This window comes from Rhea pennata, chromosome 9, assembly GCF_028389875.1.
Source record: "Rhea pennata isolate bPtePen1 chromosome 9, bPtePen1.pri, whole genome shotgun sequence".
NCBI classification, from domain to species: Eukaryota; Metazoa; Chordata; class Aves; order Rheiformes; family Rheidae; genus Rhea; species Rhea pennata.
This window is the reverse complement of record NC_084671.1, coordinates 30,182,943-30,251,233: the sequence shown is the minus strand read 5'-3', so window position 1 is coordinate 30,251,233 and position 68,291 is coordinate 30,182,943.

Genomic DNA, 68,291 nt, shown 5'->3' with positions numbered 1-68,291 from the left:
GGCACGCCTACAAGCCAGCTGAGATGGGCTTTGCCTAAGAGTGAGGGAAGTGTCGAGCGGAACAAGGGATGTGCTGCACAGCTTCCCTCGCAGGCAGATTCCCTCCTGGGGCGCTTACTTCTCTTGCCTTAGTGCCCTGCTTTGTTTGGAGGCTGTTTGCGGACAGCAGCGCACACAGCGGGAAGGTGCGCGCTGGCCAGCTAAAATTCTCGGCAGATTGAAGCGCAAGCGAGGCACCTGCTCGCAGTTTGTCCCGAGCATGGGAAGCAGCATGCTGCGTGCCCAGAAGACATCTCGCTCTGTCCTGCCTGCCACGGGGCTGCTTCTGAGCACGGAGGCACGCCTACAAGCAAGCTGAGATGTGCTTTGCCCAATAGTGAGCGATGCGGCGAGCAGAACAAGGGATGTGCTGCACAGATTCCCTTGCAGGCAGATTCCCTCCTGGGGTGCTTACTTCTCTTGCCTTAGTGCCCTGCTTTGTTTGGAGGCTGTTTGCGGACAGCAGCACACACAGCGGGAAGGTGCGCGCTGGCCAGCTCCAAGTCTCGGCAGATAGAAGCGCAAGCGAGGCACCTGCTCGCAGTTTGTCCCGGGCATGGGAAGCAGCATGCTGCGTGCCCAGAAGACATCTCGCTCTGTCCTGCCTGCCACGGGGCTGCTTCTGAGCACGGAGGCACGCCTACAAGCCAGTTGAGATGGGCTTTGCCTAAGAGTGAGGGAAGTGGCGAGCGGAACAAGAAATGGGCTGCACAGCTTCCCTCGCAGGCAGATTCCCTCCTGCTGTGCCTACTTCTCCTGCCTAAGCGCCCTGCTTTGTTTGGAGGCTGTTTGCGGACAGCAGCACACACAGCGGGAAGGTGCGCGCTGGCCAGCTCCAAGTCTCGGCAGATAGAAGCGCAAGCGAGGCACCTGCTCGCAGTTTGTCCCAGGCATGGGAAGAAGCATGCTGCGTGCCCAGAAGACATCCCGCACTGTCCTGCCTTCCTCGGGTCTGCTTCTGAGCACGGAGGCACGCCTACAAGCCAGCTGAGATGTGCTTTGCCTAAGAGTGAGGGAAGTGGCGAGCGGAACAAGGGATGTGCTGCACAGCTTCCCTCGCAGGCAGATTCCCTCCTGGGGCACTTACTTCTCTTGCCTTAGTGCCCTGCTTTGTTTGGAGGCTGTTTGCGGACAGCAGCACACACAGCGGGAAGGTGCGCGCTGGCCAGCTAAAATTCTCGGCAGATTGAAGCGCAAGCGAGGCACCTGCTCGCAGTTTGTCCCGAGCATGGGAAGCAGCATGCTGCGTGCCCAGAAGACATCTCCCTCTGTCCTGCCTGCCACGGGGCTGCTTCTGAGCACGGAGGCACGCCTACAAGCCAGCTGAGATGGGCTTTGCCTAAGAGTGAGGGAAGTGTCGAGCGGAACAAGGGATGTGCTGCACAGCTTCCCTCGCAGGCAGATTCCCTCCTGGGGCGCTTACTTCTCTTGCCTTAGTGCCCTGCTTTGTTTGGAGGCTGTTTGCGGACAGCAGCGCACACAGCGGGAAGGTGCGCGCTGGCCAGCTAAAATTCTCGGCAGATTGAAGCGCAAGCGAGGCACCTGCTCGCAGTTTGTCCCGAGCATGGGAAGCAGCATGCTGCGTGCCCAGAAGACATCTCGCTCTGTCCTGCCTGCCACGGGGCTGCTTCTGAGCACGGAGGCACGCCTACAAGCAAGCTGAGATGTGCTTTGCCCAATAGTGAGCGATGCGGCGAGCAGAACAAGGGATGTGCTGCACAGATTCCCTTGCAGGCAGATTCCCTCCTGGGGTGCTTACTTCTCTTGCCTTAGTGCCCTGCTTTGTTTGGAGGCTGTTTGCGGACAGCAGCACACACAGCGGGAAGGTGCGCGCTGGCCAGCTCCAAGTCTCGGCAGATAGAAGCGCAAGCGAGGCACCTGCTCGCAGTTTGTCCCGGGCATGGGAAGCAGCATGCTGCGTGCCCAGAAGACATCTCGCTCTGTCCTGCCTGCCACGGGGCTGCTTCTGAGCACGGAGGCACGCCTACAAGCCAGTTGAGATGGGCTTTGCCTAAGAGTGAGGGAAGTGGCGAGCGGAACAAGAAATGGGCTGCACAGCTTCCCTCGCAGGCAGATTCCCTCCTGCTGTGCCTACTTCTCCTGCCTAAGCGCCCTGCTTTGTTTGGAGGCTGTTTGCGGACAGCAGCACACACAGCGGGAAGGTGCGCGCTGGCCAGCTCCAAGTCTCGGCAGATAGAAGCGCAAGCGAGGCACCTGCTCGCAGTTTGTCCCAGGCATGGGAAGAAGCATGCTGCGTGCCCAGAAGACATCCCGCACTGTCCTGCCTTCCTCGGGGCTGCTTCTGAGCACGGAGGCACGCCTACAAGCCAGCTGAGATGTGCTTTGCCTAAGAGTGAGGGAAGTGGCGAGCGGAACAAGGGATGTGCTGCACAGCTTCCCTCGCAGGCAGATTCCCTCCTGGGGCACTTACTTCTCTTGCCTTAGTGCCCTGCTTTGTTTGGAGGCTGTTTGCGGACAGCAGCACACACAGCGGGAAGGTGCGCGCTGGCCAGCTAAAATTCTCGGCAGATTGAAGCGCAAGCGAGGCACCTGCTCGCAGTTTGTCCCGAGCATGGGAAGCAGCATGCTGCGTGCCCAGAAGACATCTCGCTCTGTCCTGCCTGCCACGGGGCTGCTTCTGAGCACGGAGGCACGCCTACAAGCCAGCTGAGATGGGCTTTGCCTAAGAGTGAGGGAAGTGTCGAGCGGAACAAGGGATGTGCTGCACAGCTTCCCTTGCAGGAAGATTCCCTCCTGGGACGCTGACTTCTCTTGCCTTAGTGCCCTGCTTTGTTTGGAGGCTGTTTGCGGACAGCAGCGCACACAGTGGGAAGGTGCGCGCTGGCCAGCTAAAATTCTCGGCAGATTGAAGCGCAAGCGAGGCACCTGCTCGCAGTTTGTCCCGAGCATGGGAAGCAGCATGCTGCGTGCCCAGAAGACATCTCGCTCTGTCCTGCCTGCCACGGGGCTGCTTCTGAGCACGGAGGCATGGCTACAAGCAAGCTGAGATGTGCTTTGCCCAAGAGTGAGCGATGCGGCGAGCAGAACAAGGGATGTGCTGCACAGATTCCCTTGCAGGCAGATTCCCTCCTGGGGTGCTTACTTCTCTTGCCTTAGTGCCCTGCTTTGTTTGGAGGCTGTTTGCGGACAGCAGCACACACAGCGGGAAGGTGCGCGCTGGCCAGCTCCAAGTCTCGGCAGATTGAAGCGCAAGCGAGGCACCTGCTCGAAGTTTGTCCCGGGCATGGGAAGCAGCATGCTGCGTGCCCAGAGTACTTCTCGCACTGACCTGCCTGCCACGGGGCTGCTTCTGAGCACGGAGGCACGCCTACAAGCCAGTTGAGATGGGCTTTGCCTAAGAGTGAGGCAAGCGGCAAGCGGAACAAGGGATGTGCTGCACAGCTTCCCTCGCAGGCAGATTCCCTCCTGGGGCACTTACTTCTCCTGCCTAAGCGCCCTGCTTTGTTTGGAGGCTGTTTGCGGACAGCAGCACACACAGCGGGAAGGTGCGCGCTGGCCAGCTAAAATTCTCGGCAGATTGAAGCGCAAGCCAGGCACCTGCTCGCAGTTTGTCCCGAGCATGGGAAGCAGCATGCTGCGTGCCCAGAAGACATCTCGCTCTGTCCTGCCTGCCACGGGGCTGCTTCTGAGCACGGAGGCACGCCTACAAGCCAGTTGAGATGGGCTTTGCCTAAGAGTGAGGGAAGTGGCGAGCGGAACAAGAAATGGGCTGCACAGCTTCCCTCGCAGGCAGATTCCCTCCTGCTGTGCCTACTTCTCCTGCCTAAGCGCCCTGCTTTGTTTGGAGGCTGTTTGCGGACAGCAGCACACACAGCGGGAAGGTGCGCGCTGGCCAGCTCCAAGTCTCGGCAGATAGAAGCGCAAGCGAGGCACCTGCTCGCAGTTTGTCCCAGGCATGGGAAGAAGCATGCTGCGTGCCCAGAAGACATCCCGCACTGTCCTGCCTTCCTCGGGGCTGCTTCTGAGCACGGAGGCACGCCTACAAGCCAGCTGAGATGTGCTTTGCCTAAGAGTGAGGGAAGTGGCGAGCGGAACAAGGGATGTGCTGCACAGCTTCCCTCGCAGGCAGATTCCCTCCTGGGGCACTTACTTCTCTTGCCTTAGTGCCCTGCTTTGTTTGGAGGCTGTTTGCGGACAGCAGCACACACAGCGGGAAGGTGCGCGCTGGCCAGCTAAAATTCTCGGCAGATTGAAGCGCAAGCGAGGCACCTGCTCGCAGTTTGTCCCGAGCATGGGAAGCAGCATGCTGCGTGCCCAGAAGACATCTCGCTCTGTCCTGCCTTCCACGGGGCTGCTTCTGAGCACGGAGGCATGCCTACAAGCAAGCTGAGATGTGCTTTGCCCAAGAGTGAGCGATGCGGCGAGCAGAACAAGGGATGTGCTGCACAGCTTCCCTTGCAGGCAGATTCCCTCCTGGGGTGCCTACTTCTCCTGCCTTAGTGCCCTGCTTTGTTTGGAGGCTGTTTGCGGACAGCAGCACACACAGCGGGAAGGTGCGCGCTGGCCAGCTCCAAGTCTCGGCAGATAGAAGCGCAAGCGAGGCACCTGCTCGCAGTTTGTCCCGGGCATGGGAAGCAGCATGCTGCGTGCCCAGAGTACTTCTCGCACTGTCCTGCCTGCCACGGGGCTGCTTCTGAGCACGGAGGCACGCCTACAAGCCAGTTGAGATGGGCTTTGCCTAAGAGTGTGGGAAGTGGCGAGCGGAACAAGAAATGGGCTGCACAGGTTCCCTCGCAGGCAGATTCCCTCCTGCTGTGCCTACTTCTCCTGCCTTAGTGCCCTGCTTTGTTTGGAGGCTGTTTGCGGACAGCAGCACACACAGCGGGAAGGTGCGCGCTGGCCAGCTCCAAGTCTCGGCAGATAGAAGCGCAAGCGAGGCACCTGCTTGCGGTTTGTCCGGGAATGGGAAGCAGCATGCTGCGTGCCCAGAGTACTTCTCGCACTGTCCTGCCTGCCACGGGGCTGCTTCTGAGCACGGAGGTATGCATACAAGCCAGCTGAGATGGGCTTTGCCTAAAGAGTGAGGGAAGCGGCGAGCGGAACAAGGGATGTGCTGCACAGCTTCCCTCGCAGGCAGATTCCCTCCTGGGGCACTTACTTCTCTTGCCTTAGTGCCCTGCTTTGTTTGGAGGCTGTTTGCGGACAGCAGCACACACAGCGGGAAGGTGCACGCTGGCCAGCTAAAATTCTCGGCAGATTGAAGCGCAAGCGAGGCACCTGCTCGCAGTTTGTCCCGGGCATGGGAAGCAGCATGCTGCGTGCCCAGAGTACATCTCGCTCTGTCCTGCCTGCCACGGGGTTGCTTCTGAGCACGGAGGCACGCCTACAAGCCAGCTGTGATGGGCTTTGCCTAAGAGTCAGGGAAGTGGCGAGCGGAACAAGAAATGGGCTGCACAGCTTCCCTCGCAGGCAGATTCCCTCCTGCTGTGCCTACTTCTCCTGCCTAAGCGCCCTGCTTTGTTTGGAGGCTGTTTGCGGACAGCAGCACACACAGCGGGAAGGTGCGCGCTGGTCAGCTCCAAGTCTCGGCATATAGAAGCGCAAGCGAGGCACCTGCTCGCGGTTTGTCCCGGGCATGGGAAGCAGCATGCTGCGTGCCCAGAAGACATCCCGCACTGTCCTGCCTTCCTCGGGGCTGCTTCTGAGCACGGAGGCACGCCTACAAGCCAGCTGAGATGTGCTTTGCCTAAGAGTGAGGGAAGTGTCGAGCGGAACAAGGGATGTGCTGCACAGCTTCCCTCGCAGGCAGATTCCCTCCTGGGGCACTTACTTCTCTTGCCTTAGTGCCCTGCTTTGTTTGGAGGCTGTTTGCGGACAGCAGCGCACACAGCGGGAAGGTGCGCGCTGGCCAGCTAAAATTCTCGGCAGATTGAAGCGCAAGCGAGGCACCTGCTCGCAGTTTGTCCCGAGCATGGGAAGCAGCATGCTGCGTGCCCAGAAGACATCTCGCTCTGTCCTGCCTGCCACGGGGCTGCTTCTGAGCACGGAGGCATGCCTACAAGCAAGCTGAGATGTGCTTTGCCCAAGAGTGAGCGATGCGGCGAGCAGAACAAGGGATGTGCTGCACAGCTTCCCTTGCAGGCAGATTCCCTCCTGGGGTGCTTACTTCTCTTGCCTTAGTGCCCTGCTTTGTTTGGAGGCTGTTTGCGGACAGCAGCACACACAGCGGGAAGGTGCGCGCTGGCCAGCAAAAATTCTCGGCAGATTGAAGCGCAAGCGAGGCACCTGCTCGCAGTTTGTCCCGAGCATGGGAAGCAGCATGCTGCGTGCCCAGAAGACATCTCGCTCTGTCCTGTCTGCCACGGGGCTGCTTCTGAGCACGGAGGCACGCCTACAAGCCAGTTGAGATGGGCTTTGCCTAAGAGTGAGGGAAGTGGCGAGCGGAACAAGAAATGGGCTGCACAGCTTCCCTCGCAGGCAGATTCCCTCCTGCTGTGCCTACTTCTCTTGCCTTAGTGCCCTGCTTTGTTTGGAGGCTGTTTGCGGACAGCAGCACACACAGCGGGAAGGTGCGCGCTGGCCAGCTCCAAGTCTCGGCAGATAGAAGCGCAAGCGAGGCACCTGCTCGCAGTTTGTCCCAGGCATGGGAAGAAGCATGCTGCGTGCCCAGAAGACATCCCGCACTGTCCTGCCTTCCTCGGGTCTGCTTCTGAGCACGGAGGCACGCCTACAAGCCAGCTGAGATGTGCTTTGCCTAAGAGTGAGGGAAGTGGCGAGCGGAACAAGGGATGTGCTGCACAGCTTCCCTCGCAGGCAGATTCCCTCCTGGGGCACTTACTTCTCTTGCCTTAGTGCCCTGCTTTGTTTGGAGGCTGTTTGCGGACAGCAGCACACACAGCGGGAAGGTGCGCGCTGGTCAGCTCCAAGTCTCGGCAGATAGAAGCGCAAGCGAGGCACCTGCTCGCGGTTTGTCCCGGGCATGGGAAGCAGCATGCTGCGTGCCCAGAAGACATCCCGCACTGTCCTGCCTTCCTCGGGGCTGCTTCTGAGCACGGAGGCACGCCTACAAGCCAGCTGAGATGTGCTTTGCCTAAGAGTGAGGGAAGTGTCGAGCGGAACAAGGGATGTGCTGCACAGCTTCCCTCGCAGGCAGATTCCCTCCTGGGGCACTTACTTCTCTTGCCTTAGTGCCCTGCTTTGTTTGGAGGCTGTTTGCGGACAGCAGCGCACACAGCGGGAAGGTGCGCGCTGGCCAGCTAAAATTCTCGGCAGATTGAAGCGCAAGCGAGGCACCTGCTCGCAGTTTGTCCCGAGCATGGGAAGCAGCATGCTGCGTGCCCAGAAGACATCTCGCTCTGTCCTGCCTTCCACGGGGCTGCTTCTGAGCACGGAGGCATGCCTACAAGCAAGCTGAGATGTGCTTTGCCCAAGAGTGAGCGATGCGGAGAGCAGAACAAGGGATGTGCTGCACAGCTTCCCTCGCAGGCAGATTCCCTCCTGGGGTGCTTACTTCTCTTGCCATAGTGCCCTGCTTTGTTTGGAGGCTGTTTGCGGACAGCAGCACACACAGCGGGAAGGTGCGCGCTGGCCAGCTCCAAGTCTCGGCAGATTGAAGCGCAAGCGAGGCACCTGCTCGAAGTTTGTCCCGGGCATGGGAAGCAGCATGCTGCGTGCCCAGAGTACTTCTCGCACTGACCTGCCTGCCACGGGGCTGCTTCTGAGCACGGAGGCACGCCTACAAGCCAGTTGAGATGGGCTTTGCCTAAGAGTGAGGCAAGCGGCAAGCGGAACAAGGGATGTGCTGCACAGCTTCCCTCGCAGGCAGATTCCCTCCTGGGGCACTTACTTCTCCTGCCTAAGCGCCCTGCTTTGTTTGGAGGCTGTTTGCGGACAGCAGCACACACAGCGGGAAGGTGCGCGCTGGCCAGCTAAAATTCTCGGCAGATTGAAGCGCAAGCCAGGCACCTGCTCGCAGTTTGTCCCGAGCATGGGAAGCAGCATGCTGCGTGCCCAGAAGACATCTCGCTCTGTCCTGCCTGCCACGGGGCTGCTTCTGAGCACGGAGGCACGCCTACAAGCCAGTTGAGATGGGCTTTGCCTAAGAGTGAGGGAAGTGGCGAGCGGAACAAGAAATGGGCTGCACAGCTTCCCTCGCAGGCAGATTCCCTCCTGCTGTGCCTACTTCTCCTGCCTAAGCGCCCTGCTTTGTTTGGAGGCTGTTTGCGGACAGCAGCACACACAGCGGGAAGGTGCGCGCTGGCCAGCTCCAAGTCTCGGCAGATAGAAGCGCAAGCGAGGCACCTGCTCGCAGTTTGTCCCAGGCATGGGAAGAAGCATGCTGCGTGCCCAGAAGACATCCCGCACTGTCCTGCCTTCCTCGGGGCTGCTTCTGAGCGCGGAGGCACGCCTACAAGCCAGCTGAGATGTGCTTTGCCTAAGAGTGAGGGAAGTGGCGAGCGGAACAAGGGATGTGCTGCACAGCTTCCCTCGCAGGCAGATTCCCTCCTGGGGCACTTACTTCTCTTGCCTTAGTGCCCTGCTTTGTTTGGAGGCTGTTTGCGGACAGCAGCACACACAGCGGGAAGGTGCGCGCTGGCCAGCTAAAATTCTCGGCAGATTGAAGCGCAAGCGAGGCACCTGCTCGCAGTTTGTCCCGAGCATGGGAAGCAGCATGCTGCGTGCCCAGAAGACATCTCGCTCTGTCCTGCCTTCCACGGGGCTGCTTCTGAGCACGGAGGCATGCCTACAAGCAAGCTGAGATGTGCTTTGCCCAAGAGTGAGCGATGCGGCGAGCAGAACAAGGGATGTGCTGCACAGCTTCCCTTGCAGGCAGATTCCCTCCTGGGGTGCCTACTTCTCCTGCCTTAGTGCCCTGCTTTGTTTGGAGGCTGTTTGCGGACAGCAGCACACACAGCGGGAAGGTGCGCGCTGGCCAGCTCCAAGTCTCGGCAGATAGAAGCGCAAGCGAGGCACCTGCTCGCAGTTTGTCCCGAGCATGGGAAGCAGCATGCTGCGTGCCCAGAGTACTTCTCGCACTGTCCTGCCTGCCACGGGGCTGCTTCTGAGCACGGAGGCACGCCTACAAGCCAGTTGAGATGGGCTTTGCCTAAGAGTGTGGGAAGTGGCGAGCGGAACAAGAAATGGGCTGCACAGCTTCCCTCGCAGGCAGATTCCCTCCTGCTGTGCCTACTTCTCCTGCCTTAGTGCCCTGCTTTGTTTGGAGGCTGTTTGCGGACAGCAGCACACACAGCGGGAAGGTGCGCGCTGGCCAGCTCCAAGTCTCGGCAGATAGAAGCGCAAGCGAGGCACCTGCTTGCGGTTTGTCCGGGAATGGGAAGCAGCATGCTGCGTGCCCAGAGTACTTCTCGCACTGTCCTGCCTGCCACGGGGCTGCTTCTGAGCACGGAGGTATGCATACAAGCCAGCTGAGATGGGCTTTGCCTAAAGAGTGAGGGAAGCGGCGAGCGGAACAAGGGATGTGCTGCACAGCTTCCCTCGCAGGCAGATTCCCTCCTGGGGCACTTACTTCTCTTGCCTTAGTGCCCTGCTTTGTTTGGAGGCTGTTTGCGGACAGCAGCGCACACAGCGGGAAGGTGCGCGCTGGCCAGCTCCAAGTCTCGGCAGATAGAAGGGCAAGCGAGGCACCTGCTCGCAGTTTGTCCCGAGCATGGGAAGCAGCATGCTGCGTGCCCAGAAGACATCTCGCTCTGTCCTGCCTGCCACGGGGCTGCTTCTGAGCACGGAGGCACGCCTACAAGCCAGCTGAGATGGGCTTTGCCTAAGAGTGAGGGAAGTGTCGAGCGGAACAAGGGATGTGCTGCACAGCTTCCCTTGCAGGAAGATTCCCTCCTGGGACGCTGACTTCTCATGCCTTAGTGCCCTGCTTTGTTTGGAGGCTGTTTGCGGACAGCAGCACACACAGCGGGAAGGTGCACGCTGGCCAGCTAAAATTCTCGGCAGATTGAAGCGCAAGCGAGGCACCTGCTCGCAGTTTGTCCCGGGCATGGGAAGCAGCATGCTGCGTGCCCAGAGTACATCTCGCTCTGTCCTGCCTGCCACGGGGTTGCTTCTGAGCACGGAGGCACGCCTACAAGCCAGCTGTGATGGGCTTTGCCTAAGAGTCAGGGAAGTGGCGAGCGGAACAAGAAATGGGCTGCACAGCTTCCCTCGCAGGCAGATTCCCTCCTGCTGTGCCTACTTCTCCTGCCTAAGCGCCCTGCTTTGTTTGGAGGCTGTTTGCGGACAGCAGCACACACAGCGGGAAGGTGCGCGCTGGTCAGCTCCAAGTCTCGGCAGATAGAAGCGCAAGCGAGGCACCTGCTCGCGGTTTGTCCCGGGCATGGGAAGCATCATGCTGCGTGCCCAGAAGACATCCCGCACTGTCCTGCCTTCCTCGGGTCTGCTTCTGAGCACGGAGGCACGCCTACAAGCCAGCTGAGATGTGCTTTGCCTAAGAGTGAGGGAAGTGTCGAGCGGAACAAGGGATGTGCTGCACAGCTTCCCTCGCAGGCAGATTCCCTCCTGGGGCACTTACTTCTCTTGCCTTAGTGCCCTGCTTTGTTTGGAGGCTGTTTGCGGACAGCAGCGCACACAGCGGGAAGGTGCGCGCTGGCCAGCTAAAATTCTCGGCAGATTGAAGCGCAAGCGAGGCACCTGCTCGCAGTTTGTCCCGAGCATGGGAAGCAGCATGCTGCGTGCCCAGAAGACATCTCGCTCTGTCCTGCCTGCCACGGGGCTGCTTCTGAGCACGGAGGCATGCCTACAAGCAAGCTGAGATGTGCTTTGCCCAAGAGTGAGCGATGCGGCGAGCAGAACAAGGGATGTGCTGCACAGCTTCCCTTGAAGGCAGATTCCCTCCTGGGGTGCTTACTTCTCTTGCCTTAGTGCCCTGCTTTGTTTGGAGGCTGTTTGCGGACAGCAGCACACACAGCGGGAAGGTGCGCGCTGGCCAGCAAAAATTCTCGGCAGATTGAAGCGCAAGCGAGGCACCTGCTCGCAGTTTGTCCCGAGCATGGGAAGCAGCATGCTGCGTGCCCAGAAGACATCTCGCTCTGTCCTGCCTGCCACGGGGCTGCTTCTGAGCACGGAGGCACGCCTACAAGCCAGTTGAGATGGGCTTTGCCTAAGAGTGAGGGAAGTGGCGAGCGGAACAAGAAATGGGCTGCACAGCTTCCCTCGCAGGCAGATTCCCTCCTGCTGTGCCTACTTCTCTTGCCTTAGTGCCCTGCTTTGTTTGGAGGCTGTTTGCGGACAGCAGCACACACAGCGGGAAGGTGCGCGCTGGCCAGCTCCAAGTCTCGGCAGATAGAAGCGCAAGCGAGGCACCTGCTCGCAGTTTGTCCCAGGCATGGGAAGAAGCATGCTGCGTGCCCAGAAGACATCCCGCACTGTCCTGCCTTCCTCGGGTCTGCTTCTGAGCACGGAGGCACGCCTACAAGCCAGCTGAGATGTGCTTTGCCTAAGAGTGAGGGAAGTGGCGAGCGGAACAAGGGATGTGCTGCACAGCTTCCCTCGCAGGCAGATTCCCTCCTGGGGCACTTACTTCTCTTGCCTTAGTGCCCTGCTTTGTTTGGAGGCTGTTTGCGGACAGCAGCACACACAGCGGGAAGGTGCGCGCTGGTCAGCTCCAAGTCTCGGCAGATAGAAGCGCAAGCGAGGCACCTGCTCGCGGTTTGTCCCGGGCATGGGAAGCAGCATGCTGCGTGCCCAGAAGACATCCCGCACTGTCCTGCCTTCCTCGGGTCTGCTTCTGAGCACGGAGGCACGCCTACAAGCCAGCTGAGATGTGCTTTGCCTAAGAGTGAGGGAAGTGTCGAGCGGAACAAGGGATGTGCTGCACAGCTTCCCTCGCAGGCAGATTCCCTCCTGGGGCACTTACTTCTCTTGCCTTAGTGCCCTGCTTTGTTTGGAGGCTGTTTGCGGACAGCAGCGCACACAGCGGGAAGGTGCGCGCTGGCCAGCTAAAATTCTCGGCAGATTGAAGCGCAAGCGAGGCACCTGCTCGCAGTTTGTCCCGAGCATGGGAAGCAGCATGCTGCGTGCCCAGAAGACATCTCGCTCTGTCCTGCCTGCCACGGGGCTGCTTCTGAGCACGGAGGCATGCCTACAAGCAAGCTGAGATGTGCTTTGCCCAAGAGTGAGCGATGCGGAGAGCAGAACAAGGGATGTGCTGCACAGCTTCCCTCGCAGGCAGATTCCCTCCTGGGGTGCTTACTTCTCTTGCCATAGTGCCCTGCTTTGTTTGGAGGCTGTTTGCGGACAGCAGCACACACAGCGGGAAGGTGCGCGCTGGCCAGCTCCAAGTCTCGGCAGATTGAAGCGCAAGCGAGGCACCTGCTCGAAGTTTGTCCCGGGCATGGGAAGCAGCATGCTGCGTGCCCAGAGTACTTCTCGCACTGACCTGCCTGCCACGGGGCTGCTTCTGAGCACGGAGGCACGCCTACAAGCCAGTTGAGATGGGCTTTGCCTAAGAGTGAGGCAAGCGGCAAGCGGAACAAGGGATGTGCTGCACAGCTTCCCTCGCAGGCAGATTCCCTCCTGGGGCACTTACTTCTCCTGCCTAAGCGCCCTGCTTTGTTTGGAGGCTGTTTGCGGACAGCAGCACACACAGCGGGAAGGTGCGCGCTGGCCAGCTAAAATTCTCGGCAGATTGAAGCGCAAGCCAGGCACCTGCTCGCAGTTTGTCCCGAGCATGGGAAGCAGCATGCTGCGTGCCCAGAAGACATCTCGCTCTGTCCTGCCTGCCACGGGGCTGCTTCTGAGCACGGAGGCACGCCTACAAGCCAGTTGAGATGGGCTTTGCCTAAGAGTGAGGGAAGTGGCGAGCGGAACAAGAAATGGGCTGCACAGCTTCCCTCGCAGGCAGATTCCCTCCTGCTGTGCCTACTTCTCCTGCCTAAGCGCCCTGCTTTGTTTGGAGGCTGTTTGCGGACAGCAGCACACACAGCGGGAAGGTGCGCGCTGGCCAGCTCCAAGTCTCGGCAGATAGAAGCGCAAGCGAGGCACCTGCTCGCAGTTTGTCCCAGGCATGGGAAGAAGCATGCTGCGTGCCCAGAAGACATCCCGCACTGTCCTGCCTTCCTCGGGGCTGCTTCTGAGCACGGAGGCACGCCTACAAGCCAGCTGAGATGTGCTTTGCCTAAGAGTGAGGGAAGTGGCGAGCGGAACAAGGGATGTGCTGCACAGCTTCCCTCGCAGGCAGATTCCCTCCTGGGGCACTTACTTCTCTTGCCTTAGTGCCCTGCTTTGTTTGGAGGCTGTTTGCGGACAGCAGCACACACAGCGGGAAGGTGCGCGCTGGCCAGCTAAAATTCTCGGCAGATTGAAGCGCAAGCGAGGCACCTGCTCGCAGTTTGTCCCGAGCATGGGAAGCAGCATGCTGCGTGCCCAGAAGACATCTCGCTCTGTCCTGCCTTCCACGGGGCTGCTTCTGAGCACGGAGGCATGCCTACAAGCAAGCTGAGATGTGCTTTGCCCAAGAGTGAGCGATGCGGCGAGCAGAACAAGGGATGTGCTGCACAGCTTCCCTTGCAGGCAGATTCCCTCCTGGGGTGCCTACTTCTCCTGCCTTAGTGCCCTGCTTTGTTTGGAGGCTGTTTGCGGACAGCAGCACACACAGCGGGAAGGTGCGCGCTGGCCAGCTCCAAGTCTCGGCAGATAGAAGCGCAAGCGAGGCACCTGCTCGCAGTTTGTCCCGAGCATGGGAAGCAGCATGCTGCGTGCCCAGAGTACTTCTCGCACTGTCCTGCCTGCCACGGGGCTGCTTCTGAGCACGGAGGCACGCCTACAAGCCAGTTGAGATGGGCTTTGCCTAAGAGTGTGGGAAGTGGCGAGCGGAACAAGAAATGGGCTGCACAGCTTCCCTCGCAGGCAGATTCCCTCCTGCTGTGCCTACTTCTCCTGCCTTAGTGCCCTGCTTTGTTTGGAGGCTGTTTGCGGACAGCAGCACACACAGCGGGAAGGTGCGCGCTGGCCAGCTCCAAGTCTCGGCAGATAGAAGCGCAAGCGAGGCACCTGCTTGCGGTTTGTCCGGGAATGGGAAGCAGCATGCTGCGTGCCCAGAGTACTTCTCGCACTGTCCTGCCTGCCACGGGGCTGCTTCTGAGCACGGAGGTATGCATACAAGCCAGCTGAGATGGGCTTTGCCTAAAGAGTGAGGGAAGCGGCGAGCGGAACAAGGGATGTGCTGCACAGCTTCCCTCGCAGGCAGATTCCCTCCTGGGGCACTTACTTCTCTTGCCTTAGTGCCCTGCTTTGTTTGGAGGCTGTTTGCGGACAGCAGCGCACACAGCGGGAAGGTGCGCGCTGGCCAGCTCCAAGTCTCGGCAGATAGAAGGGCAAGCGAGGCACCTGCTCGCAGTTTGTCCCGAGCATGGGAAGCAGCATGCTGCGTGCCCAGAAGACATCTCGCTCTGTCCTGCCTGCCACGGGGCTGCTTCTGAGCACGGAGGCACGCCTACAAGCCAGCTGAGATGGGCTTTGCCTAAGAGTGAGGGAAGTGTCGAGCGGAACAAGGGATGTGCTGCACAGCTTCCCTTGCAGGAAGATTCCCTCCTGGGACGCTGACTTCTCATGCCTTAGTGCCCTGCTTTGTTTGGAGGCTGTTTGCGGACAGCAGCACACACAGCGGGAAGGTGCACGCTGGCCAGCTAAAATTCTCGGCAGATTGAAGCGCAAGCGAGGCACCTGCTCGCAGTTTGTCCCGGGCATGGGAAGCAGCATGCTGCGTGCCCAGAGTACATCTCGCTCTGTCCTGCCTGCCACGGGGTTGCTTCTGAGCACGGAGGCACGCCTACAAGCCAGCTGTGATGGGCTTTGCCTAAGAGTCAGGGAAGTGGCGAGCGGAACAAGAAATGGGCTGCACAGCTTCCCTCGCAGGCAGATTCCCTCCTGCTGTGCCTACTTCTCCTGCCTAAGCGCCCTGCTTTGTTTGGAGGCTGTTTGCGGACAGCAGCACACACAGCGGGAAGGTGCGCGCTGGTCAGCTCCAAGTCTCGGCAGATAGAAGCGCAAGCGAGGCACCTGCTCGCGGTTTGTCCCGGGCATGGGAAGCAGCATGCTGCGTGCCCAGAAGACATCCCGCACTGTCCTGCCTTCCTCGGGTCTGCTTCTGAGCACGGAGGCACGCCTACAAGCCAGCTGAGATGTGCTTTGCCTAAGAGTGAGGGAAGTGTCGAGCGGAACAAGGGATGTGCTGCACAGCTTCCCTCGCAGGCAGATTCCCTCCTGGGGCACTTACTTCTCTTGCCTTAGTGCCCTGCTTTGTTTGGAGGCTGTTTGCGGACAGCAGCGCACACAGCGGGAAGGTGCGCGCTGGCCAGCTAAAATTCTCGGCAGATTGAAGCGCAAGCGAGGCACCTGCTCGCAGTTTGTCCCGAGCATGGGAAGCAGCATGCTGCGTGCCCAGAAGACATCTCGCTCTGTCCTGCCTGCCACGGGGCTGCTTCTGAGCACGGAGGCATGCCTACAAGCAAGCTGAGATGTGCTTTGCCCAAGAGTGAGCGATGCGGCGAGCAGAACAAGGGATGTGCTGCACAGCTTCCCTTGAAGGCAGATTCCCTCCTGGGGTGCTTACTTCTCTTGCCTTAGTGCCCTGCTTTGTTTGGAGGCTGTTTGCGGACAGCAGCACACACAGCGGGAAGGTGCGCGCTGGCCAGCAAAAATTCTCGGCAGATTGAAGCGCAAGCGAGGCACCTGCTCGCAGTTTGTCCCGAGCATGGGAAGCAGCATGCTGCGTGCCCAGAAGACATCTCGCTCTGTCCTGCCTGCCACGGGGCTGCTTCTGAGCACGGAGGCACGCCTACAAGCCAGTTGAGATGGGCTTTGCCTAAGAGTGAGGGAAGTGGCGAGCGGAACAAGAAATGGGCTGCACAGCTTCCCTCGCAGGCAGATTCCCTCCTGCTGTGCCTACTTCTCCTGCCTAAGCGCCCTGCTTTGTTTGGAGGCTGTTTGCGGACAGCAGCACACACAGCGGGAAGGTGCGCGCTGGCCAGCTCCAAGTCTCGGCAGATAGAAGCGCAAGCGAGGCACCTGCTCGCAGTTTGTCCCAGGCATGGGAAGAAGCATGCTGCGTGCCCAGAAGACATCCCGCACTGTCCTGCCTTCCTCGGGTCTGCTTCTGAGCACGGAGGCACGCCTACAAGCCAGCTGAGATGTGCTTTGCCTAAGAGTGAGGGAAGTGGCGAGCGGAACAAGGGATGTGCTGCACAGCTTCCCTCGCAGGCAGATTCCCTCCTGGGGCACTTACTTCTCTTGCCTTAGTGCCCTGCTTTGTTTGGAGGCTGTTTGCGGACAGCAGCACACACAGCGGGAAGGTGCGCGCTGGTCAGCTCCAAGTCTCGGCAGATAGAAGCGCAAGCGAGGCACCTGCTCGCGGTTTGTCCCGGGCATGGGAAGCAGCATGCTGCGTGCCCAGAAGACATCCCGCACTGTCCTGCCTTCCTCGGGTCTGCTTCTGAGCACGGAGGCACGCCTACAAGCCAGCTGAGATGTGCTTTGCCTAAGAGTGAGGGAAGTGTCGAGCGGAACAAGGGATGTGCTGCACAGCTTCCCTCGCAGGCAGATTCCCTCCTGGGGCACTTACTTCTCTTGCCTTAGTGCCCTGCTTTGTTTGGAGGCTGTTTGCGGACAGCAGCGCACACAGCGGGAAGGTGCGCGCTGGCCAGCTAAAATTCTCGGCAGATTGAAGCGCAAGCGAGGCACCTGCTCGCAGTTTGTCCCGAGCATGGGAAGCAGCATGCTGCGTGCCCAGAAGACATCTCGCTCTGTCCTGCCTTCCACGGGGCTGCTTCTGAGCACGGAGGCATGCCTACAAGCAAGCTGAGATGTGCTTTGCCCAAGAGTGAGCGATGCGGCGAGCAGAACAAGGGATGTGCTGCACAGCTTCCCTTGCAGGCAGATTCCCTCCTGGGGTGCTTACTTCTCTTGCCTTAGTGCCCTGCTTTGTTTGGAGGCTGTTTGCGGACAGCAGCACACACAGCGGGAAGGTGCGCGCTGGCCAGCTCCAAGTCTCGGCAGATTGAAGCGCAAGCGAGGCACCTGCTCGCAGTTTGTCCCGGGCATGGGAAGCAGCATGCTGCGTGCCCAGAGTACTTCTCGCACTGTCCTGCCTGCCACGGGGCTGCTTCTGAGCACGGAGGCACGCCTACAAGCCAGTTGAGATGGGCTTTGCCTAAGAGTGAGGGAAGTGGCGAGCGGAACAAGAAATGGGCTGCACAGCTTCCCTCGCAGGCAGATTCCCTCCTGCTGTGCCTACTTCTCCTGCCTTAGTGCCCTGCTTTGTTTGGAGGCTGTTTGCGGACAGCAGCACACACAGCGGGAAGGTGCGCGCTGGCCAGCTCCAAGTCTCGGCAGATAGAAGCGCAAGCGAGGCACCTGCTCGCAGTTTGTCCCGAGCATGGGAAGCAGCATGCTGCGTGCCCAGAGTACTTCTCGCACTGTCCTGCCTGCCACGGGGCTGCTTCTGAGCACGGAGGCACGCCTACAAGCCAGTTGAGATGGGCTTTGCCTAAGAGTGTGGGAAGTGGCGAGCGGAACAAGAAATGGGCTGCACAGCTTCCCTCGCAGGCAGATTCCCTCCTGCTGTGCCTACTTCTCCTGCCTTAGTGCCCTGCTTTGTTTGGAGGCTGTTTGCGGACAGCAGCACACACAGCGGGAAGGTGCGCGCTGGCCAGCTCCAAGTCTCGGCAGATAGAAGCGCAAGCGAGGCACCTGCTTGCGGTTTGTCCGGGAATGGGAAGCAGCATGCTGCGTGCCCAGAGTACTTCTCGCACTGTCCTGCCTGCCACGGGGCTGCTTCTGAGCACGGAGGTATGCATACAAGCCAGCTGAGATGGGCTTTGCCTAAAGAGTGAGGGAAGCGGCGAGCGGAACAAGGGATGTGCTGCACAGCTTCCCTCGCAGGCAGATTCCCTCCTGGGGCACTTACTTCTCTTGCCTTAGTGCCCTGCTTTGTTTGGAGGCTGTTTGCGGACAGCAGCGCACACAGCGGGAAGGTGCGCGCTGGCCAGCTCCAAGTCTCGGCAGATAGAAGGGCAAGCGAGGCACCTGCTCGCAGTTTGTCCCGAGCATGGGAAGCAGCATGCTGCGTGCCCAGAAGACATCTCGCTCTGTCCTGCCTGCCACGGGGCTGCTTCTGAGCACGGAGGCACGCCTACAAGCCAGCTGAGATGGGCTTTGCCTAAGAGTGAGGGAAGTGTCGAGCGGAACAAGGGATGTGCTGCACAGCTTCCCTTGCAGGAAGATTCCCTCCTGGGACGCTGACTTCTCATGCCTTAGTGCCCTGCTTTGTTTGGAGGCTGTTTGCGGACAGCAGCACACACAGCGGGAAGGTGCACGCTGGCCAGCTAAAATTCTCGGCAGATTGAAGCGCAAGCGAGGCACCTGCTCGCAGTTTGTCCCGGGCATGGGAAGCAGCATGCTGCGTGCCCAGAGTACATCTCGCTCTGTCCTGCCTGCCACGGGGTTGCTTCTGAGCACGGAGGCACGCCTACAAGCCAGCTGAGATGGGCTTTGCCTAAGAGTCAGGGAAGTGGCGAGCGGAACAAGAAATGGGCTGCACAGCTTCCCTCGCAGGCAGATTCCCTCCTGCTGTGCCTACTTCTCCTGCCTAAGCGCCCTGCTTTGTTTGGAGGCTGTTTGCGGACAGCAGCACACACAGCGGGAAGGTGCGCGCTGGTCAGCTCCAAGTCTCGGCAGATAGAAGCGCAAGCGAGGCACCTGCTCGCGGTTTGTCCCGGGCATGGGAAGCAGCATGCTGCGTGCCCAGAAGACATCCCGCACTGTCCTGCCTTCCTCGGGTCTGCTTCTGAGCACGGAGGCACGCCTACAAGCCAGCTGAGATGTGCTTTGCCTAAGAGTGAGGGAAGTGTCGAGCGGAACAAGGGATGTGCTGCACAGCTTCCCTCGCAGGCAGATTCCCTCCTGGGGCACTTACTTCTCTTGCCTTAGTGCCCTGCTTTGTTTGGAGGCTGTTTGCGGACAGCAGCGCACACAGCGGGAAGGTGCGCGCTGGCCAGCTAAAATTCTCGGCAGATTGAAGCGCAAGCGAGGCACCTGCTCGCAGTTTGTCCCGAGCATGGGAAGCAGCATGCTGCGTGCCCAGAAGACATCTCGCTCTGTCCTGCCTGCCACGGGGCTGCTTCTGAGCACGGAGGCATGCCTACAAGCAAGCTGAGATGTGCTTTGCCCAAGAGTGAGCGATGCGGCGAGCAGAACAAGGGATGTGCTGCACAGCTTCCCTTGCAGGCAGATTCCCTCCTGGGGTGCTTACTTCTCTTGCCTTAGTGCCCTGCTTTGTTTGGAGGCTGTTTGCGGACAGCAGCACACACAGCGGGAAGGTGCGCGCTGGCCAGCTCCAAGTCTCGGCAGATTGAAGCGCAAGCGAGGCACCTGCTCGCAGTTTGTCCCGGGCATGGGAAGCAGCATGCTGCGTGCCCAGAGTACTTCTCGCACTGACCTGCCTGCCACGGGGCTGCTTCTGAGCACGGAGGCACGCCTACAAGCCAGTTGAGATGGGCTTTGCCTAAGAGTGAGGCAAGCGGCAAGCGGAACAAGGGATGTGCTGCACAGCTTCCCTCGCAGGCAGATTCCCTCCTGGGGCACTTACTTCTCCTGCCTAAGCGCCCTGCTTTGTTTGGAGGCTGTTTGCGGACAGCAGCACACACAGCGGGAAGGTGCGCGCTGGCCAGCTAAAATTCTCGGCAGATTGAAGCGCAAGCGAGGCACCTGCTCGCAGTTTGTCCCAGGCATGGGAAGAAGCATGCTGCGTGCCCAGAAGACATCCCGCACTGTCCTGCCTTCCTCGGGTCTGCTTCTGAGCACGGAGGCACGCCTACAAGCCAGCTGAGATGTGCTTTGCCTAAGAGTGAGGGAAGTGGCGAGCGGAACAAGGGATGTGCTGCACAGCTTCCCTCGCAGGCAGATTCCCTCCTGGGGCACTTACTTCTCTTGCCTTAGTGCCCTGCTTTGTTTGGAGGCTGTTTGCGGACAGCAGCACACACAGCGGGAAGGTGCGCGCTGGCCAGCTAAAATTCTCGGCAGATTGAAGCGCAAGCGAGGCACCTGCTCGCAGTTTGTCCCGAGCATGGGAAGCAGCATGCTGCGTGCCCAGAAGACATCTCGCTCTGTCCTGCCTGCCACGGGGCTGCTTCTGAGCACGGAGGCATGCCTACAAGCAAGCTGAGATGTGCTTTGCCCAAGAGTGAGCGATGCGGCGAGCAGAACAAGGGATGTGCTGCACAGCTTCCCTTGCAGGCAGATTCCCTCCTGCTGTGCCTACTTCTCCTGCCTTAGTGCCCTGCTTTGTTTGGAGGCTGTTTGCGGACAGCAGCACACACAGCGGGAAGGTGCACGCTGGCCAGCTCCAAGTCTCGGCAGATTGAAGCGCAAGCGAGGCACCTGCTCGCAGTTTGTCCCGGGCATGGGAAGCAGCATGCTGCGTGCCCAGAGTACTTCTCGCACTGTCCTGCCTGCCACGGGGCTGCTTCTGAGCACGGAGGCATGCCTACAAGCAAGCTGAGATGGGCTTTGCCTAAGAGTGAGGGAAGTGGCGAGCGGAACAAGAAATGGGCTGCACAGCTTCCCTTGCAGGCAGATTCCCTCCTGCTGTGCCTACTTCTCCTGCCTTAGTGCCCTGCTTTGTTTGGAGGCTGTTTGCGGACAGCAGCACACACAGCGGGAAGGTGCGCGCTGGCCAGCTAAAATTCTCGGCAGATTGAAGCGCAAGCGAGGCACCTGCTCGCAGTTTGTCCCGAGCATGGGAAGCAGCATGCTGCGTGCCCAGAGTACTTCTCCCTCTGTCCTGCCTGCCACGGGGCTGCTTCTGAGCACGGAGGCACGCCTACAAGCCAGTTGAGATGGGCTTTGCCTAAGAGTGAGGCAAGCGGCAAGCGGAACAAGGGATGTGCTGCACAGCTTCCCTCGCAGGCAGATTCCCTCCTGGGGCACTTACTTCTCCTGCCTAAGCGCCCTGCTTTGTTTGGAGGCTGTTTGCGGACAGCAGCACACACAGCGGGAAGGTGCGCGCTGGCCAGCAAAAATTCTCGGCAGATTGAAGCGCAAGCGAGGCACCTGCTCGCAGTTTGTCCCGAGCATGGGAAGCAGCATGCTGCGTGCCCAGAAGACATCTCGCTCTGTCCTGCCTGCCACGGGGCTGCTTCTGAGCACGGAGGCACGCCTACAAGCCAGTTGAGATGGGCTTTGCCTAAGAGTGAGGGAAGTGGCGAGCGGAACAAGAAATGGGCTGCACAGCTTCCCTCGCAGGCAGATTCCCTCCTGCTGTGCCTACTTCTCTTGCCTTAGTGCCCTGCTTTGTTTGGAGGCTGTTTGCGGACAGCAGCACACACAGCGGGAAGGTGCGCGCTGGCCAGCTCCAAGTCTCGGCAGATAGAAGCGCAAGCGAGGCACCTGCTCGCAGTTTGTCCCAGGCATGGGAAGAAGCATGCTGCGTGCCCAGAAGACATCCCGCACTGTCCTGCCTTCCTCGGGTCTGCTTCTGAGCACGGAGGCACGCCTACAAGCCAGCTGAGATGTGCTTTGCCTAAGAGTGAGGGAAGTGGCGAGCGGAACAAGGGATGTGCTGCACAGCTTCCCTCGCAGGCAGATTCCCTCCTGGGGCACTTACTTCTCTTGCCTTAGTGCCCTGCTTTGTTTGGAGGCTGTTTGCGGACAGCAGCACACACAGCGGGAAGGTGCGCGCTGGTCAGCTCCAAGTCTCGGCAGATAGAAGCGCAAGCGAGGCACCTGCTCGCGGTTTGTCCCGGGCATGGGAAGCAGCATGCTGCGTGCCCAGAAGACATCCCGCACTGTCCTGCCTTCCTCGGGGCTGCTTCTGAGCACGGAGGCACGCCTACAAGCCAGCTGAGATGTGCTTTGCCTAAGAGTGAGGGAAGTGTCGAGCGGAACAAGGGATGTGCTGCACAGCTTCCCTCGCAGGCAGATTCCCTCCTGGGGCACTTACTTCTCTTGCCTTAGTGCCCTGCTTTGTTTGGAGGCTGTTTGCGGACAGCAGCACACACAGCGGGAAGGTGCGCGCTGGCCAGCTAAAATTCTCGGCAGATTGAAGCGCAAGCGAGGCACCTGCTCGCAGTTTGTCCCGAGCATGGGAAGCAGCATGCTGCGTGCCCAGAAGACATCTCGCTCTGTCCTGCCTGCCACGGGGCTGCTTCTGAGCACGGAGGCATGCCTACAAGCAAGCTGAGATGTGCTTTGCCCAAGAGTGAGCGATGCGGCGAGCAGAACAAGGGATGTGCTGCACAGCTTCCCTCGCAGGCAGATTCCCTCCTGGGGTGCTTACTTCTCTTGCCATAGTGCCCTGCTTTGTTTGGAGGCTGTTTGCGGACAGCAGCACACACAGCGGGAAGGTGCGCGCTGGCCAGCTCCAAGTCTCGGCAGATTGAAGCGCAAGCGAGGCACCTGCTCGCAGTTTGTCCCGGGCATGGGAAGCAGCATGCTGCGTGCCCAGAGTACTTCTCGCACTGACCTGCCTGCCACGGGGCTGCTTCTGAGCACGGAGGCACGCCTACAAGCCAGTTGAGATGGGCTTTGCCTAAGAGTGAGGCAAGCGGCAAGCGGAACAAGGTATGTGCTGCACAGCTTCCCTTGCAGGCAGATTCCCTCCTGGGGCACTTACTTCTCCTGCCTAAGCGCCCTGCTTTGTTTGGAGGCCGTTTGCGGACAGCAGCACACACAGCGGGAAGGTGCGCGCTGGCCAGCTAAAATTCTCGGCAGATTGAAGCGCAAGCGAGGCACCTGCTCGCAGTTTGTCCCGAGCATGGGAAGCAGCATGCTGCGTGCCCAGAAGACATCTCGCTCTGTCCTGCCTGCCACGGGGCTGCTTCTGAGCACGGAGGCACGCCTACAAGCCAGTTGAGATGTGCTTTGCCTAAGAGTGAGGGAAGTGGCGAGCGGAACAAGAAATGGGCTGCACAGATTCCCTCGCAGGCAGATTCCCTCCTGCTGTGCCTACTTCTCCTGCCTTAGTGCCCTGCTTTGTTTGGAGGCTGTTTGCGGACAGCAGCACACACAGCGGGAAGGTGCGCGCTGGCCAGCTCCAAGTCTCGGCAGATAGAAGCGCAAGCGAGGCACCTACTTGCGGTTTGTCCGGGAATGGGAAGCAGCATGCTGCGTGCCCAGAGTACTTCTCGCACTGTCCTGCCTGCCACGGGGCTGCTTCTGAGCACGGAGGCACGCCTACAAGCCAGTTGAGATGGGCTTTGCCTAAGAGTGAGGGAAGTGGCGAGCGGAACAAGAAATGGGCTGCACAGCTACCCTCGCAGGCAGATTCCCTCCTGCTGTGCCTACTTCTCCTGCCTTAGTGCCCTGCTTTGTTTGGAGGCTGTTTGCGGACAGCAGCACACACAGCGGGAAGGTGCGCGCTGGCCAGCTCCAAGTCTCGGCAGATAGAAGCGCAAGCGAGGCACCTACTTGCGGTTTGTCCGGGAATGGGAAGCAGCATGCTGCGTGCCCAGAGTACTTCTCGCACTGTCCTGCCTGCCACGGGGCTGCTTCTGAGCACGGAGGTATGCATACAAGCCAGCTGAGATGGGCTTTGCCTAAAGAGTGAGGGAAGCGGCGAGCGGAACAAGGGATGTGCTGCACAGCTTCCCTCGCAGGCAGATTCCCTCCTGGGGCACTTACTTCTCTTGCCTTAGTGCCCTGCTTTGTTTGGAGGCTGTTTGCGGACAGCAGCACACACAGCGGGAAGGTGCGCGCTGGCCAGCTCCAAGTCTCGGCAGATAGAAGGGCAAGCGAGGCACCTGCTCGCAGTTTGTCCCGAGCATGGGAAGCAGCATGCTGCGTGCCCAGAAGACATCTCCCTCTGTCCTGCCTGCCACGGGGCTGCTTCTGAGCACGGAGGCACGCCTACAAGCCAGCTGAGATGGGCTTTGCCTAAGAGTGAGGGAAGTGTCGAGCGGAACAAGGGATGTGCTGCACAGCTTCCCTTGCAGGAAGATTCCCTCCTGGGACGCTGACTTCTCATGCCTTAGTGCCCTGCTTTGTTTGGAGGCTGTTTGCGGACAGCAGCACACACAGCGGGAAGGTGCACGCTGGCCAGCTAAAATTCTCGGCAGATTGAAGCGCAAGCGAGGCACCTGCTCGCAGTTTGTCCCGAGCATGGGAAGCAGCATGCTGCGTGCCCAGAGTACTTCTCGCACTGTCCTGCCTGCCACGGGGCTGCTTCTGAGCACGGAGGCACGCCTACAAGCCAGTTGAGATGGGCTTTGCCTAAGAGTGAGGGAAGTGGCGAGCGGAACAAGAAATGGGCTGCACAGCTTCCCTCGCAGGCAGATTCCCTCCTGCTGTGCCTACTTCTCCTGCCTAAGCGCCCTGCTTTGTTTGGAGGCTGTTTGCGGACAGCAGCACACACAGCGGGAAGGTGCGCGCTGGCCAGCTCCAAGTCTCGGCAGATAGAAGCGCAAGCGAGGCACCTGCTCGCGGTTTGTCCCGGGCATGGGAAGCAGCATGCTGCGTGCCCAGAAGACATCCCGCACTGTCCTGCCTTCCTCGGGTCTGCTTCTGAGCACGGAGGCACGCCTACAAGCCAGCTGAGATGTGCTTTGCCTAAGAGTGAGGGAAGTGGCGAGCGGAACAAGGGATGTGCTGCACAGCTTCCCTCGCAGGCAGATTCCCTCCTGGGGCACTTACTTCTCTTGCCTTAGTGCCCTGCTTTGTTTGGAGGCTGTTTGCGGACAGCAGCACACACAGCGGGAAGGTGCGCGCTGGTCAGCTCCAAGTCTCGGCAGATAGAAGCGGAAGCGAGGCACCTGCTCGCGGTTTGTCCCGGGCATGGGAAGCAGCATGCTGCGTGCCCAGAAGACATCTCGCTCTGTCCTGCCTGCCACGGGGCTGCTTCTGAGCACGGAGGCATGCCTACAAGCAAGCTGAGATGGGCTTTGCCCAAGAGTGAGCGATGCGGCGAGCAGAACAAGGGATGTGCTGCACAGCTTCCCTTGCAGGCAGATTCCCTCCTGGGGTGCTTACTTCTCTTGCCTTAGTGCCCTGCTTTGTTTGGAGGCTGTTTGCGGACAGCAGCACACACAGCGGGAAGGTGCGCGCTGGCCAGCTCCAAGTCTCGGCAGATTGAAGCGCAAGCGAGGCACCTGCTCGCAGTTTGTCCCGGGCATGGGAAGCAGCATGCTGCGTGCCCAGAGTACTTCTCGCACTGACCTGCCTGCCACGGGGCTGCTTCTGAGCACGGAGGCACGCCTACAAGCCAGTTGAGATGGGCTTTGCCTAAGAGTGAGGCAAGCGGCAAGCGGAACAAGGGATGTGCTGCACAGCTTCCCTCGCAGGCAGATTCCCTCCTGGGGCACTTACTTCTCTTGCCTTAGTGCCCTGCTTTGTTTGGAGGCTGTTTGCGGACAGCAGCACACACAGCGGGAAGGTGCGCGCTGGCCAGCTAAAATTCTCGGCAGATTGAAGCGCAAGCGAGGCACCTGCTCGCAGTTTGTCCCGAGCATGGGAAGCAGCATGCTGCGTGCCCAGAAGACATCTCGCTCTGTCCTGCCTGCCACGGGGCTGCTTCTGAGCACGGAGGCATGCCTACAAGCAAGCTGAGATGTGCTTTGCCCAAGAGTGAGCGATGCGGCGAGCAGAACAAGGGATGTGCTGCACAGCTTCCCTTGCAGGCAGATTCCCTCCTGCTGTGCCTACTTCTCCTGCCTTAGTGCCCTGCTTTGTTTGGAGGCTGTTTGCGGACAGCAGCACACACAGCGGGAAGGTGCGCGCTGGCCAGCTCCAAGTCTCGGCAGATTGAAGCGCAAGCGAGGCACCTGCTCGCAGTTTGTCCCGGGCATGGGAAGCAGCATGCTGCGTGCCCAGAGTACTTCTCGCACTGTCCTGCCTGCCACGGGGCTGCTTCTGAGCACGGAGGCATGCCTACAAGCAAGCTGAGATGGGCTTTGCCTAAGAGTGAGGGAAGTGGCGAGCGGAACAAGAAATGGGCTGCACAGCTTCCCTTGCAGGCAGATTCCCTCCTGCTGTGCCTACTTCTCCTGCCTTAGTGCCCTGCTTTGTTTGGAGGCTGTTTGCGGACAGCAGCACACACAGCGGGAAGGTGCGCGCTGGCCAGCTCCAAGTCTCGGCAGATTGAAGCGCAAGCGAGGCACCTGCTCGCAGTTTGTCCCAGGCATGGGAAGAAGCATGCTGCGTGCCCAGAAGACATCCCGCACTGTCCTGCCTTCCTCGGGTCTGCTTCTGAGCACGGAGGCACGCCTACAAGCCAGCTGAGATGTGCTTTGCCTAAGAGTGAGGGAAGTGGCGAGCGGAACAAGGGATGTGCTGCACAGCTTCCCTCGCAGGCAGATTCCCTCCTGGGGCACTTACTTCTCTTGCCTTAGTGCCCTGCTTTGTTTGGAGGCTGTTTGCGGACAGCAGCACACACAGCGGGAAGGTGCGCGCTGGCCAGCTAAAATTCTCGGCAGATTGAAGCGCAAGCGAGGCACCTGCTCGCAGTTTGTCCCGAGCATGGGAAGCAGCATGCTGCGTGCCCAGAAGACATCTCGCTCTGTCCTGCCTGCCACGGGGCTGCTTCTGAGCACGGAGGCATGCCTACAAGCAAGCTGAGATGTGCTTTGCCCAAGAGTGAGCGATGCGGCGAGCAGAACAAGGGATGTGCTGCACAGCTTCCCTTGCAGGCAGATTCCCTCCTGCTGTGCCTACTTCTCCTGCCTTAGTGCCCTGCTTTGTTTGGAGGCTGTTTGCGGACAGCAGCACACACAGCGGGAAGGTGCGCGCTGGCCAGCTCCAAGTCTCGGCAGATTGAAGCGCAAGCGAGGCACCTGCTCGCAGTTTGTCCCGGGCATGGGAAGCAGCATGCTGCGTGCCCAGAGTACTTCTCGCACTGTCCTGCCTGCCACGGGGCTGCTTCTGAGCACGGAGGCATGCCTACAAGCAAGCTGAGATGGGCTTTGCCTAAGAGTGAGGGAAGTGGCGAGCGGAACAAGAAATGGGCTGCACAGCTTCCCTTGCAGGCAGATTCCCTCCTGCTGTGCCTACTTCTCCTGCCTTAGTGCCCTGCTTTGTTTGGAGGCTGTTTGCGGACAGCAGCACACACAGCGGGAAGGTGCGCGCTGGCCAGCTCCAAGTCTCGGCAGATTGAAGCGCAAGCGAGGCACCTGCTCGCAGTTTGTCCCGGGCATGGGAAGCAGCATGCTGCGTGCCCAGAGTACTTCTCGCACTGACCTGCCTGCCACGGGGCTGCTTCTGAGCACGGAGGCACGCCTACAAGCCAGTTGAGATGGGCTTTGCCTAAGAGTGAGGCAAGCGGCAAGCGGAACAAGGGATGTGCTGCACAGCTTCCCTCGCAGGCAGATTCCCTCCTGGGGCACTTACTTCTCCTGCCTAAGCGCCCTGCTTTGTTTGGAGGCTGTTTGCGGACAGCAGCACACACAGCGGGAAGGTGCGCGCTGGCCAGCTAAAATTCTCGGCAGATTGAAGCGCAAGCCAGGCACCTGCTCGCAGTTTGTCCCGGGCATGGGAAGCAGCATGCTGCGTGCCCAGAAGACATCTCGCTCTGTCCTGCCTTCCTCGGGGCTGCTTCTGAGCACGGAGGCACGCCTACAAGCCAGTTGAGATGGGCTTTGCCTAAGAGTGAGGGAAGTGGCGAGCGGAACAAGGGATGTGCTGCACAGCTTCCCTCGCAGGCAGATTCCCTCCTGGGGCACTTACTTCTCCTGCCTTAGTGCCCTGCTTTGTTTGGAGGCTGTTTGCGGACAGCAGCGCACACAGCGGGAAGGTGCGCGCTGGCCAGCTCCAAGTCTCGGCAGATAGAAGGGCAAGCGAGGCACCTGCTCGCAGTTTGTCCCGGGCATGGGAAGCAGCATGCTGCGTGCCCAGAAGACATCTCCCTCTGTCCTGCCTGCCACGGGGCTGCTTCTGAGCACGGAGGCACGCCTACAAGCCAGCTGAGATGTGCTTTGCCTAAGAGTGAGGGAAGTGGCGAGCGGAACAAGGGATGTGCTGCACAGCTTCCCTCGCAGGCAGATTCCCTCCTGGGGCACTTACTTCTCTTGCCTTAGTGCCCTGCTTTGTTTGGAGGCTGTTTGCGGACAGCAGCACACACAGCGGGAAGGTGCGCGCTGGCCAGCTAAAATTCTCGGCAGATTGAAGCGCAAGCGAGGCACCTGCTCGCAGTTTGTCCCGAGCATGGGAAGCAGCATGCTGCGTGCCCAGAAGACATCTCGCTCTGTCCTGCCTGCCACGGGGCTGCTTCTGAGCACGGAGGCATGCCTACAAGCAAGCTGAGATGTGCTTTGCCCAAGAGTGAGCGATGCGGCGAGCAGAACAAGGGATGTGCTGCACAGCTTCCCTTGCAGGCAGATTCCCTCCTGGGGTGCTTACTTCTCTTGCCTTAGTGCCCTGCTTTGTTTGGAGGCTGTTTGCGGACAGCAGCACACACAGCGGGAAGGTGCGCGCTGGCCAGCTCCAAGTCTCGGCAGATTGAAGCGCAAGCGAGGCACCTGCTCGCAGTTTGTCCCGGGCATGGGAAGCAGCATGCTGCGTGCCCAGAGTACTTCTCGCACTGTCCTGCCTGCCACGGGGCTGCTTCTGAGCACGGAGGCACGCCTACAAGCCAGCTGAGATGGGCTTTGCCTAAGAGTGAGGGAAGTGTCGAGCGGAACAAGGGATGTGCTGCACAGCTTCCCTTGCAGGAAGATTCCCTCCTGGGACGCTGACTTCTCATGCCTTAGTGCCCTGCTTTGTTTGGAGGCTGTTTGCGGACAGCAGCACACACAGCGGGAAGGTGCACGCTGGCCAGCTAAAATTCTCGGCAGATTGAAGCGCAAGCGAGGCACCTGCTCGCAGTTTGTCCCGAGCATGGGAAGCAGCATGCTGCGTGCCCAGAGTACTTCTCGCACTGTCCTGCCTGCCACGGGGCTGCTTCTGAGCACGGAGGCACGCCTACAAGCCAGTTGAGATGGGCTTTGCCTAAGAGTGAGGGAAGTGGCGAGCGGAACAAGAAATGGGCTGCACAGCTTCCCTCGCAGGCAGATTCCCTCCTGCTGTGCCTACTTCTCCTGCCTAAGCGCCCTGCTTTGTTTGGAGGCTGTTTGCGGACAGCAGCACACACAGCGGGAAGGTGCGCGCTGGCCAGCTCCAAGTCTCGGCAGATAGAAGCGCAAGCGAGGCACCTGCTCGCGGTTTGTCCCGGGCATGGGAAGCAGCATGCTGCGTGCCCAGAAGACATCCCGCACTGTCCTGCCTTCCTCGGGTCTGCTTCTGAGCACGGAGGCACGCCTACAAGCCAGCTGAGATGTGCTTTGCCTAAGAGTGAGGGAAGTGGCGAGCGGAACAAGGGATGTGCTGCACAGCTTCCCTCGCAGGCAGATTCCCTCCTGGGGCACTTACTTCTCTTGCCTTAGTGCCCTGCTTTGTTTGGAGGCTGTTTGCGGACAGCAGCACACACAGCGGGAAGGTGCGCGCTGGTCAGCTCCAAGTCTCGGCAGATAGAAGCGGAAGCGAGGCACCTGCTCGCGGTTTGTCCCGGGCATGGGAAGCAGCATGCTGCGTGCCCAGAAGACATCCCGCACTGTCCTGCCTTCCTCGGGTCTGCTTCTGAGCACGGAGGCACGCCTACAAGCCAGCTGAGATGTGCTTTGCCTAAGAGTGAGGGAAGTGTCGAGCGGAACAAGGGATGTGCTGCACAGCTTCCCTCGCAGGCAGATTCCCTCCTGGGGCACTTACTTCTCTTGCCTTAGTGCCCTGCTTTGTTTGGAGGCTGTTTGCGGACAGCAGCGCACACAGCGGGAAGGTGCGCGCTGGCCAGCTAAAATTCTCGGCAGATTGAAGCGCAAGCGAGGCACCTGCTCGCAGTTTGTCCCGAGCATGGGAAGCAGCATGCTGCGTGCCCAGAAGACATCTCGCTCTGTCCTGCCTGCCACGGGGCTGCTTCTGAGCACGGAGGCATGCCTACAAGCAAGCTGAGATGTGCTTTGCCCAAGAGTGAGCGATGCGGCGAGCAGAACAAGGGATGTGCTGCACAGCTTCCCTTGCAGGCAGATTCCCTCCTGGGGTGCTTACTTCTCTTGCCTTAGTGCCCTGCTTTGTTTGGAGGCTGTTTGCGGACAGCAGCACACACAGCGGGAAGGTGCGCGCTGGCCAGCTCCAAGTCTCGGCAGATTGAAGCGCAAGCGAGGCACCTGCTCGCAGTTTGTCCCGGGCATGGGAAGCAGCATGCTGCGTGCCCAGAGTACTTCTCGCACTGACCTGCCTGCCACGGGGCTGCTTCTGAGCACGGAGGCACGCCTACAAGCCAGTTGAGATGGGCTTTGCCTAAGAGTGAGGCAAGCGGCAAGCGGAACAAGGGATGTGCTGCACAGCTTCCCTCGCAGGCAGATTCCCTCCTGCTGTGCCTACTTCTCCTGCCTTAGTGCCCTGCTTTGTTTGGAGGCTGTTTGCGGACAGCAGCACACACAGCGGGAAGGTGCGCGCTGGCCAGCTCCAAGTCTCGGCAGATTGAAGCGCAAGCGAGGCACCTGCTCGCAGTTTGTCCCGGGCATGGGAAGCAGCATGCTGCGTGCCCAGAGTACTTCTCGCACTGACCTGCCTGCCACGGGGCTGCTTCTGAGCACGGAGGCACGCCTACAAGCCAGTTGAGATGGGCTTTGCCTAAGAGTGAGGCAAGCGGCAAGCGGAACAAGGGATGTGCTGCACAGCTTCCCTCGCAGGCAGATTCCCTCCTGGGGCACTTACTTCTCCTGCCTAAGCGCCCTGCTTTGTTTGGAGGCTGTTTGCGGACAGCAGCACACACAGCGGGAAGGTGCGCGCTGGCCAGCTAAAATTCTCGGCAGATTGAAGCGCAAGCCAGGCACCTGCTCGCAGTTTGTCCCGAGCATGGGAAGCAGCATGCTGCGTGCCCAGAAGACATCTCGCTCTGTCCTGCCTTCCTCGGGGCTGCTTCTGAGCACGGAGGCACGCCTACAAGCCAGTTGAGATGGGCTTTGCCTAAGAGTGAGGGAAGTGGCGAGCGGAACAAGGGATGTGCTGCAAAGCTTCCCTCGCAGGCAGATTCCCTCCTGGGGCACTTACTTCTCCTGCCTTAGTGCCCTGCTTTGTTTGGAGGCTGTTTGCGGACAGCAGCGCACACAGCGGGAAGGTGCGCGCTGGCCAGCTCCAAGTCTCGGCAGATAGAAGGGCAAGCGAGGCACCTGCTCGCAGTTTGTCCCGAGCATGGGAAGCAGCATGCTGCGTGCCCAGAAGACATCTCCCTCTGTCCTGCCTGCCACGGGGCTGCTTCTGAGCACGGAGGCACGCCTACAAGCCAGCTGAGATGTGCTTTGCCTAAGAGTGAGGGAAGTGGCGAGCGGAACAAGGGATGTGCTGCACAGCTTCCCTCGCAGGCAGATTCCCTCCTGGGGCACTTACTTCTCTTGCCTTAGTGCCCTGCTTTGTTTGGAGGCTGTTTGCGGACAGCAGCACACACAGCGGGAAGGTGCGCGCTGGCCAGCTAAAATTCTCGGCAGATTGAAGCGCAAGCGAGGCACCTGCTCGCAGTTTGTCCCGAGCATGGGAAGCAGCATGCTGCGTGCCCAGAAGACATCTCGCTCTGTCCTGCCTGCCACGGGGCTGCTTCTGAGCACGGAGGCATGCCTACAAGCAAGCTGAGATGTGCTTTGCCCAAGAGTGAGCGATGCGGCGAGCAGAACAAGGGATGTGCTGCACAGCTTCCCTTGCAGGCAGATTCCCTCCTGGGGTGCTTACTTCTCTTGCCTTAGTGCCCTGCTTTGTTTGGAGGCTGTTTGCGGACAGCAGCACACACAGCGGGAAGGTGCGCGCTGGCCAGCTCCAAGTCTCGGCAGATTGAAGCGCAAGCGAGGCACCTGCTCGCAGTTTGTCCCGGGCATGGGAAGCAGCATGCTGCATGCCCAGAAGACATCTCGCTCTGTCCTGCCTGCCACGGGGCTGCTTCTGAGCACGGAGGCACGCCTACAAGCCAGTTGAGATGGGCTTTGCCTAAGAGTGAGGGAAGTGGCGAGCGGAACAAGAAATGGGCTGCACAGCTTCCCTCGCAGGCAGATTCCCTCCTGCTGTGCCTACTTCTCCTGCCTAAGCGCCCTGCTTTGTTTGGAGGCTGTTTGCGGACAGCAGCACACACAGCGGGAAGGTGCGCGCTGGTCAGCTCCAAGTCTCGGCAGATAGAAGCGCAAGCGAGGCACCTGCTCGCGGTTTGTCCCGGGCATGGGAAGCAGCATGCTGCGTGCCCAGAAGACATCCCGCACTGTCCTGCCTTCCTCGGGGCTGCTTCTGAGCACGGAGGCACGCCTACAAGCCAGCTGAGATGTGCTTTGCCTAAGAGTGAGGGAAGTGGCGAGCGGAACAAGGGATGTGCTGCACAGCTTCCCTCGCAGGCAGATTCCCTCCTGGGGCACTTACTTCTCTTGCCTTAGTGCCCTGCTTTGTTTGGAGGCTGTTTGCGGACAGCAGCGCACACAGCGGGAAGGTGCGCGCTGGCCAGCTAAAATTCTCGGCAGATTGAAGCGCAAGCGAGGCACCTGCTCGCAGTTTGTCCCGAGCATGGGAAGCAGCATGCTGCGTGCCCAGAAGACATCTCCCTCTGTCCTGCCTGCCACGGGGCTGCTTCTGAGCACGGAGGCATGCCTACAAGCAAGCTGAGATGTGCTTTGCCCAAGAGTGAGCGATGCGGCGAGCAGAACAAGGGATGTGCTGCACAGCTTCCCTCGCAGGCAGATTCCCTCCTGGGGCACTTACTTCTCCTGCCTAAGCGCCCTGCTTTGTTTGGAGGCTGTTTGCGGACAGCAGCACACACAGCGGGAAGGTGCGCGCTGGCCAGCTAAAATTCTCGGCAGATTGAAGCGCAAGCCAGGCACCTGCTCGCAGTTTGTCCCGAGCATGGGAAGCAGCATGCTGCGTGCCCAGAAGACATCTCGCTCTGTCCTGCCTTCCTCGGGGCTGCTTCTGAGCACGGAGGCACGCCTACAAGCCAGTTGAGATGTGCTTTGCCTAAGAGTGAGGGAAGTGGCGAGCGGAACAAGGGATGTGCTGCACAGCTTCCCTCGCAGGCAGATTCCCTCCTGGGGCACTTACTTCTCCTGCCTTAGTGCCCTGCTTTGTTTGGAGGCTGTTTGCGGACAGCAGCGCACACAGCGGGAAGGTGCGCGCTGGCCAGCTCCAAGTCTCGGCAGATAGAAGGGCAAGCGAGGCACCTGCTCGCAGTTTGTCCCGAGCATGGGAAGCAGCATGCTGCGTGCCCAGAAGACATCTCCCTCTGTCCTGCCTGCCACGGGGCTGCTTCTGAGCACGGAGGCACGCCTACAAGCCAGCTGAGATGTGCTTTGCCTAAGAGTGAGGGAAGTGGCGAGCGGAACAAGGGATGTGCTGCACAGCTTCCCTCGCAGGCAGATTCCCTCCTGGGGCACTTACTTCTCTTGCCTTAGTGCCCTGCTTTGTTTGGAGGCTGTTTGCGGACAGCAGCACACACAGCGGGAAGGTGCGCGCTGGCCAGCTCCAAGTCTCGGCAGATTGAAGCGCAAGCGAGGCACCTGCTCGCAGTTTGTCCCAGGCATGGGAAGAAGCATGCTGCGTGCCCAGAAGACATCCCGCACTGTCCTGCCTTCCTCGGGTCTGCTTCTGAGCACGGAGGCACGCCTACAAGCCAGCTGAGATGTGCTTTGCCTAAGAGTGAGGGAAGTGGCGAGCGGAACAAGGGATGTGCTGCACAGCTTCCCTCGCAGGCAGATTCCCTCCTGGGGCACTTACTTCTCTTGCCTTAGTGCCCTGCTTTGTTTGGAGGCTGTTTGCGGACAGCAGCACACACAGCGGGAAGGTGCGCGCTGGCCAGCTAAAATTCTCGGCAGATTGAAGCGCAACCGAGGCACCTGCTCGCAGTTTGTCCCGAGCATGGGAAGCAGCATGCTGCGTGCCCAGAAGACATCTCGCTCTGTCCTGCCTGCCACGGGGCTGCTTCTGAGCACGGAGGCATGCCTACAAGCAAGCTGAGATGTGCTTTGCCCAAGAGTGAGCGATGCGGCGAGCAGAACAAGGGATGTGCTGCACAGCTTCCCTTGCAGGCAGATTCCCTCCTGCTGTGCCTACTTCTCCTGCCTTAGTGCCCTGCTTTGTTTGGAGGCTGTTTGCGGACAGCAGCACACACAGCGGGAAGGTGCGCGCTGGCCAGCTCCAAGTCTCGGCAGATTGAAGCGCAAGCGAGGCACCTGCTCGCAGTTTGTCCCGGGCATGGGAAGCAGCATGCTGCGTGCCCAGAGTACTTCTCGCACTGTCCTGCCTGCCACGGGGCTGCTTCTGAGCACGGAGGCATGCCTACAAGCAAGCTGAGATGGGCTTTGCCTAAGAGTGAGGGAAGTGGCGAGCGGAACAAGAAATGGGCTGCACAGCTTCCCTTGCAGGCAGATTCCCTCCTGCTGTGCCTACTTCTCCTGCCTTAGTGCCCTGCTTTGTTTGGAGGCTGTTTGCGGACAGCAGCACACACAGCGGGAAGGTGCGCGCTGGCCAGCTCCAAGTCTCGGCAGATTGAAGCGCAAGCGAGGCACCTGCTCGCAGTTTGTCCCGGGCATGGGAAGCAGCATGCTGCGTGCCCAGAGTACTTCTCGCACTGACCTGCCTGCCACGGGGCTGCTTCTGAGCACGGAGGCACGCCTACAAGCCAGTTGAGATGGGCTTTGCCTAAGAGTGAGGCAAGCGGCAAGCGGAACAAGGGATGTGCTGCACAGCTTCCCTCGCAGGCAGATTCCCTCCTGGGGCACTTACTTCTCCTGCCTAAGCGCCCTGCTTTGTTTGGAGGCTGTTTGCGGACAGCAGCACACACAGCGGGAAGGTGCGCGCTGGCCAGCTAAAATTCTCGGCAGATTGAAGCGCAAGCCAGGCACCTGCTCGCAGTTTGTCCCGAGCATGGGAAGCAGCATGCTGCGTGCCCAGAAGACATCTCGCTCTGTCCTGCCTTCCTCGGGGCTGCTTCTGAGCACGGAGGCACGCCTACAAGCCAGTTGAGATGGGCTTTGCCTAAGAGTGAGGGAAGTGGCGAGCGGAACAAGGGATGTGCTGCACAGCTTCCCTCGCAGGCAGATTCCCTCCTGGGGCACTTACTTCTCCTGCCTTAGTGCCCTGCTTTGTTTGGAGGCTGTTTGCGGACAGCAGCGCACACAGCGGGAAGGTGCGCGCTGGCCAGCTCCAAGTCTCGGCAGATAGAAGGGCAAGCGAGGCACCTGCTCTCAGTTTGTCCCGAGCATGGGAAGCAGCATGCTGCGTGCCCAGAAGACATCTCCCTCTGTCCTGCCTGCCACGGGGCTGCTTCTGAGCACGGAGGCACGCCTACAAGCCAGCTGAGATGTGCTTTGCCTAAGAGTGAGGGAAGTGGCGAGCGGAACAAGGGATGTGCTGCACAGCTTCCCTTGCAGGCAGATTCCCTCCTGGGGCACTTACTTCTCTTGCCTTAGTGCCCTGCTTTGTTTGGAGGCTGTTTGCGGACAGCAGCACACACAGCGGGAAGGTGCGCGCTGGCCAGCTAAAATTCTCGGCAGATTGAAGCGCAAGCGAGGCACCTGCTCGCAGTTTGTCCCGAGCATGGGAAGCAGCATGCTGCGTGCCCAGAAGACATCTCGCTCTGTCCTGCCTGCCACGGGGCTGCTTCTGAGCACGGAGGCATGCCTACAAGCAAGCTGAGATGTGCTTTGCCCAAGAGTGAGCGATGCGGCGAGCAGAACAAGGGATGTGCTGCACAGCTTCCCTTGCAGGCAGATTCCCTCCTGGGGTGCTTACTTCTCTTGCCTTAGTGCCCTGCTTTGTTTGGAGGCTGTTTGCGGACAGCAGCACACACAGCGGGAAGGTGCGCGCTGGCCAGCTCCAAGTCTCGGCAGATTGAAGCGCAAGCGAGGCACCTGCTCGCAGTTTGTCCCGGGCATGGGAAGCAGCATGCTGCGTGCCCAGAGTACTTCTCGCACTGTCCTGCCTGCCACGGGGCTGCTTCTGAGCACGGAGGCACGCCTACAAGCCAGTTGAGATGGGCTTTGCCTAAGAGTGAGGGAAGTGGCGAGCGGAACAAGAAATGGGCTGCACAGCTTCCCTCGCAGGCAGATTCCCTCCTGCTGTGCCTACTTCTCCTGCCTTAGTGCCCTGCTTTGTTTGGAGGCTGTTTGCGGACAGCAGCACACACAGCGGGAAGGTGCGCGCTGGCCAGCTCCAAGTCTCGGCAGATAGAAGCGCAAGCGAGGCACCTACTTGCGGTTTGTCCGGGAATGGGAAGCAGCATGCTGCGTGCCCAGAGTACTTCTCGCACTGTCCTGCCTGCCACGGGGCTGCTTCTGAGCACGGAGGCACGCCTACAAGCCAGTTGAGATGGGCTTTGCCTAAGAGTGAGGGAAGTGGCTAGCGGAACAAGAAATGGGCTGCACAGCTACCCTCGCAGGCAGATTCCCTCCTGCTGTGCCTACTTCTCCTGCCTTAGTGCCCTGCTTTGTTTGGAGGCTGTTTGCGGACAGCAGCACACACAGCGGGAAGGTGCGCGCTGGCCAGCTCCAAGTCTCGGCAGATAGAAGCGCAAGCGAGGCACCTGCTCGCGGTTTGTCCCGGGCATGGGAAGCAGCATGCTGCATGCCCAGAAGACATCTCGCTCTGTCCTGCCTTCCTCGGGGCTGCTTCTGAGCACGGAGGCATGCCTACAAGCCAGCTGAGATGGGCTTTGCCTAAGAGTGAGGGAAGCGGCGAGCGGAACAAGAAGTGGGCTGCACAGCTTCCCTCGCAGGCAGATTCCCTCCTGGGGCGCTTACTTCTCTTGCCTTAGTGCCCTGCTTTGTTTGGAGGCTGTTTGCGGACAGCAGCACACACAGCGGGAAGGTGCGCGCTGGCCAGCTCCAAGTCTCGGCAGATAGAAGCGTAAGCGAGGCACCTGCTCGCGGTTTGTCCGGGCATGGGAAGCAGCATGCTGCGTGCCCAGAGTACTTCTCACACTGTCGTGCCTGCCACGGGGCTGCTTCTGAGCACGGAGGCATGCCTACAAGACAGCTGAGATGGGCTTTGCCTAAGAGTGAGGCAAGCGGCGAGCGGAACAAGGGATGTGCTGCACAGCTTCCCTCGCAGGCAGATTCCCTCCTGGGGCGCTTACTTCTCCTGCCTAAGCGCCCTGCTTTGTTTGGAGGCTGTTTGCGGACAGCAGCACACACAGCGGGAAGGTGCGCGCTGGCCAGCTCCAAGTCTCGGCAGATAGAAGCGCAAGCGAGGCACCTGCTCGCAGTTTGTCCCAGGCATGGGAAGAAGCATGCTGCGTGCCCAGAAGACATCCCGCACTGTCCTGCCTTCCTCGGGGCTGCTTCTGAGCACGGAGGCACGCCTACAAGCCAGCTGAGATGTGCTTTGCCTAAGAGTGAGGGAAGTGGCGAGCGGAACAAGGGATGTGCTGCACAGCTTCCCTCGCAGGCAGATTCCCTCCTGGGGCACTTACTTCTCTTGCCTTAGTGCCCTGCTTTGTTTGGAGGCTGTTTGCGGACAGCAGCACACACAGCGGGAAGGTGCGCGCTGGCCAGCTAAAATTCTCGGCAGATTGAAGCGCAAGCGAGGCACCTGCTCGCAGTTTGTCCCGAGCATGGGAAGCAGCATGCTGCGTGCCCAGAAGACATCTCGCTCTGTCCTGCCTGCCACGGGGCTGCTTCTGAGCACGGAGGCATGCCTACAAGCAAGCTGAGATGTGCTTTGCCCAAGAGTGAGCGATGCGGCGAGCAGAACAAGGGATGTGCTGCACAGCTTCCCTTGCAGGCAGATTCCCTCCTGGGGTGCTTACTTCTCCTGCCTTAGTGCCCTGCTTTGTTTGGAGGCTGTTTGCGGACAGCAGCACACACAGCGGGAAGGTGCGCGCTGGCCAGCTCCAAGTCTCGGCAGATTGAAGCGCAAGCGAGGCACCTGCTCGCAGTTTGTCCCGGGCATGGGAAGCAGCATGCTGCGTGCCCAGAGTACTTCTCGCACTGTCCTGCCTGCCACGGGGCTGCTTCTGAGCACGGAGGCACGCCTACAAGCCAGTTGAGATGGGCTTTGCCTAAGAGTGAGGGAAGTGGCGAGCGGAACAAGAAATGGGCTGCACAGCTTCCCTCGCAGGCAGATTCCCTCCTGCTGTGCCTACTTCTCCTGCCTAAGCGCCCTGCTTTGTTTGGAGGCTGTTTGCGGACAGCAGCACACACAGCGGGAAGGTGCGCGCTGGTCAGCTCCAAGTCTCGGCAGATAGAAGCGCAAGCGAGGCACCTGCTCGCGGTTTGTCCCGGGCATGGGAAGCAGCATGCTGCGTGCCCAGAAGACATCCCGCACTGTCCTGCCTGCCACGGGGCTGCTTCTGAGCACGGAGGCATGCCTACAAGCAAGCTGAGATGGGCTTTGCCTAAGAGTGAGGGAAGTGGCGAGCGGAACAAGAAATGGGCTGCACAGCTTCCCTTGCAGGCAGATTCCCTCCTGCTGTGCCTACTTCTCCTGCCTTAGTGCCCTGCTTTGTTTGGAGGCTGTTTGCGGACAGCAGCACACACAGCGGGAAGGTGCGCGCTGGCCAGCTCCAAGTCTCGGCAGATTGAAGCGCAAGCGAGGCACCTGCTCGCAGTTTGTCCCGGGCATGGGAAGCAGCATGCTGCGTGCCCAGAGTACTTCTCGCACTGACCTGCCTGCCACGGGGCTGCTTCTGAGCACGGAGGCACGCCTACAAGCCAGTTGAGATGGGCTTTGCCTAAGAGTGAGGCAAGCGGCAAGCGGAACAAGGGATGTGCTGCACAGCTTCCCTCGCAGGCAGATTCCCTCCTGGGGCACTTACTTCTCCTGCCTAAGCGCCCTGCTTTGTTTGGAGGCTGTTTGCGGACAGCAGCACACACAGCGGGAAGGTGCGCGCTGGCCAGCTAAAATTCTCGGCAGATTGAAGCGCAAGCCAGGCACCTGCTCGCAGTTTGTCCCGAGCATGGGAAGCAGCATGCTGCGTGCCCAGAAGACATCTCGCTCTGTCCTGCCTTCCTCGGGGCTGCTTCTGAGCACGGAGGCACGCCTACAAGCCAGTTGAGATGGGCTTTGCCTAAGAGTGAGGGAAGTGGCGAGCGGAACAAGGGATGTGCTGCACAGCTTCCCTCGCAGGCAGATTCCCTCCTGGGGCACTTACTTCTCCTGCCTTAGTGCCCTGCTTTGTTTGGAGGCTGTTTGCGGACAGCAGCGCACACAGCGGGAAGGTGCGCGCTGGCCAGCTCCAAGTCTCGGCAGATAGAAGGGCAAGCGAGGCACCTGCTCGCAGTTTGTCCCGAGCATGGGAAGCAGCATGCTGCGTGCCCAGAAGACATCTCCCTCTGTCCTGCCTGCCACGGGGCTGCTTCTGAGCACGGAGGCACGCCTACAAGCCAGCTGAGATGTGCTTTGCCTAAGAGTGAGGGAAGTGGCGAGCGGAACAAGGGATGTGCTGCACAGCTTCCCTTGCAGGCAGATTCCCTCCTGGGGCACTTACTTCTCTTGCCTTAGTGCCCTGCTTTGTTTGGAGGCTGTTTGCGGACAGCAGCACACACAGCGGGAAGGTGCGCGCTGGCCAGCTAAAATTCTCGGCAGATTGAAGCGCAAGCGAGGCACCTGCTCGCAGTTTGTCCCGAGCATGGGAAGCAGCATGCTGCGTGCCCAGAAGACATCTCGCTCTGTCCTGCCTGCCACGGGGCTGCTTCTGAGCACGGAGGCATGCCTACAAGCAAGCTGAGATGTGCTTTGCCCAAGAGTGAGCGATGCGGCGAGCAGAACAAGGGATGTGCTGCACAGCTTCCCTTGCAGGCAGATTCCCTCCTGGGGTGCTTACTTCTCTTGCCTTAGTGCCCTGCTTTGTTTGGAGGCTGTTTGCGGACAGCAGCACACACAGCGGGAAGGTGCGCGCTGGCCAGCTCCAAGTCTCGGCAGATTGAAGCGCAAGCGAGGCACCTGCTCGCAGTTTGTCCCGGGCATGGGAAGCAGCATGCTGCGTGCCCAGAGTACTTCTCGCACTGTCCTGCCTGCCACGGGGCTGCTTCTGAGCACGGAGGCACGCCTACAAGCCAGTTGAGATGGGCTTTGCCTAAGAGTGAGGGAAGTGGCGAGCGGAACAAGAAATGGGCTGCACAGCTTCCCTCGCAGGCAGATTCCCTCCTGCTGTGCCTACTTCTCCTGCCTTAGTGCCCTGCTTTGTTTGGAGGCTGTTTGCGGACAGCAGCACACACAGCGGGAAGGTGCGCGCTGGCCAGCTCCAAGTCTCGGCAGATAGAAGCGCAAGCGAGGCACCTACTTGCGGTTTGTCCGGGAATGGGAAGCAGCATGCTGCGTGCCCAGAGTACTTCTCGCACTGTCCTGCCTGCCACGGGGCTGCTTCTGAGCACGGAGGCACGCCTACAAGCCAGTTGAGATGGGCTTTGCCTAAGAGTGAGGGAAGTGGCTAGCGGAACAAGAAATGGGCTGCACAGCTACCCTCGCAGGCAGATTCCCTCCTGCTGTGCCTACTTCTCCTGCCTTAGTGCCCTGCTTTGTTTGGAGGCTGTTTGCGGACAGCAGCACACACAGCGGGAAGGTGCGCGCTGGCCAGCTCCAAGTCTCGGCAGATAGAAGCGCAAGCGAGGCACCTGCTCGCGGTTTGTCCCGGGCATGGGAAGCAGCATGCTGCATGCCCAGAAGACATCTCGCTCTGTCCTGCCTTCCTCGGGGCTGCTTCTGAGCACGGAGGCATGCCTACAAGCCAGCTGAGATGGGCTTTGCCTAAGAGTGAGGGAAGCGGCGAGCGGAACAAGAAGTGGGCTGCACAGCTTCCCTCGCAGGCAGATTCCCTCCTGGGGCGCTTACTTCTCTTGCCTTAGTGCCCTGCTTTGTTTGGAGGCTGTTTGCGGACAGCAGCACACACAGCGGGAAGGTGCGCGCTGGCCAGCTCCAAGTCTCGGCAGATAGAAGCGTAAGCGAGGCACCTGCTCGCGGTTTGTCCGGGCATGGGAAGCAGCATGCTGCGTGCCCAGAGTACTTCTCACACTGTCGTGCCTGCCACGGGGCTGCTTCTGAGCACGGAGGCATGCCTACAAGACAGCTGAGATGGGCTTTGCCTAAGAGTGAGGCAAGCGGCGAGCGGAACAAGGGATGTGCTGCACAGCTTCCCTCGCAGGCAGATTCCCTCCTGGGGCGCTTACTTCTCCTGCCTAAGCGCCCTGCTTTGTTTGGAGGCTGTTTGCGGACAGCAGCACACACAGCGGGAAGGTGCGCGCTGGCCAGCTCCAAGTCTCGGCAGATAGAAGCGCAAGCGAGGCACCTGCTCGCAGTTTGTCCCAGGCATGGGAAGAAGCATGCTGCGTGCCCAGAAGACATCCCGCACTGTCCTGCCTTCCTCGGGGCTGCTTCTGAGCACGGAGGCACGCCTACAAGCCAGCTGAGATGTGCTTTGCCTAAGAGTGAGGGAAGTGGCGAGCGGAACAAGGGATGTGCTGCACAGCTTCCCTCGCAGGCAGATTCCCTCCTGGGGCACTTACTTCTCTTGCCTTAGTGCCCTGCTTTGTTTGGAGGCTGTTTGCGGACAGCAGCACACACAGCGGGAAGGTGCGCGCTGGCCAGCTAAAATTCTCGGCAGATTGAAGCGCAAGCGAGGCACCTGCTCGCAGTTTGTCCCGAGCATGGGAAGCAGCATGCTGCGTGCCCAGAAGACATCTCGCTCTGTCCTGCCTGCCACGGGGCTGCTTCTGAGCACGGAGGCATGCCTACAAGCAAGCTGAGATGTGCTTTGCCCAAGAGTGAGCGATGCGGCGAGCAGAACAAGGGATGTGCTGCACAGCTTCCCTTGCAGGCAGATTCCCTCCTGGGGTGCTTACTTCTCCTGCCTTAGTGCCCTGCTTTGTTTGGAGGCTGTTTGCGGACAGCAGCACACACAGCGGGAAGGTGCGCGCTGGCCAGCTCCAAGTCTCGGCAGATTGAAGCGCAAGCGAGGCACCTGCTCGCAGTTTGTCCCGGGCATGGGAAGCAGCATGCTGCGTGCCCAGAGTACTTCTCGCACTGTCCTGCCTGCCACGGGGCTGCTTCTGAGCACGGAGGCACGCCTACAAGCCAGTTGAGATGGGCTTTGCCTAAGAGTGAGGGAAGTGGCGAGCGGAACAAGAAATGGGCTGCACAGCTTCCCTCGCAGGCAGATTCCCTCCTGCTGTGCCTACTTCTCCTGCCTAAGCGCCCTGCTTTGTTTGGAGGCTGTTTGCGGACAGCAGCACACACAGCGGGAAGGTGCGCGCTGGTCAGCTCCAAGTCTCGGCAGATAGAAGCGCAAGCGAGGCACCTGCTCGCGGTTTGTCCCGGGCATGGGAAGCAGCATGCTGCGTGCCCAGAAGACATCCCGCACTGTCCTGCCTTCCTCGGGGCTGCTTCTGAGCACGGAGGCACGCCTACAAGCCAGCTGAGATGTGCTTTGCCTAAGAGTGAGGGAAGTGGCGAGCGGAACAAGGGATGTGCTGCACAGCTTCCCTCGCAGGCAGATTCCCTCCTGGGGCACTTACTTCTCTTGCCTTAGTGCCCTGCTTTGTTTGGAGGCTGTTTGCGGACAGCAGCGCACACAGCGGGAAGGTGCGCGCTGGCCAGCTAAAATTCTCGGCAGATTGAAGCGCAAGCGAGGCACCTGCTCGCAGTTTGTCCCGAGCATGGGAAGCAGCATGCTGCGTGCCCAGAAGACATCTCCCTCTGTCCTGCCTGCCACGGGGCTGCTTCTGAGCACGGAGGCATGCCTACAAGCAAGCTGAGATGTGCTTTGCCCAAGAGTGAGCGATGCGGCGAGCAGAACAAGGGATGTGCTGCACAGCTTCCCTCGCAGGCAGATTCCCTCCTGGGGCACTTACTTCTCCTGCCTAAGCGCCCTGCTTTGTTTGGAGGCTGTTTGCGGACAGCAGCACACACAGCGGGAAGGTGCGCGCTGGCCAGCTAAAATTCTCGGCAGATTGAAGCGCAAGCCAGGCACCTGCTCGCAGTTTGTCCCGAGCATGGGAAGCAGCATGCTGCGTGCCCAGAAGACATCTCGCTCTGTCCTGCCTTCCTCGGGGCTGCTTCTGAGCACGGAGGCACGCCTACAAGCCAGTTGAGATGTGCTTTGCCTAAGAGTGAGGGAAGTGGCGAGCGGAACAAGGGATGTGCTGCACAGCTTCCCTCGCAGGCAGATTCCCTCCTGGGGCACTTACTTCTCCTGCCTTAGTGCCCTGCTTTGTTTGGAGGCTGTTTGCGGACAGCAGCGCACACAGCGGGAAGGTGCGCGCTGGCCAGCTCCAAGTCTCGGCAGATAGAAGGGCAAGCGAGGCACCTGCTCGCAGTTTGTCCCGAGCATGGGAAGCAGCATGCTGCGTGCCCAGAAGACATCTCCCTCTGTCCTGCCTGCCACGGGGCTGCTTCTGAGCACGGAGGCACGCCTACAAGCCAGCTGAGATGTGCTTTGCCTAAGAGTGAGGGAAGTGGCGAGCGGAACAAGGGATGTGCTGCACAGCTTCCCTCGCAGGCAGATTCCCTCCTGGGGCACTTACTTCTCTTGCCTTAGTGCCCTGCTTTGTTTGGAGGCTGTTTGCGGACAGCAGCACACACAGCGGGAAGGTGCGCGCTGGCCAGCTCCAAGTCTCGGCAGATTGAAGCGCAAGCGAGGCACCTGCTCGCAGTTTGTCCCAGGCATGGGAAGAAGCATGCTGCGTGCCCAGAAGACATCCCGCACTGTCCTGCCTTCCTCGGGTCTGCTTCTGAGCACGGAGGCACGCCTACAAGCCAGCTGAGATGTGCTTTGCCTAAGAGTGAGGGAAGTGGCGAGCGGAACAAGGGATGTGCTGCACAGCTTCCCTCGCAGGCAGATTCCCTCCTGGGGCACTTACTTCTCTTGCCTTAGTGCCCTGCTTTGTTTGGAGGCTGTTTGCGGACAGCAGCACACACAGCGGGAAGGTGCGCGCTGGCCAGCTAAAATTCTCGGCAGATTGAAGCGCAAGCGAGGCACCTGCTCGCAGTTTGTCCCGAGCATGGGAAGCAGCATGCTGCGTGCCCAGAAGACATCTCGCTCTGTCCTGCCTGCCACGGGGCTGCTTCTGAGCACGGAGGCATGCCTACAAGCAAGCTGAGATGTGCTTTGCCCAAGAGTGAGCGATGCGGCGAGCAGAACAAGGGATGTGCTGCACAGCTTCCCTTGCAGGCAGATTCCCTCCTGCTGTGCCTACTTCTCCTGCCTTAGTGCCCTGCTTTGTTTGGAGGCTGTTTGCGGACAGCAGCACACACAGCGGGAAGGTGCGCGCTGGCCAGCTCCAAGTCTCGGCAGATTGAAGCGCAAGCGAGGCACCTGCTCGCAGTTTGTCCCGGGCATGGGAAGCAGCATGCTGCGTGCCCAGAGTACTTCTCGCACTGTCCTGCCTGCCACGGGGCTGCTTCTGAGCACGGAGGCATGCCTACAAGCAAGCTGAGATGGGCTTTGCCTAAGAGTGAGGGAAGTGGCGAGCGGAACAAGAAATGGGCTGCACAGCTTCCCTTGCAGGCAGATTCCCTCCTGCTGTGCCTACTTCTCCTGCCTTAGTGCCCTGCTTTGTTTGGAGGCTGTTTGCGGACAGCAGCACACACAGCGGGAAGGTGCGCGCTGGCCAGCTCCAAGTCTCGGCAGATTGAAGCGCAAGCGAGGCACCTGCTCGCAGTTTGTCCCGGGCATGGGAAGCAGCATGCTGCGTGCCCAGAGTACTTCTCGCACTGACCTGCCTGCCACGGGGCTGCTTCTGAGCACGGAGGCACGCCTACAAGCCAGTTGAGATGGGCTTTGCCTAAGAGTGAGGCAAGCGGCAAGCGGAACAAGGGATGTGCTGCACAGCTTCCCTCGCAGGCAGATTCCCTCCTGGGGCACTTACTTCTCCTGCCTAAGCGCCCTGCTTTGTTTGGAGGCTGTTTGCGGACAGCAGCACACACAGCGGGAAGGTGCGCGCTGGCCAGCTAAAATTCTCGGCAGATTGAAGCGCAAGCCAGGCACCTGCTCGCAGTTTGTCCCGAGCATGGGAAGCAGCATGCTGCGTGCCCAGAAGACATCTCGCTCTGTCCTGCCTTCCTCGGGGCTGCTTCTGAGCACGGAGGCACGCCTACAAGCCAGCTGAGATGTGCTTTGCCTAAGAGTGAGGGAAGTGGCGAGCGGAACAAGGGATGTGCTGCACAGCTTCCCTCGCAGGCAGATTCCCTCCTGGGGCACTTACTTCTCTTGCCTTAGTGCCCTGCTTTGTTTGGAGGCTGTTTGCGGACAGCAGCACACACAGCGGGAAGGTGCGCGCTGGCCAGCTAAAATTCTCGGCAGATTGAAGCGCAAGCGAGGCACCTGCTCGCAGTTTGTCCCGAGCATGGGAAGCAGCATGCTGCGTGCCCAGAAGACATCTCGCTCTGTCCTGCCTGCCACGGGGCTGCTTCTGAGCACGGAGGCATGCCTACAAGCAAGCTGAGATGTGCTTTGCCCAAGAGTGAGCGATGCGGCGAGCAGAACAAGGGATGTGCTGCACAGCTTCCCTTGCAGGCAGATTCCCTCCTGGGGTGCTTACTTCTCTTGCCTTAGTGCCCTGCTTTGTTTGGAGGCTGTTTGCGGACAGCAGCACACACAGCGGGAAGGTGCGCGCTGGCCAGCTCCAAGTCTCGGCAGATTGAAGCGCAAGCGAGGCACCTGCTCGCAGTTTGTCCCGGGCATGGGAAGCAGCATGCTGCGTGCCCAGAGTACTTCTCGCACTGTCCTGCCTGCCACGGGGCTGCTTCTGAGCACGGAGGCACGCCTACAAGCCAGTTGAGATGGGCTTTGCCTAAGAGTGAGGGAAGTGGCGAGCGGAACAAGAAATGGGCTGCACAGCTTCCCTCGCAGGCAGATTCCCTCCTGCTGTGCCTACTTCTCCTGCCTTAGTGCCCTGCTTTGTTTGGAGGCTGTTTGCGGACAGCAGCACACACAGCGGGAAGGTGCGCGCTGGCCAGCTCCAAGTCTCGGCAGATAGAAGCGCAAGCGAGGCACCTACTTGCGGTTTGTCCGGGAATGGGAAGCAGCATGCTGCGTGCCCAGAGTACTTCTCGCACTGTCCTGCCTGCCACGGGGCTGCTTCTGAGCACGGAGGCACGCCTACAAGCCAGTTGAGATGGGCTTTGCCTAAGAGTGAGGGAAGTGGCTAGCGGAACAAGAAATGGGCTGCACAGCTACCCTCGCAGGCAGATTCCCTCCTGCTGTGCCTACTTCTCCTGCCTTAGTGCCCTGCTTTGTTTGGAGGCTGTTTGCGGACAGCAGCACACACAGCGGGAAGGTGCGCGCTGGCCAGCTCCAAGTCTCGGCAGATAGAAGCGCAAGCGAGGCACCTGCTCGCGGTTTGTCCCGGGCATGGGAAGCAGCATGCTGCATGCCCAGAAGACATCTCGCTCTGTCCTGCCTTCCTCGGGGCTGCTTCTGAGCACGGAGGCATGCCTACAAGCCAGCTGAGATGGGCTTTGCCTAAGAGTGAGGGAAGCGGCGAGCGGAACAAGAAGTGGGCTGCACAGCTTCCCTCGCAGGCAGATTCCCTCCTGGGGCGCTTACTTCTCTTGCCTTAGTGCCCTGCTTTGTTTGGAGGCTGTTTGCGGACAGCAGCACACACAGCGGGAAGGTGCGCGCTGGCCAGCTCCAAGTCTCGGCAGATAGAAGCGTAAGCGAGGCACCTGCTCGCGGTTTGTCCGGGCATGGGAAGCAGCATGCTGCGTGCCCAGAGTACTTCTCACACTGTCGTGCCTGCCACGGGGCTGCTTCTGAGCACGGAGGCATGCCTACAAGACAGCTGAGATGGGCTTTGCCTAAGAGTGAGGCAAGCGGCGAGCGGAACAAGGGATGTGCTGCACAGCTTCCCTCGCAGGCAGATTCCCTCCTGGGGCGCTTACTTCTCCTGCCTAAGCGCCCTGCTTTGTTTGGAGGCTGTTTGCGGACAGCAGCACACACAGCGGGAAGGTGCGCGCTGGCCAGCTCCAAGTCTCGGCAGATAGAAGCGCAAGCGAGGCACCTGCTCGCAGTTTGTCCCGGGCATGGGAAGCAGCATGCTGCGTGCCCAGAAGACATCCCGCACTGTCCTGCCTTCCTCGGGGCTGCTTCTGAGCACGGAGGCACGCCTACAAGCCAGCTGAGATGTGCTTTGCCTAAGAGTGAGGGAAGTGGCGAGCGGAACAAGGGATGTGCTGCACAGCTTCCCTCGCAGGCAGATTCCCTCCTGGGGCACTTACTTCTCTTGCCTTAGTGCCCTGCTTTGTTTGGAGGCTGTTTGCGGACAGCAGCACACACAGCGGGAAGGTGCGCGCTGGCCAGCTAAAATTCTCGGCAGATTGAAGCGCAAGCGAGGCACCTGCTCGCAGTTTGTCCCGAGCATGGGAAGCAGCATGCTGCGTGCCCAGAAGACATCTCGCTCTGTCCTGCCTGCCACGGGGCTGCTTCTGAGCACGGAGGCATGCCTACAAGCAAGCTGAGATGTGCTTTGCCCAAGAGTGAGCGATGCGGCGAGCAGAACAAGGGATGTGCTGCACAGCTTCCCTCGCAGGCAGATTCCCTCCTGGGGCACTTACTTCTCCTGCCTAAGCGCCCTGCTTTGTTTGGAGGCTGTTTGCGGACAGCAGCACACACAGCGGGAAGGTGCGCGCTGGCCAGCTAAAATTCTCGGCAGATTGAAGCGCAAGCCAGGCACCTGCTCGCAGTTTGTCCCGAGCATGGGAAGCAGCATGCTGCGTGCCCAGAAGACATCTCGCTCTGTCCTGCCTTCCTCGGGGCTGCTTCTGAGCACGGAGGCACGCCTACAAGCCAGTTGAGATGGGCTTTGCCTAAGAGTGAGGGAAGTGGCGAGCGGAACAAGGGATGTGCTGCACAGCTTCCCTCGCAGGCAGATTCCCTCCTGGGGCACTTACTTCTCCTGCCTTAGTGCCCTGCTTTGTTTGGAGGCTGTTTGCGGACAGCAGCGCACACAGCGGGAAGGTGCGCGCTGGCCAGCTCCAAGTCTCGGCAGATAGAAGGGCAAGCGAGGCACCTGCTCGCAGTTTGTCCCGAGCATGGGAAGCAGCATGCTGCGTGCCCAGAAGACATCTCCCTCTGTCCTGCCTGCCACGGGGCTGCTTCTGAGCACGGAGGCACGCCTACAAGCCAGCTGAGATGTGCTTTGCCTAAGAGTGAGGGAAGTGGCGAGCGGAACAAGGGATGTGCTGCACAGCTTCCCTCGCAGGCAGATTCCCTCCTGGGGCACTTACTTCTCTTGCCTTAGTGCCCTGCTTTGTTTGGAGGCTGTTTGCGGACAGCAGCACACACAGCGGGAAGGTGCGCGCTGGCCAGCTAAAATTCTCGGCAGATTGAAGCGCAAGCGAGGCACCTGCTCGCAGTTTGTCCCGAGCATGGGAAGCAGCATGCTGCGTGCCCAGAAGACATCTCGCTCTGTCCTGCCTGCCACGGGGCTGCTTCTGAGCACGGAGGCATGCCTACAAGCAAGCTGAGATGTGCTTTGCCCAAGAGTGAGCGATGCGGCGAGCAGAACAAGGGATGTGCTGCACAGCTTCCCTTGCAGGCAGATTCCCTCCTGGGGTGCTTACTTCTCTTGCCTTAGTGCCCTGCTTTGTTTGGAGGCTGTTTGCGGACAGCAGCACACACAGCGGGAAGGTGCGCGCTGGCCAGCTCCAAGTCTCGGCAGATTGAAGCGCAAGCGAGGCACCTGCTCGCTGTTTGTCCCGGGCATGGGAAGCAGCATGCTGCGTGCCCAGAGTACTTCTCGCACTGTCCTGCCTGCCACGGGGCTGCTTCTGAGCACGGAGGCACGCCTACAAGCCAGTTGAGATGGGCTTTGCCTAAGAGTGAGGGAAGTGGCGAGCGGAACAAGAAATGGGCTGCACAGCTTCCCTCGCAGGCAGATTCCCTCCTGCTGTGCCTACTTCTCCTGCCTTAGTGCCCTGCTTTGTTTGGAGGCTGTTTGCGGACAGCAGCACACACAGCGGGAAGGTGCGCGCTGGCCAGCTCCAAGTCTCGGCAGATAGAAGCGCAAGCGAGGCACCTACTTGCGGTTTGTCCGGGAATGGGAAGCAGCATGCTGCGTGCCCAGAGTACTTCTCGCACTGTCCTGCCTGCCACGGGGCTGCTTCTGAGCACGGAGGCACGCCTACAAGCCAGTTGAGATGGGCTTTGCCTAAGAGTGAGGGAAGTGGCGAGCGGAACAAGAAATGGGCTGCACAGCTACCCTCGCAGGCAGATTCCCTCCTGCTGTGCCTACTTCTCCTGCCTTAGTGCCCTGCTTTGTTTGGAGGCTGTTTGCGGACAGCAGCACACACAGCGGGAAGGTGCGCGCTGGCCAGCTCCAAGTCTCGGCAGATAGAAGCGCAAGCGAGGCACCTGCTCGCGGTTTGTCCCGGGCATGGGAAGCAGCATGCTGCATGCCCAGAAGACATCTCGCTCTGTCCTGCCTTCCTCGGGGCTGCTTCTGAGCACGGAGGCATGCCTACAAGCCAGCTGAGATGGGCTTTGCCTAAGAGTGAGGGAAGCGGCGAGCGGAACAAGAAGTGGGCTGCACAGCTTCCCTCGCAGGCAGATTCCCTCCTGGGGCGCTTACTTCTCTTGCCTTAGTGCCCTGCTTTGTTTGGAGGCTGTTTGCGGACAGCAGCACACACAGCGGGAAGGTGCGCGCTGGCCAGCTCCAAGTCTCGGCAGATAGAAGCGTAAGCGAGGCACCTGCTCGCGGTTTGTCCGGGCATGGGAAGCAGCATGCTGCGTGCCCAGAGTACTTCTCACACTGTCGTGCCTGCCACGGGGCTGCTTCTGAGCACGGAGGCATGCCTACAAGACAGCTGAGATGGGCTTTGCCTAAGAGTGAGGCAAGCGGCGAGCGGAACAAGGGATGTGCTGCACAGCTTCCCTCGCAGGCAGATTCCCTCCTGGGGCGCTTACTTCTCCTGCCTAAGCGCCCTGCTTTGTTTGGAGGCTGTTTGCGGACAGCAGCACACACAGCGGGAAGGTGCGCGCTGGCCAGCTCCAAGTCTCGGCAGATAGAAGCGCAAGCGAGGCACCTGCTCGCAGTTTGTCCCGAGCATGGGAAGCAGTATGCTGCGTGCCCAGCGTACTTCTCGCACTGTCCTGCCTGCCACGGGGCTGCTTCTGAGCACGGAGGCATGCCTACAAGACAGCTGAGATGGGCTTTGCCTAAGAGTGAGGGAAGTGGCGAGCGGAACAAGGGATGTGCTACACAGCTTCCCTCGCAGGCAGATTCCCTCCTGGGGCGCTTACTTCTCTTGCCTTAGCACCTGGCTTTGTTTGCAGGCGAGTGGTGGCTGCATGGCTGCTCTTTGCGGTTGTGAGGTGAGTGCTGCTTAAGGCCCTGAGAGGCCATTGTCAGGCCTGATAGCTGATATTTGTCGTTGGGAGGTGCCTTTGGCTGTGGCCATTGGTGCTGTGACTGCTGCCTTGTCAACAGTGTGTGAGAGGCCATATGTCTAGGTATCGTTGTGAGGTCCCTTGTGCCTCTGTGCCTTCTTCGGCAATGCCAGGCTGCGGTCTGGTGGTGGTGGTGGGTGTGAGGTGGCATGTGAAGCAGTGCCTGCTACGTGAGTGCTGGCTGCATGGCTGCTCTTTGCAGTTTTGAGGTGAGTGCTGCGTGAGGTCCTGAGACGTCACTGTCAGGGCAGGAAGTTGCTGTTTGTCATTGGGAGGTGCCTTTGGCTGTGGCCATTGCTGCTGTGTCTGCTGCCTTGTGGCACAATGTGTGAGAGGCTAAAATTGTTGTGTGATTGTGAGGTCCCTTGTGCCTCTGTGCCTTCATGGGCAGTGCCAGGATGCGATGTAGTGGTGGTGGTGGTTGTGAGGTGACATGTGAAGCAGTGCCTGCTAGGCGAGTGCTGGCTGCATGGCTGCTCTTTGCAGTCGTGAGGTGAGTGCTGCGTGAGGCCCTGAGAGGCCATTGTGAGGACAACAAGCTGTTGTTTGTCATTGGGAGGTGCGTTTCGCTGTAGCCATTGCTGCTGTGGCTGGTGGCTTGTGGCACAGTGTGTGAGAGGCCAGAATTGTTGTATGATTGTGAGGTCCCTTGTGCCTCTGTGCCTTCGTGCACAGTGCCAGGCTGCAATGTAGTGGTGGTGGTTGTGAGGTGACATGTGAAGCAGTGCCTGCTAGGCGAGTGCTGGCTGCATGGTTGCTCTTTGCAGTTCTGAGGTGAGTGCTGCTTAAGGCCCTGAGAGGCCATGGTCAGGAACGTCAGCTGCTGTTTGTCATTGGGAGGTGCCTTTGGCTGTGGCCAATGGTGCTGTCGCTGCTGCCTTGTCAACAGTGTGTTAGAGGATAGAATTGTTGTGTGATTGTGAGGTCCCTTGTGCCTCTGTGCCTTCTTGGGCAGTGCCAGGCTGCGGGGTGCTGCTGTTGGTGGTTGTGAGGTGACATGTGAAGCAGTGCCTGCTAGGCGAGTGGTGGCTGCATGGCTGCTCTTTGCAGTTGTGAGGTGAGTGCTGCGTGAGGCCCTGAGAGGCCACTGTCAGACCAGGAAGCTACTCTTTGTCATTGGGAGGTGCCTTTGGCTGTGGCCAATGGTGCTGTGGCTGCTGCCTTGTGGCACAGTGTGTGAGAGGCCAGAGCTCTAGGTAGCATTGTGAAGTCCCTTGTGCCTCTGTGCCTTCGCGGGCAGTGCCAAGCTGCGACGTAGTGGTGGTGGTGGTTGTGAGGTGACATGTGAAGCAGTGCCTGCTAGGCGAGTGCTGGCTGCATGGCTGCTCTTTGCAGTTGTGAGGTGAGTGCTTCATGAGGTCCTGAGAGGCCATTGTCAGGCCAGGAAGCTGCTGTTTGTCATTGGGAGGTGCCTTTGGCTGTGGCCAATGCTGCTGTGACTGTTGATTGTCAACAGCGTGTGAGAGGCTACAATTGTTGTGTGACTGTGAGGTCCCTTGTGCCTCTGTGCCTTTGCGTGGAGTGCCAGGCTGCGGTCTGGTGGTGGTGGTGGTTGTGAGGTGACATGTGAAGCAGTGCCTGCTAGGCGAGTGGTGGCTGCATGGCTGCTCTTTGCAGTTGTGAGGTGAGTGCTGCGTGAGGCCCTGAGAGGCCATTGTGAGGACAACAAGCTGGTGTTTGTCATTGGGAGGTGCGTTTCGCTGTAGCCATTGCTGCTGTGGCTGGTGGCTTGTGGAAGAGTGTGTGAGAGGCCAGAATTGTTGTATGATTGTGAGGTCCCTTGTGCCTCTGTGCCTTCGTGGGCATTGCCAGGCTGCGATGTAGTGGTGGTGGTGGTTGTGAGGTGACATGTGAAGCAGTGCCTTCTAGGCGAGTGCTGGCTGCATGGCTGCTTTTTGTAGTTGTGAGGTGAGTGCTTCGTGAGGCCCTGAGAGGCCACTGTCAGGCCAGCAAGCTACTGTTTGTCATTGGGAGGTGCCTTTTTCTGCGGCCATTGGTGCTGTGGCTGCTGCCTTGTCAACAGTGTGTGAGAGGCCAGAGCTCTAGGTAGCATTGTGAAGTCCCTTGTGCCTCTGTGCCTTCGCGGGCAGTGCCAGGCTGCGGTCTGGTGGTGGTGGTTGTGAGGTGACATGTGAAGCAGTGCCTGCTAGGCGAGTGCTGGCTGCATAGCTGCTCTTTGCAGTTGTGAGGTGAGTGCTGCGTGAGGCCCTGAGAGGCCATTGTGAGGACCACAAGATGGTGTTTGTCATTTGGAGGTGCGTTTTGCGGTGGCATGGCTGCTGTGGCTGGTGGCTTGTGGCACAGTGTGTGAGAGGCTAGAATTCTTGTATGATTGTGAGGTCCCTTGCGCCTCTCTGCCTTCGTGGGCAGTGCCAGGCTGCGATGTAGTGGTGGTGGTGGTTGTGAGGTGACATGTGAAGCAGTGCCTGCTAGGCGAGTGCTGGCTGCATGGCTGCTTTTTGCAGTTGTGAGGTGAGTGCTTCGTGAGGTCCTGAGAGACCATTGTCAGGCCAGGAAGCTGTTGTTTGTCATTGGGAGGTGCCTTTTTCTGTGGCCATTGCTGCTGTTACTGCTGCCTTGTCAACAGTGTGTGAGAGGCCAGAATTGTTGTATGATTTTGAGGTCCCTTGTGCCTCTGTGCCTTTGCGTGGAGTGCCATGCTGCGGGGTGCTGCTGTTGGTGGTTGTGAGGTGACATGTGAAGCAGTGCTTGCTAGGCGAGTGCAGGCTGCATGGTTGCTCTTTGCAGTTTGAGGTGAGTGCTGCGTTAGGCCCTGAGAGGCCATTGTGAGGACCACAAGCTGTTGTTTGCCATTGGGAGGTGCGTTTCGCTGTAGCCATTGCTGCTGTGGCTGGTGGCTTGTGGCACAGTGTGTGAGAGGCCAGAATTGTTGTATGATTGTGAGGTCCCTTGTGCCTCTGTGTCTTCGTGGGAAGTGCCAGGCTGTGGGGTGCTGCTGTTGGTGGTTGTGAGGTGACATGTGAAGCAGTGCCTGCTAGGCGAGTGCTGGCTGCATGGCTGCTCTTTGCAGTTGTGAGGTGAGTGCTTCGTGAGGTCCTGAGAGACCATTGTCAGGCCAGGAAGCTGCTGTTTGTCGTTGGGAGGTGCCTTTTTGTGCGGCCATTGCTGCTGTGTCTGCTGTCTTGTGGCACAGTGTGTGAGAGGCCAGAGCTCTAGGCAGCATTGTGAAGTCCCTTGTGCCTCTGTGCCTTTGCGGGCAGTGCCAGGATGCGATGTAGTGGTGGTGGTGTTTGTGAGGTGACATGTGAAGCAGTGCCTGCTAGGCGAGTGCTGGCTGCATGGCTGCTCTTTGCAGTTGTGAGGTGAGTGCTTCGTGAGGTCCTGAGAGGCCATTGTCAGGCCAGGAAGCTGCTGTTTGTCATTGAGAGGTGCCTTTGGCTGTGGCCAATGCTGCTGTGACTGTTGATTGTCAACAGCATGTGAGAGGCTAGAATTGTTGTCTGATTGTGAGGTCCCTTGTGCCTCTGTGCCTTTGCATGGAGTGCCAGGCTGTGGTCTGGTGGTGGTGGTGGGTGTGAGGTGACATGTGAAGCAGTGCCTGCTGTGCGAGTGCTGGCTGCATGGCTGCTCTTTGCAGTTGTGAGGTGAGTGCTGCGTGAGGCCCTGAGAGGCCACAGTCGGGCAGCAAGCTGCTGTTTGTCATTGGGACGTGCCTTTGGCTGTGGCCAATGCTGCTGTGACTGCTAACTTGTCAACAGCGTGTGAGAGGCTAGAATTGTTGTGTGACTGTGAGGTCCCTTGTGCCTCTGTGCCTTCGCGCGCAGTGCCAGGCTGCGGTCTGGTAGTGGTTGTGGGTGTGAGGTGGCATGTGAAGCAGTGCCTGCTAGGCGAGTGGTGGCTGCATGGCTGCTCTTTGCAGTTGTGAGGTGAGTGCTGCTTAAGGCCCTGAGAGGCCATTGTCAGGCCAGCAAGCTACTGTTTGTCATTGGGAGGTGCCTTTGGCTGTGGCCAATGGTGCTGTCACTGCTGCCTTGTCAACAGTGTGTTAGAGGATAGAATTGTTGTGTGATTGTGAGGTCCCTTGTGCCTCTGTGCCTTCGTGGGAAGTGCCAGGCTGTGGGGTGCTGCTGTTGGTGGTTGTGAGGTGACATGTGAAGCAGTGCCTGCTAGGCGAGTGGTGGCTGCATAGCTGCTCTTTGCAGTTGTGAGGTGAGTGCTGCTTTAGGCCCTGAGAGGCCATTGTGAGGACCACAAGCTGTTGTTTGTCATTGGGTGGTGCGTTTTGTTGTAGCCATTGCTGCTGTGGCTGGTGGCTTGTGGCACAGTGTGTGAGAGGCCAGAATTGTTGTATGATTGTGAGGTCCCTTGAGCCTCTGTGCCTTCACGCGTAGTGCCAGGCTGCGATGTAGTGGTGGTGGTGGTTGTGAGGTGACATGTGAAGCAGTGCCTGCTAGGCGAGTGCTGGCTGCGTGTCTGCTCTTTGCAGTTGTGAGGTGAGTGCTGCTTTAGGCCCTGAGAGGCCACCGTCGGGCCAGGAATCTGCTGTTTGTCATTGGGAGGTGCCTTTTTCTGTGGCCAATGCTGCTGTGACTGCTGCCTTGTCAACAGTGTGTGAGAGGCTAGAATTGTTGTGTGATTGTGAGGTCCCTCGTGCCTCTGTGCCTTTGCGTGGAGTGCCAGGCTGCTGGGTGCTGCTGTTGGTGGTTGTGAGGTGACATGTGAAGCAGTGCCTGCTGTGCGAGTGGTGGCTGCATGGCTACTCTTTGCAGTTGCTGCGTTAGGCTCTGAGAAGCCATTGTCAGGCCAGGAAGCTGCTGTTTGTCATTGGGAGGTGCCTTTTTCTGTGGCCATTGCTGCTGTTACTGCTGCCTTGTCAACAGTGTGTGGGAGGCCAGAATTCTTGTATGATTTTGAGGTCCCTCGTGCCTCTGTGCCTTTGCGTGGAGTGCCAGGCTGCTGGGTGCTGCTGTTGGTGGTTGTGAGGTGACATGTGAAGCAGTGCCTGCTGTGCGAGTGGTGGCTGCATGGCTACTCTTTGCAGTTGCTGCGTTAGGCTCTGAGAAGCCATTGTCAGGCCAGGAAGCTGCTGTTTGTCATTGGGAGGTGCCTTTTTCTGTGGCCATTGCTGCTGTTACTGCTGCCTTGTCAACAGTGTGTGGGAGGCCAGAATTCTTGTATGATTTTGAGGTCCCTTGTGCCTCTGTGCCTTTGCGTGGAGTGCCATGCTGCGGGGTGCTGCTGTTGGTGGTTGTGAGGTGACATGTGAAGCAGTGCTTGCTAGGCGAGTGCAGGCTGCATGGTTGCTCTTTGCAGTTTGAGGTGAGTGCTGCGTTAGGCCCTGAGAGGCCATTGTGAGGACCACAAGCTGTTGTTTGCCATTGGGAAGTTCGTTTTGCTGTGGCCATTGCTGCTGTGTCTGCTGCCTTGTGGCACAGTGTGTGAGAGGCCAGAGCTCTAGGTAGCATTGTGAAGTCCCTTGTGCCTCTGTGCCTCAGCGGGCAGTGCCAGGCTGCGGTGTGGTGGTGGTGGGGGGTCTGAGGTGGCATGTGAAGCAGTGCCTGCTAGGCGAGTGGTGGCTGCATGGCTGCTCTTTGCAGTTGTGAGGTGAGTGCTGCTTGAGGCCCTGAGAGGCCATTGTCAGGGCCATCAGCTGCTGTTTGTCATTGGGAGGTGCGTTTTGCGGTGGCATGGCTGCTGTGGCTAGTGGCTTGTGGCACAGTGTGTGAGAGGCCAGAATTGTTGTGTGACTGTGAGGTCCATTGTGCCTCTATGCCTTTGCGGGCAGTGCCAGGCTGCGATGTAGTGGTGGTGGTGGTTGTGAAGTGACATGTGAAGCAGTGCCTGCTAGGCGAGTGCTGGCTGCCTGGTTGCTCTTTGCAGTTGTGAGGTGAGTGCTGCGTGAGGTCCTGAGAGGCCATTGTCAGGCCAGGAAGCTGCTGTTTGTCATTGGGAGGTGCCTTTTTCTGTGGCCATTGCTGCTGTGGCTGCTGCCTTGTCAACAGTGTGTGAGAGGCCAGAGCTGTATGCAGCATTGTGAGGTCCCTTGTGCCTCTGTGCCTTCGTTGGCAGTGCCAGGCTGCGGGGTGCTGCTGTTGGTGGTTGTGAGGTGACATGTGAAGCAGTGCCTGCTAGTTGAGTGCTGGTTGCATGACTGCTTTTTGCAGAAGTGAGGTGAGTTTTGTGTGAGGCCCTGAGAGGCCACCGTCAGGCCAGGAAGCTGCTGTTTGTCATTGGGAGGTGCCTTTGGCTGTGGCCAATGCTGCTGTGACTGTGGATTGTCAACAGCGTGTGAGAGGCTAGAATTGTTGTGTGACTGTGAGGTCCCTTGTGCCTCTGTGCCTTCGCGCGCAGTGCCAGGCTGCGGTCTGGTGGTGGTGGTGGTGGGTGTGAGGTGGCATGTGAAGCAGTGCCTGCTAGGCGAGTGGTGGCTGCATGGCTGCTCTTTGCAGTTGTGAGGTGAGTGCTGCGTGAGGCCCTGAGAGGCCACAGTCGGGCAGCAAGCTGCTGTTTGTCGTTGGAGGGTGCCTTTGTCTGTGACCATTGCTACTGTGTCTGCTGCCTTGTGGCACAGTGTGTGAGAGGCCAGAGCTCTAGGCAGCATTGTGAGGTCCCTTGTGCCTCTGTGCCTTCGCGGGCAGTGCCAGGCTGCGGGATGCTGCTGTTGGTGGTTGTGAGGTTACATGTGAAGCAGTGCCTGCTGTGCGAGTGCAGGCTGCATGGTTGCTCTTTGCAGTTGTGAGGTGAGTGCTTCGTGAGGTCCTGAGAGGTCATTGTCAGGCCAGGAAGCTGCTGTTTGTCATTGGGAGGTGCCTTTTTCTGTGGCCATTGCTGCTGTGGCTGCTGCCTTGTCAACAGTGTGTGAGAGGCCAGAGCTCTAGGCAGCATTGTGAAGTCCCTTGTGCCTCTGTGCCTTTGTTGGCAGTGCCAGGCTGCGGGGTGCTGCTGTTGGTGGTTGTGAGGTGACATGTGAAGCAGTGCCTGCTGTGCGAGTGCTGGCTGCATGGCTGCTCTTTGCAGTTGTGAGGTGAGTGCTGCTTAAGGCCCTGAGAGGCCATCGTCAGGCCAGGAAACTGCTGTTTGTCATTGGGAGGTGCCTTTTTCTGTGGCCAGTGCTGCTGTGACTGCTGCCTTGTCAACAGTGTGTTAGAGAATACAATTGTTGTGTGATTGTGAGGTCCCTTGTGCCTCTGTGCCTTCTTGGGCAGTGCCAGGCTGCGGGGTGCTGCTGTTGGTGTTTGTGAGGTGACATGTGAAGCAGTGCCTGCTAGGCGAGTGGTGGCTGCATGGCTGCTCTTTGCAGTTGTGAGGTGAGTGTTGCGTGAGGCCCTGAGAGGCCACTGTCAGGCCAGCAAGCTACTGTTTGTCATTGGGAGGTGCCTTTGGCTGTGGCCAATGGTGCTGTCGCTGCTGCCTTGTGGCACAGTGTGTGAGAGGCAAAATCTCTAGCTAGCATTGTGACGTTCGTTGTGCCTCTGTGCCTTCGTGGGAAGTGCCAGGCTATGGGGTGCTGTTGTTGGTGGTTGTGAGGTGACATGTGAAGCAGTGCTTGCTAGGCGAGTGTTGACTGCATGACTGCTCTTTGCAGTTGTTGTGTTAGGCTCTGAGAGGCCATTGTCAGGCCAGTAAGCTGCTGTTTGTCGTTGGGCGGTGCCTTTGGCTGTTGCCATTGCTGCTGTGTCTGCTGCCTTGTGGCACAGTGTGTGAGAGGCCAGAGCTCTAGGCAGCATTGTGAAGTCCCTTGTGCCTCTGTGCCTCAGCGGGCAGAGCCCGGATGCGATGTAGTGGTGGTGGTGGTTGTGAGCTGACATGTGAAGCAGTGCCTGCTGGGCGAGTGCTGGCTGCATGGTTGCACTTTGCAGTTGTGAGGTGAGTGCTGCTTAAGGCCTTGAGAGGCCATTATCAGGACCGTCAGCTGCTGTTTGTCATTGGGAGGTGCCTTTTTCTGTGGCCATTGCTGCTGTGGCTGCTGCCTTGTCAACAGTGTGTGAGAGGCCAGAGCTGTATGCAGCATTGTGAAGTCCCTTGTGCCTCTGTGCCTTCGTTGGCAGTGCCAGGCTGCGGGGTGCTGCTGTTGGTGGTTGTGAGGTGACATGTGAAGCAGTGCCTGCTGTGCGAGTGCTGGCTGCATGGCTGCTCTTTGCAGTTTGAGGTGAGTGCTGCGTGAGGCCCTGAGAGGCCACTGTCAGGCCAGCAAGCTACTCTTTGTCATTGGGAGGTGCCATTGGCTGTGGCCAATGGTGCTGTGGCTGCTGCCTTGTGGCACAGTGTGTGAGATGCCAGATCTCTAGGTAGCATTGTGAAGTCCCTTGTGCCTCTGTGCCTTCGTTGGCAGTGCCAGGCTGCGGTCTGGTGGTGGTGGTGGGTGTGAGGTGGCATGTGAAGCAGTGCCTGCTAGGCGAGTGCTGGCTGCATGGCTGCTCTTTGCAGTTGTGAGGTGAGTGCTGCGTGAGGCCCTGAGAGGCAACAGTCGGACAGCAAGCTGCTGTTTGTCGTTGGGCGGTGCCTTTGGCTGTGGCCAATGCTGCTGTGACTGCTGCCTTGTCAACGGCGTGTGAGAGGCTAGAATTGTTGTGTGACTGTGAGGTCCCTTGTGCCTCTGTGCCTTCGCGGGCAGTGCCAGGCTGCGGGGTGCTGCTGTTGGTGGTTGTGAGGTGACATGTGAAGCAGTGCCTGCTAGGCGAGTGGTGGCTGCATGGCTGCTCTTTGCAGTTGTGAGGTGAGTGCTGCGTGAGGCCCTGAGAGGCCACTGTCAGGCCAGCAAGCTACTGTTTGTCATTGGGAGGTGCCTTTGGCTGTGGCCATTGGTGCTGTGGCTGCTGCCTTGTGGCACAGTGTGTGAGAGGCCAGAGCTCTAGGTAGCATTGTGAATTCTCTTGTGCCTCTGTGCCTCAGCAGGCAGTGCCAGGCTGCGGTCTGGTGGTGGTGGTGGTTGTGAGGTGACATGTGAAGCAGTGCCTGCTAGGCGAGTGCTGGCTGCATAGCTGGTCTTTGCAGTTGTGAGGTGAGTGCTGCGTGAGGCCCTGAGAGGCCATTGTGAGGACCACAAGCTGGTGTTTGTCATTGGGAGGTGCCTTTTTCTGCGGCCATTGCTGCTGTTACTGCTGCCTTGTCAACAGTGTGTGAGAGGCCAGAATTGTTGTATGATTGTGAGGTCCCTTGTGCCTCTGTGCCTTTGCGTGGAGTGCCAGGCTGCGGGGTGCTGCTGTTGGTGGTTGTGAGGTGACATGTGAAGCAGTGCCTGCTGTGCGAGTGGTGGCTGCATGGCTACTCTTTGCAGTTGTTGCGTTAGGCTCTGAGAAGCCATTGTCAGGCCAGGAAGCTGCTGTTTGTCGTTGAGAGGTGCCTTTTTCTGTGGCCAATGGTGCTGTTACTGCTGCCTTGTCAACAGTGTGTGAGAGGCCAGAATTCTTGTATGATTTTGAGGTCCCTTGTGCCTCTGTGCCTTCGCGGGCAGTGCCATGCTGCGGGGTGCTGCTGTTGGTGGTTGTGAGGTGACATGTGAAGCAGTGCCTGCTAGGCGAGTGCAGGCTTCATGGCTGCTCTTTGCAGTTGTGAGGTGAGTGCTGCGTTAGGCCCTGAGAGGCCATTGTGAGGACCACAAGCTGTTGTTTGCCATTGGGAGGTTCGTTTTGCTGTGGCCATTGCTGCTGTGGCTGCTGCCTCTGGCACAGTGTGTGAGAGGCCAGAGCTCTAGGCAGCATTGTGAAGTCCCTTGTGCCTCTGTGCCTCAGCGGGCAGTGCCAGGCTGCGGTGTGGTGGTGGTGGGGGGTCTGAGGTGGCATGTGAAGCAGTGCCTGCTAGGCGAGTGCTGGCTGCATGGCTGCTTTTTGCAGTTGTGAGGTGAGTTCTGCGTGAGGTCCTGAGAGGTCATTGTCAGGCCAGGAAGCTGCTGTTTGTCATTGGGAGGTGCCTTTTTCTGTGGCCATTGCTGCTGTGGCTGCTGCCTTGTCAACAGTGTGTGAGAGGCCAGAGCTCTAGGCAGCATTGTGAAGTCCCTTGTGCCTCTGTGCCTTCGTTGGCAGTGCCAGGCTGTGGGGTGCTGCTGTTGGTGGTTGTGAGGTGACATGTGAAGCAGTGCCTGCTGTGCGAGTGCTGGCTGCATGGCTGCCCTTTGCAGTTGTGAGGTGAGTGCTGCTTTAGGCCCTGAGAGGCCATCGTCAGGCCAGGAAGCTGCTGTTTGTCATTGGGAGGTGCCTTTTTCTGTGGCCATTGCTGCTGTGACTGCTGCCTTGTCAACAGCGTGTGAGAGGCTAGAATTGTTGTGTGACTGTGAGGTCCCTTGTGCCTCTGTGCCTTCGCGCGCAGTGTCAGGCTGTGGTCTGGTGGTGGTGGTGGGTGTGAGGTGACATGTGAAGCAGTGCCTGCTAGGCGAGTGGTGGCTGCATGGCTGCTCTTTGCAGTTGTGAGGTGAGTGCTGCGTGAGGCCCTGAGAGGCCACAGTCGGGCAGCAAGCTGCTGTTTGTCGTTGGAGGGTGCCTTATACTGTGTCCATTGCTACTGTGTCTGCTGACTTGTGGCACAGTGTGTGAGAGGCCATATGTCTAGGCATCGTTGTGAGGTCCCTTGTGCCTCTGTGCCTCAGCGGGCAGTGCCAGGCTGCGGGATGCTGCTGTTGGTGGTTGTGAGGTGACATGTGAAGCAGTGCCTGCTGTGCGAGTGCAGGCTGCATGGTTGCTCTTTGCAGTTTGAGGTGAGTGCAGCGTTAGGCCCTGAGAGGCCATTGTGAGGACCACAAGCTGTTGTTTGTCATTGGGAGGTTCGTTTTTCTGTGGCCATTGGTGCTGTGGCTGCTGCCTTGTGGCACAGTGTGTGAGAGGCCAGAGCTCTAGGTAGCATTGTGAAGTCCCTTGTGCCTCTGTGCCTCAGCGGGCAGTGCCAGGCTGCGGTCTGGTGGTGGTGGTGGTTGTGAGGTGACATGTGTAGCAGTGCCTGCTAGGCGAGTGCTGGCTGCATGGCTGCTCTTTGCAGTTGTGAGGTGAGTGCTGCGTGAGGCCCTGAGAGGCCATTGTCAGGGCCATCAGCTGCTGTTTGTCATTGGGAGGTGCGTTTTGCGGTGGCCATTGCTGCTGTGGCTGGTGGCTTGTGGCACATTGTGTGAGAGGCCAGAATTGTTGTATGATTGTGAGGTCCCTTGTGCCTTTGTGCCTTTGCGGGCAGTGCCAGGCTGCGATGTAGTGGTGGTGGTGGTTGTGAAGTGACATGTGAAGCAGTGCCTGCTAGGCGAGTGCTGGCTGCATGGCTGCTTTTTGCAGTTGTGAGGTGAGTTCTGCGTGAGGTCCTGAGAGGTCATTGTCAGGCCAGCAAGCTGCTGTTTGTCGTTGGGAGGTGCGTTTTGCTGTAGCCATTGCTGCTGTGGCTGCTGCCTTGTGGCACAGTGTGGGAGAGGCTAAAATTGTTGTGTGATTGTGAGGTCCCTTGTGCCTCTGTGCCTTCGCGGGCAGTGCCAGGCTGCGGGGTTCTGCTGTTGATGGTTGTGAGGTGACATGTGAAGCAGTGCCTGCTAGGCGAGTGCTGGCTGCGTGTCTGCTCTTTGCAGTTGTGAGGTGAGTGCTGCTTTAGGCCCTGAGAGGCCACCGTCAGGCCAGGAAGCTGCTGTTTGTCATTGGGAGGTGCCTTTTTCTGTGGCCAATGCTGCTGTGACTGCTGCCTTGTCAACAGTGTGTTAGAGGCTAGAATTGTTGTGTGATTGTGAGGTCCCTCGTGCCTCTGTGCCTTTGCGTGGAGTGCCAGGCTGCTGGGTGCTGCTGTTGGTGGTTGTGAGGTGACATGTGAAGCAGTGCCTGCTGTGCGAGTGGTGGCTGCATGGCTACTCTTTGCAGTTGTTGCGTTAGGCTCTGAGAAGCCATTGTCAGGCCAGGAAGCTGCTGTTTGTCGTTGAGAGGTGCCTTTTTCTGCGGCCATTGCTGCTGTTACTGCTGCCTTGTCAACAGTGTGTGAGAGGCCAGAATTCTTGTATGATTTTGAGGTCCCTTGTGCCTCTGTGCCTTCGCGGGCAGTGCCATGCTGCGGGGTGCTGCTGTTGGTGGTTGTGAGGTGACATGTGAAGCAGTGCCTGCTAGGCGAGTGCAGGCTTCATGGCTGCTCTTTGCAGTTTGAGGTGAGTGCTGCGTTAGGCCCTGAGAGGCCATTGTGAGGACCACAAGCTGTTGTTTGCCATTGGGAGGTTCGTTTTGCTGTGGCCATTGCTGCTGTGGCTGCTGCCTCTGGCACAGTGTGTGAGAGGCCAGAGCTCTAGGCAGCATTGTGAAGTCCCTTGTGCCTCTGTGCCTCAGCGGGCAGTGCCAGGCTGCGGTGTGGTGGTGGTGGGGGGTCTGAGGTGGCATGTGAAGCAGTGCCTGCTAGGCGAGTGCTGGCTGCATGGCTGCTTTTTGCAGTTGTGAGGTGAGTTCTGCGTGAGGTCCTGAGAGGTCATTGTCAGGCCAGGAAGCTGCTGTTTGTCATTGGGAGGTGCCTTTTTCTGTGGCCATTGCTGCTGTGGCTGCTGCCTTGTCAACAGTGTGTGAGAGGCCAGAGCTCTAGGCAGCATTGTGAAGTCCCTTGTGCCTCTGTGCCTTCGTTGGCAGTGCCAGGCTGCGGGGTGCTGCTGTTGGTGGTTGTGAGGTGACATGTGAAGCAGTGCCTGCTGTGCGAGTGCTGGCTGCATGGCTGCTCTTTGCAGTTGTGAGGTGAGTGCTGCTTTAGGCCCTGAGAGGCCATCGTCAGGCCAGGAAGCTGCTGTTTGTCATTGGGAGGTGCCTTTTTCTGTGGCCAGTGCTGCTGTGACTGCTGCCTTGTCAACAGCGTGTGAGAGGCTAGAATTGTTGTGTGACTGTGAGGTCCCTTGTGCCTCTGTGCCTTCGCGCGCAGTGTCAGGCTGTGGTCTGGTGGTGGTGGTGGGTGTGAGGTGACATGTGAAGCAGTGCCTGCTAGGCGAGTGGTGGCTGCATGGCTGCTCTTTGCAGTTGTGAGGTGAGTGCTGCGTGAGGCCCTGAGAGGCCACAGTCGGGCAGCAAGCTGCTGTTTGTCGTTGGAGGGTGCCTTATACTGTGTCCATTGCTACTGTGTCTGCTGACTTGTGGCACAGTGTGTGAGAGGCCATATGTCTAGGCATCGTTGTGAGGTCCCTTGTGCCTCTGTGCCTCAGCGGGCAGTGCCAGGCTGCGGGATGCTGCTGTTGGTGGTTGTGAGGTGACATGTGAAGCAGTGCCTGCTGTGCGAGTGCAGGCTGCATGGTTGCTCTTTGCAGTTTGAGGTGAGTGCAGCGTTAGGCCCTGAGAGGCCATTGTGAGGACCACAAGCTGTTGTTTGTCATTGGGAGGTTCGTTTTTCTGTGGCCATTGGTGCTGTGGCTGCTGCCTTGTGGCACAGTGTGTGAGAGGCCAGAGCTCTAGGTAGCATTGTGAAGTCCCTTGTGCCTCTGTGCCTCAGCGGGCAGTGCCAGGCTGCGGTCTGGTGGTGGTGGTGGTTGTGAGGTGACATGTGTAGCAGTGCCTGCTAGGCGAGTGCTGGCTGCATGGCTGCTCTTTGCAGTTGTGAGGTGAGTGCTGCGTGAGGCCCTGAGAGGCCATTGTCAGGGCCATCAGCTGCTGTTTGTCATTGGGAGGTGCGTTTTGCGGTGGCCATTGCTGCTGTGGCTGGTGGCTTGTGGCACATTGTGTGAGAGGCCAGAATTGTTGTATGATTGTGAGGTCCCTTGTGCCTTTGTGCCTTTGCGGGCAGTGCCAGGCTGCGATGTAGTGGTGGTGGTGGTTGTGAAGTGACATGTGAAGCAGTGCCTGCTAGGCGAGTGCTGGCTGCATGGCTGCTTTTTGCAGTTGTGAGGTGAGTTCTGCGTGAGGTCCTGAGAGGTCATTGTCAGGCCAGGAAGCTGCTGTTTGTCGTTGGGAGGTGCGTTTTGCTGTAGCCATTGCTGCTGTGGCTGCTGCCTTGTGGCACAGTGTGGGAGAGGCTAAAATTGTTGTGTGATTGTGAGGTCCCTTGTGCCTCTGTGCCTTCGCGGGCAGTGCCAGGCTGCGGGGTTCTGCTGTTGATGGTTGTGAGGTGACATGTGAAGCAGTGCCTGCTAGGCGAGTGCTGGCTGCGTGTCTGCTCTTTGCAGTTGTGAGGTGAGTGCTGCTTTAGGCCCTGAGAGGCCACCGTCAGGCCAGGAAGCTGCTGTTTGTCATTGGGAGGTGCCTTTTTCTGTGGCCAATGCTGCTGTGACTGCTGCCTTGTCAACAGTGTGTTAGAGGCTAGAATTGTTGTGTGATTGTGAGGTCCCTCGTGCCTCTGTGCCTTTGCGTGGAGTGCCAGGCTGCTGGGTGCTGCTGTTGGTGGTTGTGAGGTGACATGTGAAGCAGTGCCTGCTGTGCGAGTGGTGGCTGCATGGCTACTCTTTGCAGTTGTTGCGTTAGGCTCTGAGAAGCCATTGTCAGGCCAGGAAGCTGCTGTTTGTCGTTGAGAGGTGCCTTTTTCTGTGGCCAATGGTGCTGTTACTGCTGCCTTGTCAACAGTGTGTGAGAGGCCAGAATTCTTGTATGATTTTGAGGTCCCTTGTGCCTCTGTGCCTTCGCGGGCAGTGCCATGCTGCGGGGTGCTGCTGTTGGTGGTTGTGAGGTGACATGTGAAGCAGTGCCTGCTAGGCGAGTGCAGGCTTCATGGCTGCTCTTTGCAGTTTGAGGTGAGTGCTGCGTTAGGCCCTGAGAGGCCATTGTGAGGACCACAAGCTGTTGTTTGCCATTGGGAGGTTCGTTTTGCTGTGGCCATTGCTGCTGTGGCTGCTGCCTCTGGCACAGTGTGTGAGAGGCCAGAGCTCTAGGCAGCATTGTGAAGTCCCTTGTGCCTCTGTGCCTCAGCGGGCAGTGCCAGGCTGCGGTGTGGTGGTGGTGGGGGGTCTGAGGTGGCATGTGAAGCAGTGCCTGCTAGGCGAGTGCTGGCTGCATGGCTGCTTTTTGCAGTTGTGAGGTGAGTTCTGCGTGAGGTCCTGAGAGGTCATTGTCAGGCCAGGAAGCTGCTGTTTGTCATTGGGAGGTGCCTTTTTCTGTGGCCATTGCTGCTGTGGCTGCTGCCTTGTCAACAGTGTGTGAGAGGCTAGAATTGTTGTGTGACTGTGAGGTCCCTTGTGCCTCTGTGCCTTCGCGCGCAGTGTCAGGCTGTGGTCTGGTGGTGGTGGTGGGTGTGAGGTGACATGTGAAGCAGTGCCTGCTAGGCGAGTGGTGGCTGCATGGCTGCTCTTTGCAGTTGTGAGGTGAGTGCTGCGTGAGGCCCTGAGAGGCCACAGTCGGGCAGCAAGCTGCTGTTTGTCGTTGGAAGGTGCCTTATACTGTGTCCATTGCTACTGTGTCTGCTGACTTGTGGCACAGTGTGTGAGAGGCCATATGTCTAGGCATCGTTGTGAGGTCCCTTGTGCCTCTGTGCCTCAGCGGGCAGTGCCAGGCTGCGGGATGCTGCTGTTGGTGGTTGTGAGGTGACATGTGAAGCAGTGCCTGCTGTGCGAGTGCAGGCTGCATGGTTGCTCTTTGCAGTTTGAGGTGAGTGCAGCGTTAGGCCCTGAGAGGCCATTGTGAGGACCACAAGCTGTTGTTTGTCATTGGGAGGTTCGTTTTTCTGTGGCCATTGGTGCTGTGGCTGCTGCCTTGTGGCACAGTGTGTGAGAGGCCAGAGCTCTAGGTAGCATTGTGAAGTCCCTTGTGCCTCTGTGCCTCAGCGGGCAGTGCCAGGCTGCGGTCTGGTGGTGGTGGTGGTTGTGAGGTGACATGTGTAGCAGTGCCTGCTAGGCGAGTGCTGGCTGCATGGCTGCTCTTTGCAGTTGTGAGGTGAGTGCTGCGTGAGGCCCTGAGAGGCCATTGTCAGGGCCATCAGCTGCTGTTTGTCATTGGGAGGTGCGTTTTGCGGTGGCCATTGCTGCTGTGGCTGCTGCCTTGTGGCACATTGTGTGAGAGGCCAGAATTGTTGTATGATTGTGAGGTCCCTTGTGCCTTTGTGCCTTTGCGGGCAGTGCCAGGCTGCGATGTAGTGGTGGTGGTGGTTGTGAAGTGACATGTGAAGCAGTGCCTGCTAGGCGAGTGCTGGCTGCATGGCTGCTTTTTGCAGTTGTGAGGTGAGTTCTGCGTGAGGTCCTGAGAGGTCATTGTCAGGCCAGGAAGCTGCTGTTTGTCGTTGGGAGGTGCGTTTTGCTGTAGCCATTGCTGCTGTGGCTGCTGCCTTGTGGCACAGTGTGGGAGAGGCTAAAATTGTTGTGTGATTGTGAGGTCCCTTGTGCCTCTGTGCCTTCGCGGGCAGTGCCAGGCTGCGGGGTTCTGCTGTTGATGGTTGTGAGGTGACATGTGAAGCAGTGCCTGCTAGGCGAGTGCTGGCTGCGTGTCTGCTCTTTGCAGTTGTGAGGTGAGTGCTGCTTTAGGCCCTGAGAGGCCACCGTCAGGCCAGGAAGCTGCTGTTTGTCATTGGGAGGTGCCTTTTTCTGTGGCCAATGCTGCTGTGACTGCTGCCTTGTCAACAGTGTGTTAGAGGCTAGAATTGTTGTGTGATTGTGAGGTCCCTCGTGCCTCTGTGCCTTTGCGTGGAGTGCCAGGCTGCTGGGTGCTGCTGTTGGTGGTTGTGAGGTGACATGTGAAGCAGTGCCTGCTGTGCGAGTGGTGGCTGCATGGCTACTCTTTGCAGTTGTTGCGTTAGGCTCTGAGAAGCCATTGTCAGGCCAGGAAGCTGCTGTTTGTCGTTGAGAGGTGCCTTTTTCTGTGGCCAATGGTGCTGTTACTGCTGCCTTGTCAACAGTGTGTGAGAGGCCAGAATTCTTGTATGATTTTGAGGTCCCTTGTGCCTCTGTGCCTTCGCGGGCAGTGCCATGCTGCGGGGTGCTGCTGTTGGTGGTTGTGAGGTGACATGTGAAGCAGTGCCTGCTAGGCGAGTGCAGGCTTCATGGCTGCTCTTTGCAGTTTGAGGTGAGTGCTGCGTTAGGCCCTGAGAGGCCATTGTGAGGACCACAAGCTGTTGTTTGCCATTGGGAGGTTCGTTTTGCTGTGGCCATTGCTGCTGTGGCTGCTGCCTCTGGCACAGTGTGTGAGAGGCCAGAGCTCTAGGCAGCATTGTGAAGTCCCTTGTGCCTCTGTGCCTCAGCGGGCAGTGCCAGGCTGCGGTGTGGTGGTGGTGGGGGGTCTGAGGTGGCATGTGAAGCAGTGCCTGCTAGGCGAGTGCTGGCTGCATGGCTGCTTTTTGCAGTTGTGAGGTGAGTTCTGCGTGAGGTCCTGAGAGGTCATTGTCAGGCCAGGAAGCTGCTGTTTGTCATTGGGAGGTGCCTTTTTCTGTGGCCATTGCTGCTGTGGCTGCTGCCTTGTCAACAGTGTGTGAGAGGCCAGAGCTCTAGGCAGCATTGTGAAGTCCCTTGTGCCTCTGTGCCTTCGTTGGCAGTGCCAGGCTGCGGGGTGCTGCTGTTGGTGGTTGTGAGGTGACATGTGAAGCAGTGCCTGCTGTGCGAGTGCTGGCTGCATGGCTGCTCTTTGCAGTTGTGAGGTGAGTGCTGCTTTAGGCCCTGAGAGGCCATCGTCAGGCCAGGAAGCTGCTGTTTGTCATTGGGAGGTGCCTTTTTCTGTGGCCAGTGCTGCTGTGACTGCTGCCTTGTCAACAGCGTGTGAGAGGCTAGAATTGTTGTGTGACTGTGAGGTCCCTTGTGCCTCTGTGCCTTCGCGCGCAGTGTCAGGCTGTGGTCTGGTGGTGGTGGTGGGTGTGAGGTGACATGTGAAGCAGTGCCTGCTAGGCGAGTGGTGGCTGCATGGCTGCTCTTTGCAGTTGTGAGGTGAGTGCTGCGTGAGGCCCTGAGAGGCCACAGTCGGGCAGCAAGTTGCTGTTTGTCGTTGGAGGGTGCCTTATACTGTGTCCATTGCTACTGTGTCTGCTGACTTGTGGCACAGTGTGTGAGAGGCCATATGTCTAGGCATCGTTGTGAGGTCCCTTGTGCCTCTGTGCCTCAGCGGGCAGTGCCAGGCTGCGGGATGCTGCTGTTGGTGGTTGTGAGGTGACATGTGAAGCAGTGCCTGCTGTGCGAGTGCAGGCTGCATGG